The sequence below is a fragment of the Platichthys flesus genome, chromosome 5 (genome assembly GCF_949316205.1).
Source record: "Platichthys flesus chromosome 5, fPlaFle2.1, whole genome shotgun sequence".
Lineage (NCBI taxonomy): Eukaryota > Metazoa > Chordata > Actinopteri > Pleuronectiformes > Pleuronectidae > Platichthys > Platichthys flesus.
This window is the reverse complement of record NC_084949.1, coordinates 26,880,733-26,951,038: the sequence shown is the minus strand read 5'-3', so window position 1 is coordinate 26,951,038 and position 70,306 is coordinate 26,880,733. Positions and strand designations below refer to the sequence as shown.

Here is a 70,306-nt window from a genome sequence, read left to right as displayed (position 1 = left end):
AGAGTATTTGAGTTTCCTGTCCTTGCTACAAATTAAGTAAATGCTTTTGTTTTGTTCAGAGAAAACAGAAACAAAGACGTTTATATAGGATCAACGCTGTGGTTAAGATAATCATTTAAAATATAGTCTATAACAGGTTTAATACATAAACTCTCTTCATGTTGGAGCAGAGGGACTCACGCACGTCACTGTGATAAATGTCTGGATTTCAATCTCCACATAGAACCAGTGTATGTAATGGTATTAATGTGAAAATGGAGAAAAAAAAAGATGGAAAAGATGGAAAAGATATTTGGAATAATTATTGAACATCTCAGAAAAACAGACGTTGACATTTAGTCTTAAATGAAAAGTTCTTAGCATCAGGTTTGCTTGGTGGCTTTATTGGTTCAATTCGCAAGGTGGTGAATGTGCAGCTCTGGCCTTTGGCCCCTCGGAGCCTCCGTCCACCTGCGCTGTGTCCGAGTAGGAAAAACCCGGAGGAGGAGAGGAGGGAGCGGGGGGACAGGGGCGAGGGGTCCCGCTGCAAAACGGAAAGCGGAGCTGATAGGAGCAGATTAGCTCGGGCTAAAAACGTCAGGCAGTTTTCCTGGAGGAATTTTAATTGCCCCGGGGGGCCCTGCTTATCTGCCCTGTGCGGTTATTAATACAACACCCGAGATAAAGAGGACACCGAGCCCAGCTGCTGCTGCTGCAGGGAAACTACTGCTTGGGGGGGGGGGGGGGGGGGGGGGGCAACATTCAACCTCTTCAAGCCGTTGATTCTCTGTCAAATCTCCCCGTAGAAGTAAAAGTTACGAATATGTGTTTTCATTTTAATTTCTAATTTGCAGATTTCCCAGACGGTTTTATCCAAATAACATGTGTTTGTATTAATGGTGGTGGAGTTTTCTGGAGGAGTGAAATCATAGAACTTTGGTATTTTAAAAGCTCCTCTGACCTAAAATGGGAAACTATGTATTTTATCCACTCGCCCTGTTGGACTGTCTGATAGATGTCCGCTCTGTGTGGAAACTCTGGCATCGCCTCTGAAATTTAGAGTAAACATGAAAGTTTCTAAAGTTCGAGAGTTTGAGAAAAGCCTCGTGAGACGTGTCCTTGTGAGGAGCCTCCGACCTCAGTGGGGATTCAGCACCGTGAAACAACAGGATCTTTAGAGGAAGAGTTTGGTTATCGAGAAGTTTTCAAGGTTCATGTTGTCATAGAACATAAATAAAAACTTAGCAAAGCCACAAATTGTTAATTAACCCTGTGGAAAAGAAGCCATTATCCTCGGACCTGACCGTTGACCTTGACGTGACGCCGCACGCGCACCGTCTCCAAAGAGGGCACAGATTTACGCACGAACACACACAAGCGGCCCAGGGTCCTGACCCGTGTGCGTCTCCATTAAAACCACAAACCTCACGTTTGAAAACGAACCTGACCAGTGAACGTGTGAGTGGATACTTTCAGTCACAGAGCTGAAGCCTGTTCCTCGTGATGCTGGTCACAATGTGTGTGCGTAAAAACGCTTCTGGAGCAGATTCTGTGAGGATGAACTCCCACTGGACAGTGGTTGAACCCGGTGTTTGCAGCCTATTCCCAAAGTCAAAATTAAAAACCAGTATGTGAACGCGGGATACGTCACGCACGCCCCTCCTACCCCCCTCTCTGACTCTCTCTCTCTCTCTCTTTTCTTTCAGCCCAAACGGACTTTCCATTTCATGCACACCCCTCCCCCTGACACAAGAGGAGGCACCGGCGCTCCTTCGCCCCGGTCCAAACTCCACTTACAAAGCCCGACATTGCATCTGTCAGAGAGGAGACCTGCGTGGACTAACCCAGGACTAATACCCATGTTTTCGTGCGATTTACGGCGATGAGGCATTCCAGAGGCTTACCGCACCTCCAATTACCAGCGCGGGGGCTATTACGCTCAATTATTTGTTAGGAAAAGAGCAGAGAAGGGGAAGGGGAGTGCATGTTACTCGGCGGGCTTCATTTCCTCCATGCTGCAGAGCAGGAGCTGGATGACATGATGCTGCAGAGCCCGCTCACCTCCACGCCGTTCTCTGTCAAGGATATCCTGAAGCTGGAGCAGCAGCAGCAGCAGACCGGCTCCCTGGAGCTCCAGCACCGGGCCCACACCCAGCAGCACTTGGCCGGGTCTCCACCCCAGCAGCAGCATTTCCACACCCCGCCGTCCTGCATGCTCGCTGGGACCCGGGACAGCCCTTCGTTCTCGGACGGGGAGGACAACCTGGCCTACCTCAGCGCGCTGGCGGTGCGAGAGGACCGGCTGTCCCCGGACATGTACGTCCATCCCGGGCTGCAGGGAGCCAAGCTGGAGGCCGCTGAGCTGGAGGAGCAGGAGAACAGTGAGTTGACGCACAAGCTGTTACTGTAAAGACAAAGGGTCACAGAGAACATGTGTAACCATGAAAACACGTCATTCTAAAGACACGGTTAAATGAGATAAAATACACACGCTGCACCACAACACGATTTGCATTCATAGCCACAAAAAGCACTTCACCTGTGACCTCAATCAAAACCGGCGGCTGTGAGGCGGTGCTGCCTCTTTCACGTAAAACATAAAGGCCTGTTGTATTTCTGGAAATTGAATTTTCTAAATCTGACCATTTGAAATGTGTCGGTTCCCATTTAACGGTTGATTCCAAAGCGTGTGAGAAAACTCACAAAAGTAAATATGTGTTCTGTGTCAGTCTAAATATTCCTGCAGCTCTTTTAAAGCTTATTAGTCCAACAATTTAAAACTATTTCATGCCTGAAGCGATTTTAAAGATAAACTGCAACCTGGCTCAAAGTTTAGCTTGTGCAAATATAATATGAATTAAATATCTGGAGCAGGACAGTAAAGAATCGAGTCGGTTTATTGGATCTTTTCATTCCGCGGCTCTCCCACCGCCATCATCCCAATAAAGAGGTTGATCAAGCGGCGGGAGTCTGCGTCAGGGGCCGGAGACGGATCCAGTAAAGTCTGGAGATGTCAAACACTTGATCTAAGGGATCCGCGGACTCGTGTTATGATGTGTGGACCATAAACCGACAATTAGTTTAAAGAGGCTTGTAAAAGAAGTGAAGTAGCGCTAATAAACACCGCGGCCTGGCAGAGGCACACAATTAGTCATTATCTCTAATATTTGCCCCAAACTATAACTGGTAAATGCAAAATATATGTTAGTATAATTTAATTTTATATTAAATTATGGACCAGCCTCCTCCGGTGTTTTATATTTTACCGTCACAATAATTCATATTTCTTTCTGCGGTTTTTGTTTGTGCACGAGGTTAAAAGGTCAGATTGGATCTGAACCATCTCAGGGGAATCTCCCATGTGACAGGTTTTTATTGAGTTGGCAGGAACTGAGTGAAGTTCATAACTGTGGCTCCTGTTCAGAACCTGAAGCGCTCTGGGTGTGGACTGGAGCAATTAGCATCCAATTCAGTTTTTTACGCATTGAGACAACATGGTTTAATATGTGATGTTCTAACCTAATGTGCCTCTCCCCACCTGACAGAGAGCTGCGGGCTGGTGTCCCGGGAGGAGGCAGCGGAGGGCGGGCAAGGCGACTCCGAGAGGCCGGTGCAGAAGCAGCGGAGCCGGCGGAGGCCCCGGGTGCTCTTCTCCCAGGCGCAGGTCTTCGAGCTGGAGCGGCGCTTCAAGCAGCAGCGCTACCTGTCCGCGCCGGAGCGGGAGCACCTGGCCTCCACCCTCAAGCTCACCTCGAACCAGGTGAAGATCTGGTTCCAGAACCGCCGCTACAAGTGCAAACGACAGCGGCAGGACAAGTCCCTGGAGGCGGCGGGGCAGCACCACCCTCCTCCGCCCCGGCGCGTCGCCGTGCCGGTGCTGGTCCGGGACGGGAAGCCGTGTCTGGGCGGCGCCCAGAGCTTCGGCACCGCGGCTCCGTACGGATCCAACCCGTACAGCTACAACGGATACCCGGCGTACACGTACAACAGCCCCGCGTATAACACCAACTACAGCTGCACGTACACGAGCATCCCCGCCCTCCCCCCGTCCGGCACCCCCAACGCCTTCATGAACATGAACTTGGGAAACGTGGGCGGCCTCGGCGGCTCCTCGCAGCCCCAGACACACCAAGGGACAGCGGTCACATCCTGCCAGGGCTCCCTGCAGGGGATCCGGGCCTGGTAGTCTCACAACAACAGAACTAGATCGTTCCTTTTTAAACCCACAACCTTTTAGAAGCGCGTGTTCACTCGGTCACTCCAGAAAACAGTGTTGCGTGTATGACGGATGTGTGTTTGGATCCTCCGGCTCCTCCAGGCGCGTGAGAGCCGAGGTGAGTGCGCGTGAGGACGGGACGTGGCACGGTGAAAGGCCTCATGTTGTGATGCAAGTAGGTTTGGCACTGAACACACTGACTCACGACACGGTGGCGCACTTCTCCTCCAGAAACAGAGGATTCGTTTTATAATAATGTTTTTATTTCAATGTGCTTTATTCTTAGGCTTTGAATTGAAGTGCTTTGAATTGTGTTTGTTCAACAGAGAATTGTTTTAGTCTATTTCACATCTATTCAAATAAATCCAAGAAACGAGACCCGGTGCGTTTTGATTCTGTGCAGAACAAAAAAGAGACCTAGCTGTCAGAGGAGTGATCTATATATATTATGAAAGTAAATATATATATATATATATAAATGTCTCCATTTGGATACACGGTGGCAATCTTCACGTGAACATATTAAGAGGGGAGCTGCTGCTGGAGGAGGCCAGGCCCCAGGAACTCTTTGTCCCGGTGCCAGGCGACGTGAAAGGAGGAAGTAATTATCCTTCTGAGGTCCTTTTAAGGACGCGATTAAGCATCTAAAATACCCCCGAAGAGCGAGCTGCTGCCGGGTCTGGGCAGCGGGAATAATGGCTCTTATTGGATTGTCGGACAAAAGGTGTGTGGTAGGCAGAGCCGGGCACTCAGCAAAGACAAAGGCGCACAGGGACCATGAGATTGACGTCCTAATATTCCCATTTTAAGGGGCAGGCAGCGGGTTACTGTGCGCGGAGAAGCGGGACACGGAGGAGGAGAAAACCTGCTCACTTTTGTTCCCCTTCAGGAGGTTTTTTTTGTCTCGCGGAGAAAGGCTCTCCGAGATCCCCAGCCGAGAGGCTTCAGGGGCAGCCGGGCTGGATGTGATGGCAGCGGGGAGGCGTCTGTGTGAAAGAAGGGGGTATTATTGCTACAAGTTTCACCATTTATCCCAACGAGGGAAATGGACGGGAGGACTGTGAGGGGAGGGGGGGAGCGAGGTGCGCGTCCTGTGGCCTATTATTTCAGGGTTAGGGTGTTGTTTCAGCCCCGGAGACCAGTTATTCTCACAGGTACCAGTCTAATCCCGGACAGGAAAACCACTGCGTGTAGTCCAGTAATTATTTAGGAGGTAATTTAAAAACGTAACAGAAAGGAATTCTCATCCTTCACAGGTTCTGAGCTTCTTCTGACACCTTCTTGTTTTCATGATGCAAAACCAAAGGGAAGGTAGTTTGGTCAAAGTTTACAGAATTATAAAAAAATACACAACTTGCAATCTCTCAAAAAATGTGGCGAGCTTTTATTTTATTTTATATTATTACAATGCCTGTCTCTCCCCTTCTTTTTGACACTTCAGACTAATCATTCATTTTTTGAGATCCAGATCCACGAGCTGCTGTTATTCTCTGTTTTCTGACATTTGAATGATTAATTAGAAAAGAATAATTGACCTATATTTTGTTAATAGAGTAACTGCGGGAGATTGTTAGGAGAAGAAATCCTCTTGATTTAAGGTCGCGCAGCCTAATTGGCGCAGCTAATGAGCCATTACGCACAAACGAGGGCTCAGAAACGACATTCAGGGGCCAAATCCGAGCCGTTGTACAGGCTCGATACCTGTCAAATCAACCCATTTGTCGGAGTAATTCCCAAGAACATAAATGATTGAGGACGTTGTCTGAAAATGAGGGGGGGGGGGGGGGGGCTGCATCAATTGCTGTTTTTCTCTGCGCCTTAATTGTTCCTGGGGCCTGAGAACAGTTGTTTCCCCTCCCGAAGCCATTCTTGTGTAATTACACCCACACACACTCGTTTCTAAGACCGAGAGCAAACAGCAGGAGCTGCGTTCACCAGCAGAACTTCTCCCAGCGGCTCCACGCGCACGGCCGGTCCGTGCGTAAACCTGCAGCAGCCGATGAGTGACGGGAGCTCAGCTGCTCCTCCACGTGATAAATGATCGTGTTGGCGAGAAACCTCTTCTCAGAAATGTGTTGCAACATTTTAAAAATATGCCCTCGAAATAAATCACCTGTTGCTAAAGTTCAGGAATAATCCACCCGCCACTTTCTGCTCCTCTCGATTCCACTGAGCTGCTGAGGAGCTGCTGGGAACCAGCGGCCGAACCACTGAGATCCCATCAGAGCTAATACCCGTAAATACAGCCCTGTTATCGGCAGGGATCGGTGCGGCTCCGCGGCTCCTCGCGGTGTCAGACAGTCTGTCACTCGGAGCTGATGGCACAGAGGAGCAGGAGGGTCCGGGTCCATCAGCGAGGGCCCGACTCTGCTAATGGGGATTAATTGAGAGGTAAACAGGCCGAGCTGATAAGCTGCTGCTCCGCCGCAGGACAAACACTGATGGAGGCAAATAAAGACGAGACACTGAGGCGTCAGGCTGGAGAACACCGCTGCCTGCGAGAGATACAAGAACAATACTGATGCTACCAATAATAGTGATAGTATAAATGTATAAATGTGCTTTTATAAATCCATTTACGTAATTTACGCTTTATTTAGCTGTATAATGATGAGATTGGAAGACTCGTATTTTGAGATTTGACTTTACAAACAGCCTAAATAATGTTGCTGGAATATCTAAGTTGTTGTAATTAGTAAAATAACTAAACAAAAAAATACTTTAATATAAAGAACAAGCTTCTGTTTCAAACTAAGGCAAAACTTTTTCAAACTAAATGTTTCAAACGTTACACTCAGAAAAGTTTTAAAGCACAATTTTATCTTCTGACGTCTTCAGCAGTTCAAGTGTGTCCGTTTGAAAATCATGCTTCATCAGAAACATTTTATTTTATTGTTTTAAAACTTAAAACTGTTAATCTAACAATTTATCTACAGCATTAATAATAAATATGTTTTACAAATAATTTGCGTTGGAGGAATTATTCAAATTTTTTACACTTGTAAAGTATAAAAATACTACATTCAAATGACCAGTTAAGTAATTATTAAGAATTATTATTATTACTATTATTAATTATACTCTTGGATTTGTATTATTGCTGTAGTGTAGTATTTTATGTTGTCGCTGGCTGGAGTCCTGTTGAATTATAAACCCATTACACAAGCTTCCCTTTTTAAATCTTAATATAATAAAAGTGATGCAATATTTCCCTGTAAAATGCAGTAAATTAGTTATATAAGGTAAAAAAAAGCAGAAAAGAGAAAAACCAAAGAAAAGAATATGTCCCTCAGAATATAGTATAGGAGCACAGATCTTAAAAATATTGAATGTTTCAAATAAAGTCAGATTGTGGTTGGAGTGAATTGCAAAGAATTATATATATTATAATATATAATATTTAGAACGTAAAACTAAGAAGTTTTTCTAATGTTGAAAGATAAATTTTCTGAACAAAAGAAAATTAGTTGGTTCAACTTTTGTTAAAAACTTTAGGAGTTGGAAGCTGAAGATTAAAACATATACTGCAATGAGTTTCATGGCTGGAACAGGTGATTAATAATTATCACAACAGAAATGTAATGATTACCAGTATAAAAAAGTACAACATATACTGTAACCAGTACTTTTGATTATACACACTGAGGAGAAGAAGTCGTTTAAAACCAAAACCTTCACCTGGTCTTCAAACTTCACCTGAAATATGATAATGTGACATTTATCAGGATGATTATCAACATAGAGAATCTGTTATTAAATCTTTGGAATTTTAATGTTTGATCGTTTCGACTGCCCTCCGGAGTTTTTCAGTTCCTTATTTGTTTACTGACTGATCTGCTCCGTCAGCAGCAGCTTCAACCACTGTGTGTGTCTCTGTGTGTGTGTGTGTGTGTTTGTGTGTATGTGTGTACATAATGAGTGATACTCTAGTGTCCCTATAATCTAAATAATTAGAAAACGTCTGTTCCCTCTCGGACGACGTTTCCTCTTCATTTCATTTTTTCCTGTTTCAACAACATAAACATCTTCTCACCTTGAATCTTCACTGATGAGCGGCTGATGAACGTTTATCTGTGAAAATACATGTGAGAGACACTGAGAGGAATCATTATGAAATATTATATTATTATTATTATGACTCGTCTGAATCCAAATCCTGAAAACTTCACCCACAATATGAAACACGTGATGGAAAATTATTCCAATTTACCTGTGAGGTGAGAATGAATCACAATTTCTAAATTTAAATTGAACATGTTTTTTAATAATGTTTCTCACATCCTCCGTCTCACGTATCCTCTATCTACTCAAAGCGACTCATTCTACATCTTGTGTTAAATTAATGTGGATAAACTATTGATAATTAAAGAAATGCAGGAAACACATCACACAGTCCAAGAGCTAGATGAACAGAGGCTGTCAGATCACTATGTGGATGTTTGGATTGAGACTTTTAGAACGATGCTGTTCTCTCGTGTGTTTGAGGTCAACATGTTGACAGAACAACAAACCTGTCAACAAGCAGACAACAAGGTAACTTAAACCTCTCGGTGCTAAAACAGCTAATTCATCCTCAGAGTTCAGGTCCAAAGCCCGAAAGCTGCTTCAGACCTGACCTTCATACGTTTCCCTCAAATGTTCCGGAGGTTCCGATCAAAAATGTCAGAGTCAGTTGCTCCGGACATTATCCGGAATTTAGAGGTCATGTCCCGCCTCCTGCTGCTCTACAGGCTCCGCCCCTCGCCTGAATGGTCCCCACATGCTGAGTCTGACCCGACAACCTGCTGCTGCTTCACGGGACAAAGAGGAACTCCGGAAAATCTCCAGACCCAATTCCACGGAGGTTCTATAAAGTATGAGCGAATGGACAGAAAAACGTTTGTGGAACTTGATGAATGAAGTTTAAATTACTCCCAGGAATCATTAGCGTGCTGTCGTGACTCTAATAAAACCCGATCTTGTCTTAATGTTTGTGGTCTGGTCTCATGAGTGATTCTTGGCTCGCTCTCAGCTTCTGTCTTAACGCCCACATGCTGTTGCACAAACTGTTCCTCCTCTCACAGGCCTCATGTGATTGGTCATCAGAGGAACCGAACTCCGCCTCCGCCCATCGGTGGACACTCATCAAGCCGCCGCCGCCGCTCCGGCTGCAGCGCCGAGCAGCGACAGGCCCGGGCAGGCTGCAGCACACATACACTTCTCCTTATAGCAAAGAGATCTGAACCTACAGCAGAGGCCTGAACACAGGAGCAGTACTACTACAGTACTACTGCAGTAATACTACAGAAACCTGTTCATCCTGCTATCAGGATTTCTGCAGCCTCTATAACTCAAACAGGAGTTGTAGGTTAAGTATCTCAGACGCTCTATAGAACCGAGGGGAACTCAGGATGGATTCTTTTGTTGGTAGGTTTGTCACTGCAGCCGTTTTCTGACAAGAACTCCAGAAAATTAGGTCTGGAGATTTTCTAGAGTTCCTCTTTCGCCTGTGAAGCAGCAGCAGGTTGTTGGTTCCCACTCGTTCACACCAACAGGAACATTTGGGGAACATCCAGGCGAGGGGCAGAGCCTCTAGAGCAGCAGGAGGCGGAGCCTGTAGAGCAGCAGGAGGCGGGACATGACGTATGAACTCTGCTGTGGAGGGATCAGTGTTGTTGTTTACAGCTCGTCCACACCGGCCTCGGCCCTCATCACCAGAAGATCTGGAATCTCCTCGTCTCTCCAAGTTGACCTCTTCGTCTTCTGCGTGTACAGCTCCTCTTCTTCATCTTCATGAGATGTTAGTGTTCTTCCAGTTTCACGTCAGTCACGTGTTAGAAACCTCATCAACACTTCCACTCGCTCACTGGGAAGCTTCCACACATTGTCCTGCTGGTTTCTCACATGGACTCACACTGACATTTCACTGGGGGGGGGGAGTTCCCCTCATATGTGCAGAGCAACTGACTCACATATTTGCATTTCCACAAAGAGCCCCTCTAGAAAATGTCAGAATGATGTCGGGACAGGTCTGACAACAATGGGTAACCTTCAATAAGGAAAAGGATGGAGCATTTAATTGGAGGGTTTATGGGTCAACAAGAAATGTATTTAAAATATTCTTTAAATTTAGGGGGCGGGGGGGGGGGGTTATAGACTGATATATTCTTCTTTCTTAAAAATACATATTCTTTTTTTAAATCAGACATATTTAGAGAACTGATATCTGTGAGATTGTGCAGCTTGATATGATTTGAGGGACAGGTGAAGGAGGTGAGATCTCCGCTGAGTGAATCCAAAATGGCCTCGATCCAGAGAATCAACTGGATGAGTATTGTTTCCTGGTGTGTGGTCCGACCCGGACGATTCTCACTGTCTTCTCCACCTCGGCACAAACTAACAAAGTTCTATTCGAAGCTATTGACTCAAAATGTCCTCATACATCAGCTGTGAGTGTGAAAGCTCTCAGGTGGAGCTCTGCTGAGCGTCTCAGGAACCTCCTGTGTGCTGACGGCTGCTCCTCTCGGCCTGTGGGAAGTTAAATGAGATATCCACCAATTGAGAATGTGACACCTACGAGCTTTAGTGTAAAGTGCTGTTTGGAGGCTGCACAGTGTCTCCCCCCCCCCCCCCCACCCACCCCCCCGGCAGCTCACGTGGAAAGATGGCCGACGTCAGGGCAGAGGCTTTCACAACGAGCACGGCTGTTTGGAAACGTCTCTTCTCCCTGGTCTCCCGTGTCCCGGGGCGGGGGGGCGGGAGGGAGAGCGGCCAAGGGAAGAGCCGGGGCTCGTCCATCAGACGCAGATATCTAAATATTTACGCTGCGATCCACATTTATCCGCTCACTGCTGCAGCTTTCTGGGTCAAAAACATTATGTTTCTGGGAAGATACACCGGCGCTCGGTGTTTACCCAGCGCTGCCCACGGAGATTTATCCCAAACTGTCACGTTTACAATAACACACATAAATTGCAGTGCGTGTGTCTCACTGAAAATCATTAGACTCATTAATTTTGTGTGTTCTGCACCGGCTGGGAAAAGCCGGGCTGACGAAACGGATGAGTAACGCTCTCTCGTCCATCTGCGGCTGATATCCAGGTGCTCTTGAGCAAGGCACTTAGGTCAGAGCTGATGCAACTGAAAATATTCCAGAAATGTACAGTCGGGAGCAGACACTGTTTCTAAAGATGGGCGATGTGACAGCTCTTCAAAAGTGAGGCCAAAATACAGTTATCGCCCCCTGGTGGATGGCTGAAGTACAGGTCTTAAAGCAGACCTCCTCCATGTTAGCAGATGGGATTTGACCTAAACAAGAAAGTTGAAAAAACATATTCAATAATGTTTTCTCAAAAGTGGATTCTGTTTTTTGAGGTCGTTCTTTTCACAATGATGTGTTCAAGCTCCTGATAAGTTTAGTTTCATCTATTTTCAATATAATATGCACATTATAATCACCCCTGTGGTTAAGTATTAGTTTCTAATTACATTTTGTATTCCATTACAATACACCTTTAGTTTTACTGTATTTTAATCTTCACCTGTATTTAAGACCAAATACTTTGTGTTTTACTAAGTTTTATTCTACTATATATTGTTCTGTGCTGTAATATCCGATGAAGCTGGCAGAGGAATTTTCTTCAGGATTAATAAAGTCTTATCTTATCTTTAATTAGTTAATTAGTCATTTATCTTTATTTACAGTGGAAGGTCTGGAGGCTTAAGTGATTGTAAACAAACATCAGCTGATACATACTGCACATGAATCACTTAAAGCAACACACAGGCTGATTTGTGTTTTAGTTTGGTGGTATTTATCTCAAATTGGCTCGTGGCTTGGTATTTATTCATGTTAGATATTACATATATATAAATATACCTTTGTTTGAGTCTCTAGAAGCTGGACTTTAGCCGTGAGATGCATCTTCCTGATTCCACTGATCCGTTTCCCTTCAGTCTGGGTTGTGCTTCCATGTTGTAAGTGAACCTGATGTGTGTTTTTTATCACCACAAAGAAACACACTCATCCCCCTGGGTGTTCTCCTCTGTCGTGGCCCCACCGCTCTGCAGCAGGCGGCACGTGGTGAACCGCTGCCAGCTGGGATTATGATTAATGAGGATTCTGATGCGGTTTTTACATTTATATGAAGTGTTCTGTGTATTTGTGTGATTTACAGGCCGAGCGTCACCGATGGAGAGATTAGACACTCGTCCTCCATTTACACACCAGGCCTCCTCAAGTGAGAGGACGACAGGGGGGGGGGGGGGGGGGGTGTGTTGGTTCAAATCTCTTTTTTCCAGCTAAAAGCACACACACATTTAGATATGTGTAAATCTATCAATGCAGACCTTTACCTGTATGCTTCTTTTGAGAATTTAAGTTGGGTGTGTGTCACCTCATTTGTCTTTGCCTTTCACACACACACACACACACACACACACATAAACACACACTCTCACACACACGTCTGATGTTGACCCTGGCTCTGAGCGGACCTGTTGCCATGCGCCCTCCAGACGGCGGCCTGACCTCACGTGCAGAGACCTTCCTGTCCGACTGGAGGGATCGACTTACGGTTCAGAGGCCCGGCGCTGAAAGAGATCAACGGGGGGGGGGGGGGGGGGGGGGCTGGGGGGGGGGGGGCTGGGGGGGGGGGGGGGGGGGGGGGACAGAGGGGACGGCAAAGTGAGACAGGAGACGTGAAAGACAACATTTTAGCTTGTAGGCCGCAGGGAACGACAACAAACATGGGGCCTGGAGTGAAACAGGATCCTCTGCTGAGGGGGGGGCTCTGTCAGTCGGGCCTGTCAGCTTCAACCAGGCAGCACGGAGGACAGATGGAGAGAGAGACATCCTCAGTTTGTCTTATAGAGGGACAGAGACAGTTTCAGCTCCTCTGCTTCCATTAGATATCACATCCGTCCCTTTCTACTGACTTCAGAAAAGAATGTCTCCTACGATGATCTCATGAAGAGAGTTTAGATTCCATTTGTTTTTTTCAAGCTAAATATTACATTAACCAGCTTTAGGCACAAAATGTATTTTTTAAATAATAGATGAATAGAGTAAACGCTTTGATCCATCAATTTAAAAAAAGCTACAATTGTTTTTATTTCTAAATTCATCACAATAACAGACAAGCTGATTACTCAACGTTTTAAGTGGTAGAACATTTAAAACTCTCACTTACCATCTTATCCCTGGGATTTTCCAATCTGCCGAACTTCCTGTACAACCATCACTGAGTCACTTTTGTTCATGACGTCATCTATCGTCTCTTAAGTCTTTGCCTTCGTGTTGTCATTTCTATTTGTCATCACAGAATTTACAACTGTGTGTATCTGGGGGCCATTGTCATTGTGTGTGCACCCCCTGCTGGTTGGTCGAGACACTTCACAAGTTGCAGACTCACTTTTTCACTGAGTTGTATTTAATCAACTTTAGTTAACTGGTTCTGAAGCTGGACTGGATCCTAATAAATCAAACTAAATCTAAACTGGAGCCAACGTTCATCCATCGGCCGCACAATTCAATGAACTCCTGATAAATGGATCATTACACCTTCATGAATCTTGACTGTTGTGATGGAGTGCATTGGTTCCAGCTCAGTGTTCCTAATAAACTGGCTGCTGGGTGCATCCCAGTCACCTCTCGTTCTTTGGTGAGAATGTTCAAGCGGCTGCAGATGTGAGATGTTGCTGAAAGACACGAGGAGAGAAAAGAAGGACAGGCAGACAGATTGAAATCCTCTCAGCGCTTGGAGAGCCAGCACCAAGAGAAGACCCTGCTTCTGCGAGGAGCTGCCTTAGCGAGTTTATTTACAATTCACAAAATACAGGTGTCGCTTTCACACAGTGTTCAAGCTTTTCACATTAGCGTTGACGTCCGACAAACCCCCGGTTCCTCTCCTCCCTCTCCCTCAGTCTTTGGTTTCCTGATGTTGAATCCTGGCTTCACACGAGGAACTCTCTCCCCACAATCACTTTAAAATACTCTATCACTTTATCTTTTAAACCCCTCCCCCTCTAGTATTCTTGAAAAAACTTGTAGCTTCATATTTGAATATTTTACACAAGTTAAATCTGACACTTAGCTGGTTAGAGTTTTTGGGTTCATCACTATTCACCCATATTTATACTTTTATATATATATTAGGTACATTTCATTCATATTTATGGCTTCAAAAACACATTATTTCTATATGAGGATTTTCTTGAAGCAGTTGTGCGCTGGATGTACGGCGGCTGAAAGAAGGCGTGTGTAGAAGTGGATTATTTATTCTCCATACTGGTGTTAGTGGTTTTCTTGTTCTCACAATGACGACGTTAAGTGCTTAGATGCTGTGCAATGAAAATGACAATTTAAAAATCTACATGTGCGAATGAAATGATCTTTAGGTCGTCACACTATTTACCAGTTCTGCATTTATATACTAACACTCCCAGTTTGTTGACATGTTGTTTACCGAGGACTTATTTCTAACGATATTGCATAATTCTGCTGCACTGAATATGTGACACGGTCTGAATAAAGAAATCAAATCTCTACTGTAATGTAAACGTGACCTTCACGACGAGTCACCGTGCAGATGTGCGTGAATTCCAAAGCACTTGTGTAGCATCGGGTTTCATTTGTTGCGTTTGACTTAGAATGTTTCCTTCTGCATGAGAAGGTGCATGATAAATAAAGATATTGAATCCAGCTCAGGTCGGACGAGACCTGAGGAAAAGATAGATTATTATGAGTTACCTTTTAATGTTGGTTAAACTAATCGTCTTAAACGTTTTTTAAGATTTTCCATCATGGTTGAGCTGTGCCCCCCCCCCCCCCCCCCCCCCCCCCCCGGGCAGGTCACATGGTTTGAATACCTACTGGTAACCCTCTTTACAGTGCAGTTCTGAAATATTAGGACAGGGACACATTTTTGTTCTGTCCTCAAAACACGAGGTAAAGTGCCGAGGCTGCAATTTTAGCCGTGTTCATCTGAAGTGAACATAAACAGCATCAAATTAAACATTAAAGCTGAATCTGAACTTTTACCTCCAGATATTTTAAATCTGCTTCAGAACAGGATCCAAACACAAATCCCAATATAACACAAAACTGCATTGTAGGTGGTCAACAGAAAGTAAGGAGTAAATATCTCTTTGTTCAAAGGGACAAGTTGAACTTTACTTTGATGGTTACCCTTCATGAGTTCTTTGCTTTGTGAAAGCACATGAATGTGATGTTAAGGGGGGGGGGGGGAATTCACGGAACCACTTCCTGTCTGCTGTTCCAAAGGCTTCTTCTTGTGGATGGTTATCAACGGACATCTTGTTAAACCCCCACATTGACCCTCTGACCTCAGCTGCTGGAACGAGACAGGACTGCACTCAACTGATCTCAGTAAACAATTCAAAAGTTGAAGATTTTCTCAAATAATCTCAAATTCATGTTTGTTTCCTCAGGACTCGGTGGATGAGACGTCTTTATTTGTCTCCGTCCCGGTCTCCACGCAGCCGCCTCTCGTGCTGCCGCTTGGTGATGATGTATTTGAAGAACTCGTACACTGACCAGCTGATGGCCGTGGAGGGCATCTGGTAGATGATCCGGGCCTGGACGCCCTTGAAGAACGCCGGCACGCCTCCCATCCTGTACACTGTCCGAAAGGCCTCGCCCAGACCAGAGATGTGCCGGCTGACCGGGGCGGTGGCGGCGGCAGCTCCGACCGCTCCGGCTGCCGTGGCTGCCTCGGCCCGGATCACGTGGATGGCCTGCGCCTCCTGTGTGTTGAGGAGGGTCTTGCACACGTCCAGGGGAGTAGTGACGGCGGCAGCCAGAGCTCCGGCCAGCGCGCCAGACACCACGTGGGAGGAGGGGTTGTATTGTCTGTGGGGGTTGAGCAGCTCCTGGAGGTATTCGTAGGTCATGAAGTGGAGCGCCTGGAAGGGCACGTTCATGGTCAGCTGGGTGGTGTAGCTGCGGTAGAAGGCGGCCGGGCCCTCGCGCCGCAGCAACGAGCCCATGCAGTCCAACACACTGCGGTAAGGAGAGTTGAACATCTGCATTCGCTGTTTCACAACTGGAAAGAACAAACAGAGCGGAGAGAGAGAGAGGACGTTAGGAAGGAGGGAGACGTTTTACAGGATTCTACAACTTAGAGAAGGAACTGGAAGAACTGTGAGGACGGAAGGAAAACTAGAAAGGATCGATGTGAGTCAGAGTCATTAAATCCAAACTGGGTCTCAAACAGACAGTATCTCAATATGAGACTGACAATGGCTGGAATACGTAAAACAAGAAGTTCTTATTCAAAACATAACCTCCCTGATGGAGGGATCACATCTGATAACATCTATTCACACATCTGAATCCGATCTCCAAGCTCAGAAGAGTCAGGTCTGGTCTTATAAGCTTTGAAATATGGTAGATTCACATCAATCATAACTGAAATACACGTTCACAATAAATATGTTCTGTGTAGATAATGCTGGTTTTCCTGTTCTTGTGTCTGTGGCGCCCCCAAGTGTCCTGACGCGGACCTGCACCCTCTAATGGATTTTCTACAAAGGCCTCAGAAGCAGGTTGAGGACTTGCCCTGTACAAACCTATGGTTCAGTTTCACTGTGCAGCTGAATTAACGAGTCAGGAAGAGGGTTTACCTTCAGCCGGGTTCATCAGGGCGTCGTGCAGCACCGTGGCCATGCAGCCGGCAACTCCTGCAGAACAGAGACACACCACGAGGTTAAAGCCTCGGCCATCAGGTTTCCTCTCTTCTCCATTTGAGCATCACGGACGAGGCTTCTTACCGTTAGCAAAGTGGCTGTTAGCTCCGGGGTGGATCGCGCCACTGAGTGAAAACTTGATCTTCTCATAGCAGGCGAAGTAGAGAGCGTGGGCGGGGCCTGCGCCGACCGCCAGCACGTTCACGCCTCTGATTGGCCGCCACACGCCCTCAGTCCTGACGATCTGCCGCAGGGCGTCCATCACGTTCCTGTAGCGCGCCCCGGGCTCCGGGTGCAGGCTCTGCATACGAGTCTGAGGTGAGAGGAACAACAGGGACATGTAAATATGTATTTCACACATGAAGAAGGCAGCAGGAGACACTCTCACAGCTCGGTGTTTGTTAAGCTACTCACTCTGACCACCTGTCAGACTAGAAATCACAACGCTTTAAACCCAGTGCTCATTCAAAGTGTTTAGGAATGTGTCTGAACTTCACACTTAAAGATGGAAACAACTACATTGACCATCCAAGCACGAAGGAGGAGGAGTGCTCATCCACACACTGAGACTGTAGAGGAGCAGTGAAGTTAAAGTGGGCCAATCACCAGTCTGTAGGAATGAAGCAACAGAGCAATGAAGACACTTGAAAAGCTCCAGTTTGTGAAATCCTTGAACTTTCCGGATTGTGCAAGAAGTGAACTTCCCCGGCTTCCCCCCAGGGGGCAACAGAGCACCGGGGATATTCCAGTTTCTGGGAAACAATAAATCAAATGGAATGTTTTCCTCATGAATCAACTTCCTGAATACCTGAAGCCACCAGACCAGTTCATTTCAATCAGGGCTTAATTTGAACAAAACCATTGTTGCAGCAGTTTACAAATAAATCTCTGGGTTTCATTCAACTTTCTCTTCTCTTGTTCTGCTTTAGTTTAGTTGCATACAGGTGAGATAGTGTGTTGTAAAGTTTAAGTAATAATATGATGTGTATATATTCTATTTTTATTTCCTGTGTTTTCATTTATTCTTTGTTTTTTTCATGATTGTTGTGACTTTAGAGTTTGATAATAAATCATTTTATATTTCTGTCATTGTTCATAATTTCTTAATGAAAATGAGAGTATTTTCTGAATGGTGTTTTACATCATCTTTATATATTTATTAATAATTAAATAAATATCAGAAAAAACTTAAAGAGTTTTGATCTTGATAAAAACCTGATGAATTCATAATCATGGAGAAATCGTGGAGTAACAGGACTGGACGTCATTATCTGAAGAGCTTCTCTCCTGTCTGCAGGAGTGTGTGTGTCTGTGTCTGTGTGTGTGTGTGTGTGTGTGTGTGTGTGTGTGTGTGTGTGTGTGGGGGGGGGGGGGTTGGGGGAGCGTCTTGTAACTGTAGCACAAATCATTACGAGTTGCCTGATGCTATTTTAAAAGCTGCATTTGTCGGGGAAGCAAAAATGACGATGAGCCTGGACCTCCGTCATTCAACCAACAGCTAATAAGCACCCATGTGACATGTGGTGTCAAGTAGAGCTAAGTACTGAGCAGGAGCAGAAGTAAACATCTGAACAGAATGAGACAAACACACATTTGTTTGAGGCCAAAGGACGACACACACTAACATCTCGTTAAACAAAGATATTTAAAACCTGGCTTGGACCTGGCTTACCTAAAAGTGATGTTTGATTGGTTTGGAGGAGAAGGAAGAAATACTATTAACATCTATCATCCCCACAGCCTGAAGAACCAGGAGTCTACCGTTAGGTTGTTATGCAGTGAATCAAGTGACTGGAATATCAGGTGTCATTACTGGGATGACTGGCTTATATAAATAAGCTCACTAGTCACAGAGCTTGTTTCCTTTCCATCTAAAGCAGAATCTTATTTTCTGGACTTTCACATAGAGAGATAACATTAGTCTCAGTGATTTGGTTTCTGAAGATAGACACAAAATCTAATGTTGGTGACGTATCACACAAAGTTGTACTGAATACCGACCCAACCACAAGAGGGAAGAGACAAAACTCATCTGTGAGGAAGTAAATCTAAATCCAGGAACCACATCCACTGACGTCAGTGTCACATCGAGTTCCTTGAATTTACTAGGTAGCGTAGACACACGCTTTTAATTTGAAATTCAAACATCCATTCAAATTTGGAGGTTAAAGATGTTGTTTGCACTGTAATGACCTATTTCCCGATGTCACAGATATTCAAAACTAATCACACAAGAAAAACTTCACACTTGAGAAGCTGAAAACTTTCCTTCTCACAATTCCTCATGAAGCTTAACGGCACAAAACAAACTATCAGGTAGAACTCTTTTTAAATCTGACACACGGCCCCCTTTAAAGATGTATATGATGCATTTCAGAGTGAACATCTAAAAGACCGATGACAATAATCCAATCTGTATGTATAATGTTTCTCCACAACCTGCTGCCAGTTACAACACAGTGACAAATCAGAAATAAAAAAACTTCTAATCTAGTAAATCTCAGTCATGTCTTTAATCTGCTGCTCAGTGTGACTGAATCTCTGCAGTGGAAACTTTCCTCGTAAACAAGGTTTGCGGATGTTTTGCCCAAAAAATGCAATGAACTGGAAAATAACTAATCATCATAGAGTTGTAGTGAATAACAGCTTTGTTGGATTGAATGTAGAATGTGTGACTACTACGCAACAAGTACAGTTGTGCTTATCTTCATGATGTTCTCACGATAAGCGCACTGGATGTTCTTTTCCATCTAGTCCAACAGGAAATAAACACAAATCATTACCCAGAGATCTTTCCCTTTCCCATCATAACCAATGTCTTGGAGGAAGCTACTGGATCGTTCCTGGAAACAAAGCACTCCCAGTAAAGTGAAATATTCACGACACCTCCTTTGAAATGTGCTTCATTTTGTCTCTTTTACAGAACAAACAGGACACATCGAGCTGGAGCATTTAATTGTGTAACTAACAGGTTGAAAGTCATGAGCACGGGGAGTATAAGGTCAAATGGACCCCACTGACACAGCTGACATGTTGGATAACAACTCCTATTAGTAAAAAAAAAACAAGGCTGTGTGTGTAGAAGAACAGCTAGAGGTTAAAAAACAGGGAGCATGAGTTCGGTTTAAGTAAAAACTAAGTTAATATTCACCTATTATTTATTGGTTGAGGTGGCTGAGAAGCTTAGAAAGTACCAGTTATGTCGTGTACACTGGTTTACAGAACATCCATGAAGGAGAGGACAACTGTGCAGACTACAAACCTCCTTATATCACGTCTGGTTGTTCATCCTCTAAAATCAATGTGTCCGACTGTCGCCCTATCAGAGTTAATCATCCACTCTCTTATCTCCTCACGTTGAACTTAGCACATGGATCTTCTCTGGAGGTTTACATCTTCAGTTATGTGCCTGCAATCAAAAAGACTCTGAAACTATCAATGAAAATCCGGTTATAACCCAGTTCAAGTTCAATGTCTTTATAATTTTAGTTTGGTGAATTATTGGAGACAACAGACGATGCTCTGTGTGGATGTTGGGACACGGAGATGACGCAACATCCTTGTTCTTTCCAACTTTGCACCGACTTCCTTAAATATTTTTTAACTTCAATATTCCCTTGACCACAAATGTCATTTTTCCTTCTTGAGGGAACTGAAACTGTTGAACATCTCTTCTATTTATATCCAGTCACAGAAGGAATTTAAGAAAACTCCTGTGTGGTTTTTTCCAGTAACATAGTCACACCTTTGAACACATATCAGATTCTGATTTATAAATATCTCTGCCCGGAAGTTTCCCGGTATGATACATATAGTAATTATAGGTAAATATCAAATTCATTAATGTAGATTTTTAAAAAGAAAGTGAAACACTGCTTGGTTATTTACAATCAAGAACAATGTTTACTATTTGCTACTGAAATGAAAAAGACTTAGTTTGTTTAAGACTGTCCTTTGGTTTATATTTGTAAATCTATTTCCAGTAAATTATTTGACTTCTCGATCTTCTGTTGACCAAAGTACCAGAAGTAGTAAGTGTGTTACTCTGGAACAACAACAACAACAACAACAACCATGTCAAAGTGAAGTGATATGTGGCTGAATAGAACCGAAGCAGAGGTAACATCGTGTCGAGGAGCCGGATCAGTCGCTTCCCCTCAGGGCGACAACTGCAACACAACTCAGCCAGGGATGTGTCCGATAATGGATGCACGGTCGCCAATGAGTGCGGCTGCAGCCCGAGCGTTTAAGCTAACGTGTGTAGCATGCTAGCTCAATGTGGGCAGACGCAGATATCACACCGTACAGTTTGTTATGATTATATTATGACGCAGCAACTTGGACGTGAAAGTGAAGGACACGTACAACACGGGGATTATTCACGTTTCACCGTGAACACTTAGTTTCTCGCTCTTTCGTGTCAGCGTTAGTTAGCTGGCTGGCTGACCTCTGCTAGCAAGGTTGCCCCTGTTAGCTTGTGGCTAACCGGACTCGGGCCTCTACGTTTGCACCGGGGCTGTGGAAGCGACCCATACCGGGCCTAGCATGTGGTGAAAGACGCGGTGTGGTGCGAGCCCTGGTGGCGGTACCTTGACACAGTCGATGGGGTACATGAGGCAGTGCTCCATGATCCCAGCCACGGCTCCTGCCAGCATGTGAGTGCTGGTGGCTTCCCCCGGAGGAAGCCCTTCATAGTCCATGTCCGGCTCCGCAGAGGTCGGGCTGTCCGCCGGCGGGGCTCGATGCAACACGGGGGCAAAGTCCTGTTCCCCGGGCATCCTTGGTGAAAGAGAGCCGACAAACCCCCCGGTGGCGTCCCGGAGCCGGCCGCCCAGCCATCGGATCTCTGCCCCGGCTGCGGCGCCCGCGACGCGGCTGTCGACGCCCGGTGATTCCACGGACGTCCGGGACACGAAGCCGTCCGCTTCCATTCAAGCGTCCAAGAGTGTACGTCCGTGAAGCGGGTTCGATTCCCGGACCCGAGCGACCCGCCTGTAGCTGGTGTGTTCCCGGCGGATCCGTCTGACTCGCAGCCTCCCGCGGAGCGTGTTGGCGCGTCGCTGCTCCTGAGCGGAACCCGGGAAACATCCGGGGGTGCGTCACTGAGTCAGGAGGGGAACAGGCGCTGATTGGATAAAACACACGTCAATCACCAAGGGCCTATTCGATTGGTCAGTTGGTTCTAAAATTGAGGCGGGTAATTAAGGAGGGCAGGGATTCTGATTCGCTGGGCGTTGCTGTTTTGTAACAGTGGGAGGTCACATGTCCGGGAAGAGCTTGGGTCAGCAGTTCCACTAACATATCTTGTAAATATATAAATGTATATATAAACTTGAGAATTTTAACTGAGATTTATAAACAAATAATAATACTATAAGTCACTTCATACAAACAATATTAAAGAGATGCATCACGTAAATCATCAAAATGACAGAACCTCAGATTGTGTTTCTTTCATTTCGAGCAGGTTTGACTCAGAACTCTGCAGCCTTTTGAAATTGAAAGGATTATTCTGAGCATTTTTCAACGTGCTCAAAAAGTTCTACAGCTCTGAGATAAATTAGAAAGTGGTGAAAATTCACTTATTCTGGCTTGCGCAGGCCTGAGATTGCCTGTGCTCGGGCCCGTTAGTGCTACAGCGTAGCCCTAGTTTTTGTAGGTGGCAAAAACTGCGATAAATGGTGTTCGATCGGCCACGCATTCACACTCTGCGTGTCAATATATTTGGCCAATCAGAAGAAGCCCTGCCACTTTAGATGATAAATTATAGAAATTCATATCATTGATGGTTTTTGCTGTCAATGAATTATTGTCAAAAGAATTGAAGAAACAGATTATTTGAAAAACAGAGATATGACTGAGCCTCAAATCTCGCTCTGCCTTCCCACTGTGGAAATATCAAGGGATCTCGTTTGTCCCGGGTCAGATTCATCATTATGATAAACATGTGCATGTCTATCTATAGTTTTGAGGCCACACTTTTGTCCAATAGCATAATTATGAGGACATTTATAATGTCCTCATAATTACATTATAAATGTAATTATAATGTAATTATAATTACATTATAATTACATCACAAACTCAAAGGACTGTTTGAATGTGGTTAGGGTTAGGTTTAGGTTTAGGTTGAGACCCGAAAAGACTAAGGTACCTGCTCTGTCCTGTCCGCAAAAACTAAAGCCTGAGAGCCCGTCAGGGACTTGTGATGCAGATGCCAATGTTGATAGTTGGGAGTAAAAAATCCAATATACCCATATATTTGCAGATATATATATATGAACATTAAAATAATTCAGACATAGGTCAACATAATTAAGACTTTGTAGGTAATATTTTTGCATATTTAAGACTTTTCCAACCAGCAGTAATTGTGGATTCACAGTTTTATTTCATTGTCTTAAACAATGTGAGTCAAAAGATTAATTTACATTTTCACTGATTTCACAGAGAGTAATTCATGGATCTTGATGAGAATAATAATTCATTTCGGGGAGTGCTGAAATCCACGATTATTAATCTAGATTTTTGCATTTTGTGATGAAATATGACTATTGAAAGGAAACATGTAAAAATAAAGAAATCAAGGAATAAATGGAATGTTCCGGAAGAAGAGAATTGGCGGCCATTTATGCATGTGGTCCCCCACTCTCTCTGTTTCCCTTTCACAATAAAGCCTATGTCCTATAAATAAAAACAACATAAAGGTTATAACGACCCAAAAATACATGCAAAGGAAAAGGACTCATTAAGATCACAGACATGTTTAATGTAAAAGATTACAGACACGTTCAATGTTCTATATATCGAAGGCTCATGCTCCTTTATCTTAAAGGTTCCATTGATAGGTCCTTTATAGCAAAATAAGATGAAGGGAATAAACTTTAACTTAATCAGAAATCTCTCCATAATATTTCTAACTTTCTATTTACAACTAATAGAATAAACTAGTGATGGAAGGTTTTTTTCAACAAAACGTGGGGACTATTCAAGGCCCAGCTACGATTCTGCAAAACTCTATTTGTATGTCCCAACAAATAAGGGACCTTATAGACATGCTGGCCAAGAAGAACACAGAGTTCCAGGAGGAAAAGACTAAAAAGAACGTTCTCCAAGAAGAGCTGGAGAAACTCAAAGCTTCTTTTGACGAGGTCTGCCAAAGTCATGCAGCCAATCAGGAGAAGTTCGACATCGAGGTCCAGGAGGAGAAGAGGATGAAGAAGGATCTCGAAGATGAGGTGGAAAAGCTCAAAGCGTCTCATCGCAAGGTCTGCCAAAGTCATACCCAGGAGAAGTTAGACACCGAGCTCCAGGACGAGAAGAAGAAGAAGAACAATATCCAAGAAGAGCTGGAGAAGCTCAAAGCATCTTATCACAAGGTCTGGCAAAGTTATGCAACCAACCAGGAGAAGTTGAAAACCGAGCTCCAGGAGGAGAAGAAGAAGAAGAGCGATCTCGAAGAAGAGCTGGAAAAGCTCAAAGCTTCTTATCACGAGGTCTGCCAAAGTCATGCAACCAATCAGGAGAAGTTCAACCCCGAGCTCCAGGAGGAGAAGAGGATGAAGAACTCTCTCCAAGAAGAGCTGGAGAATCTCAAAACTTCTCACCACGAGGTCTGGCAAAGTGTTGCAAACAACCAGGAGAAGTTAGAAACCGAGCTCCAGGACGAGAAGATGAAGAAGAGCGATCTCCAAGAAGAGCTGGAGAAGCTCCAAGCTTTACATCACGAGGTCTGCCAAAGTCATGCAACCAATCAGGAGAAGTTGAAAACCGAGCTCCAGGAGGAGAAGAGGATGAAGAACTCTCTCCAAGAAGAGCTGGAGAATCTCAAAACTTCTCACCACGAGGTCTGGCAAAGTGTTGCAAACAACCAGGAGAAGTTAGAAACCGAGCTCCAGGACGAGAAAATGAAGAAGAACGATCTCCAAGAAGAGCTGGAGAAGCTCCAAGCTTCTCATCACGAGGTCTGCCAAAGTCATGAAACCAATCAGGAGACGTTGAAAACCGAGCTCCAGGAGGAGAAGATGAAGAAGAGCGATCTCCAAGAAGAGCTGGAGAAGCTCCAAGCTTTACATCAAGAGGTCTGCCAAAGTCATGCAACCAATCAGGAGAAGTTGAAAACCGAGCTCCAGGAGAAGAAGAGGATGAAGAACTCTCTCCAAAAAGAGCTGGAGAATCTCAAAACTTCTCACCACGAGGTCTGGCAAAGTGTTGCAAACAACCAGGAGAAGTTAGAAACCGAGCTCCAGGACGAGAAAAAGAAGAAGAACGATCTTCAAGAAGAGCTGGAGAAGCTCCAAGCTTCTCATCACGAGGTCTGCCAAAGTCATGAAACCAATCAGGAGACGTTGAAAACCGAGCTCCAGGAGGCGAAGATGAAGAAGAGCGATCTCCAAGAAGAGCTGGAGAAGCTCCAAGCTTTACATCACGAGGTCTGCCAAAGTCATGCAACCAATCAGGAGAAGTTGAAAACCGAGCTCCAGGAGGAGAAGAGGATGAAGAACTCTCTCCAAGAAGAGCTGGAGAATCTCAAAACTTCTCACCACGAGGTCTGGCAAAGTGTTGCAAACAACCAGGAGAAGTTAGAAACCGAGCTCCAGGACGAGAAAAAGAAGAAGAACGATCTCCAAGAAGAGCTGGAGAAGCTCCAAGCTTCTCATCACGAGGTCTGCCAAAGTCATGAAACCAATCAGGAGACGTTCAACACCGAGCTCCAGGAGGAGAAGAGGATGAAGAACTCTCTCCAAGAAGAGATGGAGAAGCTCAAAACTTCTCAACAAGAGGTCTTCCAAAGTCATGCAATCCACCAGGAGAAGTTGAAAACCGAGCTCCAGGACGAGAAGAACAAGAAGAATGTTCTCCTAAAAAATCTGGAGAAGTTCAGGGTTACTTCTGATGAGGTCTTCCAAAGGTATAAACCTTATGCTTCGACAACTGAGCTCACTGAGGAAGAGGTTCTCTCCAATGTTCTCCCTGATCCCAAACCCAAGGAGACAGGGCTGCCTGAGAAGACAGAGAAACCTAAGAAGACTTCATTGTGTAAGAGAGTCCGCCACCTTCTGGGGTTGTGCAGGAAGCAGAAGAGGTCAGCGGCGCCAACATCCCCCAGCAGCTGAGCTGACCTTCTTCACCTGCTGTGAGGACTGTCAAGGTTAATGGAGGGATTTACAATTTCATTTCAAAACATCCTAAAAAAAATAATGTCCTCACAATGAAAGTATTTCACCAAATAAACGATAAAAAACAAAATGTCTTGCACATGTTGATGTTCTTAAGATAAGGTAAGATAAGATGTACCTTCATTTATCCTCCATGGAGGAAATTCACAAATGACACAGCAGCACAAGAAAGTGTATCAGATACTGTTCACATGCAAGAGTCATGGAACCACAGTGTAGGCCTGTGCATGCACCACCAGTTTGGTTCTCGTGGTTTTCCAGGTATGCATCTGTCAGACTCTATATATATCACATTTTATTCTCTTCTATAAAATGTTTGTGGATACAGATTCTAAGTGTACACAGCCATATCCCTACATAAAATACATTAATCAGCTGTATGCCTGCACACATGCAAATACAAATATACACACACTGGTATCGATAGCGTTTTTTTAAATTCATACAGATTTGGGTTTTTTCAAGGAAACATAAACTTGAAGAGTTTTTGTTGACCTTTGTTTGGGCACAGCCATGGAATCTGAGTGGAGATATAGAGTGCTCCTTAAAGCTGCTCACTATGCCACCAGTATATTTGTTTGTCTGTTGTATAGTGCTGGAATTAATATTCTGCCTCTGATGATGTTAGAATTAATACTCGATGTTCAGTTTACTTCTGTTAGTGGGTTTGAAACTCGTGCATGCTTAGGTCTTAAATGGTGGAGAACAGGGGCTCTCCATCCCTGCAGGTCGATGTTAATAAAGAAAGTAGCAGCTCAAGTGAAAAATATAGTATGACAAAAAATATGTGTAAATAAAGAAATATATTCAAAGTAGGGATAATTACATATATACACAAGGCTATTTAAAAAAAATAAAATAAATAGAGATGGGATCAGAGTTTTTCCACTCTATGGGCCCGAGGTGCGGTGGGACGATCCTCTTAAAGGTGACATTAAGGACACCGGTCCGAAGTCGTGTGCAGCACTGGGACGCTCCGTCTTGGGCACAGGGACGATGCAGGATGTCTTCCAGATCTCAGGCAGTCTCAGCGAGAGGTTGTATAGATGTATAAACACACCTGACCGCCGCTCCACACACACCTTGAAGACCTTGGGGTCCATGTTGTCCGGACCTCCAGTCTTATTCATCCTGGTTTTGGTGAGCTGTCATCTCACCTGGCTGGTCTTGAGGTTTTGGGGTTAGTTTGGGGCGTGGTGGGGGACAGACTGGGGGAGGTGACAGTAACTACAATGGCGGCTGAAAACTACAGATATTGTTTGTCCATCTTGTTGTTGAGTCATACCCCATGACGACTAAAGGGAGACAGGACTTGTATCTCCATCTTATCTCCATCCTCATATGTTCTCTCCATCCTTGCTGCTTTTGATCCTTGTCTCCTAACTTCCCCGATAGCAGATTCGACGCAAAAAGGGCCGGCACGGAAATCAAGACGAGCACTTTCTACACCAATTCTCACCGAGATAAGAGATAAAGATCCTTTGTCGTCACTCCGTGGCGTGGTGTCAAAGTTTGATTAAACGCCGAAAACGCGAGGTTCTGTGTCTTGGACCTAGATGGTCCGATCAAGTCCAAACTAGATATGTAAGACAAGAGTCCCGGCTTGATGACATTTACACAGAAATTATGACTTGAAAACACAGCGCTCCCTGGTGGCTACAGGAAGGCACATGTTTTATACTTTGATGAACTGCTCCTGGCTGCTTTACAATATGCAGCTCAAAAGAGCTCAGGCAAATCATTGGTTGATGGTCATAATTGTGACATTTCCTCAAACCATGTAAACATTGATGTGCAGCGAAGGGTAGTCCTTTGCCAAAGGACAAGATGTTTTCATTACTTCACTCTGCATTGTCCTTTCACTACCAAACTCTGTCTCTTGATTAGAGTCCAAGCCTGAACAGCTCTATGTGTCAATATTCCCTCATTAGTCATAGCGCCACCTACTGATGGAACACTCTGCCTGAGGACCTGCGAGCTGCTGGAGGTGTGGAAATCATACATATGAGTTTAAAACTCTTTAAACTTGCTTTTGATAATAGACTTTATTTTATTGCATCCCAGTTGTACATTTGACTCGACGAAGCCCTAGTTTATCATATAGCTGCAGAATTGCTTGAAATATTTAATATAAAAATATACATTGAAACATCTTCTAACTTTCAAGGTTATGACATATGGGAAACGGAAACAAATCTACATATATGAATGTAAAATTAATAAAGATTTAATAAATCTTTTCTCAAAAACATCATAACATTTTAGGAAGATAGATGGATAGATAGATACTGATAGAATATATAAATAATGGTAATTATGGTTATAATAATAATCATAATCATCATAATCATCGTAATAATAATATTCTGGTCAGATCACAACATTAGCTCAAGCTGAGCATTACAATATTGCCACCTTGTGGACAAAAGTGGGAACTGAATCAGCATCAATCTCCATGAATTATCAATTACTATAATTGTGTATTATATATAGTATATATATTTTTTTCTAGGAAAAGTAGAACAACAGTTCAATTTTTTGTGGAACAGTTCCACAAAATACGTTATGGTGGAAAGTTATGGATAACCCGACAGGAAGTCGCCAAACTTTGACGTTACACGTTCGATTATATCAACTTTAAATGACGTCATTTCAACAACTTGGAGATTCGAACTAGGTGGCGTTTGATTACACGCCATCAAAACACGAGGTTGTCACATCTGTATGATGTCACAGTATGTGTGTGTGTGTGTGTGTGGGGGGGGGGGGGGTCATAGAATACTCTGATGTCTTCGATGTTGCAAAGAAGAGAGTTACTTCAATAAAAATTCTGACCATTTTCGTGCGATCCTTATACACTGTGTATATATATTTATATATTCTCTTTACATTGTTATTTATTATACTTTTGTTTATTTATGTGCATGCACGGATATGAATATACATTTTTATGAGTTGCAGCATATACATTTATATGTAGTCTATATATATATATATATACTGTATGTTTATATTTTATCTTGTGTATTTATTACTTTTAGTGAATGTCTTTACTATCTTTTTTATGCTGTAAAATTAATGGGGTGGTAGTTGGGACTAATAATATAATATAATATAATAAAGCATAATAAACTATAATATAGTATAGAATAGTCTACTTTGTAAGGTAGTTCCCATGAGGTCTAATTTTTCCTATAGTCGTGAATGCAGCATGCCAGCTGATAGACGTGTTCACGGGTCGACCGGAAGTCTGGAGGCTTTAGTTTCCCGTCATGTCTTCTTCTTCCTCCTCTTCCTCCTCCTCCTCCTCCGCTACTTCTTCTTCTCGTCGTCTGTGAACATCTTCCTGGTGAATGTCAGTTTTCATGGTTTCAGAAAACCCGTCGTCGTGTTGACGGTCGAAGGAGCAGCAGGTCCCCGCGGAGGGAGTGTAACTGTCGCGGGGCTGGAGTCGCTTCTGCCGGGGAGGTAACGTCTGAGAGGGGTTAGCATCTGGAGCTAGCCGGCACATTAGCTGCCTGTGTTGCTTATATAAGATCTACATTGTGTGTGTGGGTGTTAGCATCGCGTTCTCCTGCTGCTGTGGTTCTATAACAGCTACATCTCATATAAGGAATACCCCAGCCCGTTAGCTTCTCTATTAGAGTGTGTGGAACATGTGATGCTAACAGATGCAGCTTCTCACACACTATCACAAGGTAAATACCGTGTGTATTGTGTAGAAGGTACATGTGCAGTGTGTGTGTTTTTAAAGACTGGGCGATGTGTATTTAAACACAAACGTGTATTCATGGTCTAAGGACAGTGAGGAGCTGTCACTCTTATTTGATCCACCTCAGATCTGTCAATCATTAGAGCAAACAGGAGACTTTAATCGTGATAATAATCTTTTCTGATCTATTATAGACTTTAACTCTGGATTAACGCTCCTAACTGTGAAATATCAATTCTGTGCAACATACTGATTCATTGCAATCCACTCTATGTCCATAGTGCTGCTGTGATCCTGTGCATTCCCCCATCGTGGGACAGAAATGATTATTTTATCTTATCTCATCATTCGGGGCCACAGGTGTTCTGTAGGGTACCAAAGGTTATTTATTGAAGCCACACGGCTCAACACAGCAAAGCCACATGAATCCAAAAAGCATCTGGTGAATTAAAACAAAAGAAGTTTACTCAAGCTGTCAAACCACAGAAAAGACCATCAACAAGCAACGAGGCAGTGCCACTGAGCTCCAGGGACATGCAGCTCATGTGTAGCCTGTTTTAAAATGATGTGAAGTATGTTTGTGTTAGAATGTCCCGTTTACAACCTTTTAGTTTTTTAATTATTATTCATGTAGGACTGGCTGCCTTCTTTGTTTTGTTTCCTTGTGTTTTTTATTGATAACTTGGGAAAAAGAAAAATACAACAAAAGAAAAAGATGATGTAACTAATGAGCTTGTTTTTTAACATTTCAAAAACTACTGATCAGATAGATTGCATGTTGTGGAGTGGATCCGGATAAATGGGTGGATCCATCCCTTTCCTTATGCCGAGGCCGAGCGTTGGGAGGCGTGCCCTCTCTGATCACCAGATTCCGATGTTACTTCACTGTTCTGTTGTGTTGACACGTTTCTCCCCCTTCCTCCTCACAGACAGACGACACGTCTCAGGAAGGATCCTGACCCGACTGCAGACACCATGAGGTGACGACTGCAGCTCCTTGTGTTTCTGCCAACGTGGACTTATGGCAAGGTAAAGACAAAGAGCCTGTGATGTTTGTCTGTCTTAACTTTGTGTGTTGTAACTTGTGTGTTTAAGCTTTGTTGTTGTTGTCTTGCGGCACAGGATCACTCTGTCCTGCCTGCCGGCCTCCTGGTACTGCAGCGTGTCCCTGCTGTCCCTGGGCTGCGCTCCCAGACAGAGGCTGCTGCTGCTGCTGCTCCTCTTCATCATCTCCACGCTCCTCATCTTCGGGACCAACCAGAGGCTGCTATGGGGCCCCCAGCGACAGCCTGGGGCCCATTACAACAAGTGAGTCTTCAATATTTTACATTTGCATCATGCATAGCGTTGAATATTGTGTGTGAATTAAACCTGAACCAGTGTCTGCTCATGATCAAACTGGTTTTTCAGGAGTTGTGTTGATGTAACAGCTTCAAAATGTTGGTTCTCTTCCAGGTACCTCTCTATAGCAGAGGCAATGGAGGCCACTGACACTCTCAACCCCTCTCTGAACTATGGGATTGTGGTGGACTGTGGCAGCAGCGGCTCTCGGGTGTTTGTGTACTACTGGCGCCCGCACAACGGGAACCCCCACACCCTGCTGGACATCCGGCAGATGAAGGACCACGAACACAAACCTGTGGTGAAGAAGATCAAACCTGGTGAGGAGGCGGAGCCGAGTTTATCACACTGTTAAAACGTTTTACTGTAAAATGCATAGACCGTTATAAAAGTGGACGCTGACTTCCACGTGAAAACACCAAACTCAAGGCTTCGAAATAGCAGCTGACAAACCAGTGGGTGACATTAAGAGGTGGCGACACTGGGATGCAGGTCTCCATTCCGTTCATCGGTCATTGTGTGTGTTCGATGTTTAAGGGTTGGAAGTCAAACGCACACAAACAAACCAGACAAAGCTCGGCCCTTGGTTTGCTGAGGATTTCATGTTTCCACCACTCTATATATTTACTACTATTAAGATTGATTAAAACTTCTACCACAATTATCCGATCAGTGCAACTGCTGTGAGGAAGGAAAAGAGTAAAGTTCTACAAAGGTTTGTTCAAATGTTGTGTCTTAAACTGTTCCTGTTGTGTCATTGTGTTACAACGTTGTCATGCAGAGTAACTCAGAACACAGTGGTGCCTTCACGAGGATCATAGCTTATCAGTTTCTGTCCCTTTGACTCGCAGCCAGGAGGTGAAGACAGAGCGTGAGAAAGAGATAAACCAGAACATTCCTGGAAAACACAAAGTGGAGATAAAGAAAAGAAGATCATAGATTGTTTATTTTACAAATACTTCTGTCTCTTTTTCCCTTTGTGCTCATTTCATCTTGAGATTATGAATAGTTGTGGAGATTGGCTTCATTCATTTGTCGTAGTGGTGGTGAGAACTGTTCAGTCCATGTGACTCGGTGTTATCTGGGTCACAGCAGACTGATTCGATTCCCTGAGTTTGTTCCAGGAACTGACTTTAAGGCTTACGTGGCATTTTGAGCTGTGGGACGTCCCCTGTGCTGTAACAGAGTTTATAGAAGAACCTGATCTGCTGTTTTCATCAAAGCTGAGGAATGAGATTTAATTATGATGATCACTATGAGCCTGTTTGGATCGGTCTGTCTGAATCTGTGAAAGTGACAAAGAGCTGCTGCTGCACAAAGATCCGTTCACCGGTTTATTCAACTGGAGAAACTGTTGTTAAACTCGATGTGGCGACAACACAACAGATGTGAAACAAGTTGTGTTTGTCGTTTGCGTTGAAACACAAACGTGCTCGTGGTCTTCACAGGCATCTCCACTCTGGCCAAGTCCCCGACGCAGGCCAGTAACTACCTGCAGCCGCTGCTCAGCTTCGCCGCCGCTCACGTCCCGAGGATCAAACACAAGGAGACGCCGCTCTACATCCTGTGCACCGCCGGCATGAGGCTGCTGCCAGAGAGGTAAGGCCCCCCCCCCGCTCCGAGAGAAACTCTGTGGTGTCGGGGGTTTCTTCATCGGACTCTTCAGCTGCTGGTGCCTTAATGCTTCTGGTGTGTCCACGCAGCCAACAGGCAGCGATCCTGGAGGACCTGGTCAGTGACGTCCCTCTGGAGTTTGACTTCCTGTTCTCCAGCTCGCATGCTGAGGTCATCTCTGGGAAACAGGAGGGTGAGAGGACGCTCTTATCGCACTGATTTCACTTTGTTGTTGTTATTGTTGGATGATGCTGGTTTTAGTTGTGGATTGATTATTACCTGTGATAACGTGTTCTTGTTGTTGCCCCCCCCCCCCGAAGGCGTGTATGCATGGATCGGCATTAACTTTGTGTTGGGCCGCTTTGATCACGCTGACGATGGTGAGTGAGGAGAAGTAAACAAGTCGTTCTTCAGACTTTAAACAATTAGATAATAATGTGATTAAATTGTTCTTTCTTCTCAGAGGACGCCACAGTCGAGGTGACGACCGGGTCTCAGAACCAGCAGCCAATCAGCAGGCGGCGTACAGTGGGAATCATGGATATGGGAGGAGCTTCTCTGCAGATTGCCTATGAGGTTCCCAGTGCCATCACCTTCAACTCACCACAAGAGGTAAAGAGCTGCAGTCACACCAAGCTGCCGGTCATTTTAATGATTTGATCATTTTGTCTATGAAACACTTTTAAATATTTAGAGATCACATAACTCAGAACCCACAGTGATATCATCAGATGTTATTGATGAGACGATCGAGACCCAGACTTTGCAGAAATCACTCATGTTTCCTTACACACATAGAGGGGACAACTTAACACCAGGTCCTGTGTGTGTGTTGTTTGTGTGTGTGTTGTGTGTTGTGTGTTGTGTGTTTTCCAGGAGGAGGCAGGGAAGAGTGTCCTGGCAGAGTTCAATCTGGGCTGTGACGTGGACCACACACAACACGTGTACCGAGTCTACGTCACCACGTTCCTCGGCTTCGGAGGGAACATGGCCCGGCAGCGATACGAGGACCAGCTGCTGAACAAGACATTCGCCAAGAACAGGTTCACACTCACACACATTGGTCCTCAGCTTATCTCTTATCATACTGTAGTTATTATTAGACTAGTTATAAATGACTACATCCCCCCCTCCTCAGTATTTACTTTGTGAGCCGGGTGGAACATGATGTAAAATAGTGTTTTCAGGCCTGTCTTGTTAATCTGTTGTTTCTGTTAATCACACTAATGTCTCCTCATGAATATGAACTGTAACTTCAGGTTCATTTCACCACCTGACACCTGAACAATGTTCCTCATGTTCCTGTTGTCCAGGTTCCTCACCACGCAGACGGGCCTGACCGAGGACAAACCCTACCTGGACCCGTGTCTGCCGGCCGGGCTGTCGGACACGGTGGTCAGGGAGAACCGCACCTTGTACCTGAGGGGTCAGGGAACCTGGGCTGAGTGTCAGCGTTCTGTCCTGCCCTTCCTGGGCCTCCACAACGGCACCATGTCCCCGGGGGGCGTATATCAGGTACAACTCACTGACAGCTATGAGCTCTACAACAGTTTAGAGCAACACTATGCAACTTCTTTTTTACCTTAAACCTGCAGCTCCATTTAAAAGAGTTTGACGGTTGAGTGAGTGTGAACAAGGAGAGTTTCCTCCTTCTCTCCCTGGTGAGTGGGTTCCATCTCCTCTGAGAAGAACTGACTGAGAGTCACAACCAGCTGCAGTTGAAGAGGGAAGCTGAACTGAGATCAGTTAAAAAGACTCTGAAGATTTTAACAACCAGAGTTTATCTCCATCATTCAGCAGGAAACTGTTAAACATGAAGAATTCTGAGTTTGGTGGATTTATTACAGCTGCAGCTCTTCAGGTTCAGGAAGCAGAGGATCATGGGTAATATCCAGCGTTCAGTTGTGTTTCAGCTCAACACATTGAAAGACTACACATGAAAACCATGTATTAGCTCGATCCTGTGTGTGGCTGCAGGGGGCGCTGTTGCTCAGTGGATGTTGCATAATGTTGTTTTAACTTCTGGGGTAAATATGAACACGTCTCAGATGTTCTATCTCAGATTGAACATATTAAACAAAACGCACTCCTTTTGAAATAAGTGTGTAATGATCAGTAGTAATTATTAAAGCATTAAAAACAAGTTTTAGACTCAAGATGATATATTCACATTATTAACGTCACTGTATTATTTCATTTTCTTCAGGCTCCGATCAACTTCAGCAACAGCGAGTTCTACGGCTTCTCCGAGTTCTACTACTGCATGGAGGACGTGCTGAGGATCGGAGGACAGTACGACAGTGAGAAATACTCCCGAGCTGCTACGGTAACACAAACACATCACTGCTACACAACACAGGTACAGAGAAGCAACTGGAGATGTGACTCTGATCTGTGTTTGCTGTGCCCTGCAGGACTACTGCGCCACCCAGTGGTCGACCCTGAAGCAGCGTCTGGACAACCAGCTCTTCGCTCAGCAGGCCGACATCAGCCGACTCAAGTAGGTTCATCTGTTCGTCCGAGTCACATCGTGATGACACACAACCCACTCTGTGTCGTGTCTCTCTGCAGCCACACTGTGGGCATCAGTGTCTGAGAACTGATCTGAGAACAGATCACTTCTGTTTGGAACAGCTAACGTCTGTTCGGTGATAGATGCACAGAAAACAGATCTGATACAGACAGTTGTGTAGATCCTTACTCAGAACTGGTTCTTTATGTAAAAGGCTTCATGTAATAGACACAATGGGAAGTGTGTTACAGCAAGCTGCAGATTGTCCACACGGGGGCGCTGTTCTGCCTTGAGGTGGTGAAATCATCTGTTTCCAGCTCAAACATGATCCTTTCGTCAATGAAGTCAAACTAGTTCAGTCCCAGAATCAACCAAACTGATCTTCAGAGGATTAACTTTATAGAATCCAAAACCAAAGCCTGGACTTAACTGAACCACATCGTTACTCTGGGAATATGCTTCAGCTTTAAAATATCAAAAACACAATATCTTCAAACTGTAATGTTGTTTCCTGCAGGTGAAGAATGAAAACCACAGAAGTTATGATTTATTATGTTTCTTGTTAACTGCACATCTGAGTCTCAGGCTGCTGTTGAACACTTCTGCTTCTGGCCTGTAGGTGGCGCAGGTCAGACCAGTCAGAACCAGTCCTCTCTTTGCTCTTTAACCCATCCCTCTGTTCTCTCTCACTCAGGCATCAGTGCTTCAAGTCGGCCTGGATGTACGAGGTGCTGCACTCTGGGTTCCGGTTCCCCCCCGACTACCCCAGTCTGAAAACGGCTCAGCTGGTTTACGACAAGGAGGTCCAGTGGACGCTGGGAGCCATCCTGTATAAGACCCGCTTCCTGCCTCTCAGGTAACTCCTGGTTCTCATCATGTGTTCATAGCTAAGTGTCTGATTGGTCACTGTGACAGAGTGTAGAGGGCTCTGCAGCTCAGGAGGCTCACGGTGGGATGGTGCTGGTGGAGCGAGGCCTCTGTGGATCACACGAGTCTGTAGTTGAAGTTTGGACTCAGTTTGGTTGAACGTGTGTTCTGTTGCGACCTCGCTGCCGCTGCTCCCCCCCCCCCTATGCACAGACACAAAATGACGTCATCAGCCCAAGATGGCAGCGTTTGTGTCGGGGGTGTTCCAGCTTCCTCTCTGGATGGTGGGAGGAGGAGGAGACGTGGCGTCCATCTTTCACAGTCTCATTTCTTCCTGCAGTCTCGGCTGAATGAACCACGCAGCCTCGCCCTCGGGGGGGAAAGACAGATTAGATGAGATTTATCACTTTGTTCAAGGTCGACTGCTCCCGTGTGAAAGAGGATGTGGCCTTTCTCACAGGACTTGTGTCCCTTCATATCAGATGTTTTTATGTTGGATGACTCATGTCCTCCGCTCTTATCACTGTTTTGTTCCACACTGAAGATTAGAAGTTGGTTTTACGAGCCTTGCACCTCCTTGTCTCTCCTCCAGGGACCTGCAGCAGGAGACGCTGCGACAGAACCACCCCAGCTGGCTGCGCTCCTCCTTCCTCTACAACCACCACCTGTTCTCGCTCTGCATCCTGGTGGTGGTGCTCGCCATCCTGCTCTACATCCTGCGCCTGCGGAGGATCCACCAGCGGGAGAGTCGGCAGGCCGAGGCCCTGAGCCTGCTCTGGGTGGAGGAGGGAGACGCCCTCCTCCCCTGAGGAACATGCAACACGAGGTTCCACGTGGATGAGCAGCGTAATTTACTGTAACCTCAAATCCAACACTAAAGACTGTGAGGATAATCAGGATCCTGGTGATTCCTGAGCAGCCAGAGGCGCACGTGAAGAGGCGGGGCTTCACTTCACTGGGAAACAACACGAGCAGCTTTAATGAGCCTGGACATCAAACTCCTCTTTGACCGTCAGCTCGGAGCAGAGAGGAAAGATGTTCTCTCTTCTCCTCAAGACAGTTTCAGATGAAAAGAATCACCTTCGCATTCCAGGATCAAACGCTAACCATTCCCTCTCTGATCCAGGTTCTGGTTTCCTGCTGGTCCGACACTGAACCTGGATCAGCACAGATGCTCAATGGAAGAGATTGGGTTTAAGAATGAGGGATTCTTGATCGTCCAACATGACTCATGAGAAGATATTTGATCTAAAACGACATCTTACGAAGTCACATGACCAGATGAGATTGTTTCCTTCCCTTTTTTTAAATCCTTCCTCTCCTGAAAAACAAAGGAAGCAAAGACGGCGCAGCCGTGACTCAGTGAAGAACAGTTTATTTTCCCTCGTGGTGAAACAGCAGAGACAAATATTCCATCCACCATCGAGCAGCTGAAGCATCTGATCCTGATCTTCAGCGAGCTGGTGTCAGGGCGAGCGTCTCGTTCATCTTCATCCCGTCCCCCCCCCCCCCCCCCCCCGATGGAGCGACTCCCTCGACCGGGCATCGATGACGTCGGCCTCAGATTGTGCTTTGAGACTTGAAGGCTACTGCTGTCCCCCCCCCCCGGAGGCCGGATTCCAGAATCCAACGATTCCACCAAAGGGAAAAATCTGCTCTCGTCCAATCGGTGCTTTTTAAATTTAAAACCACTTTTGAGGGGAAATATCTTATTGTGAAAATAAGGGTCTATTTTACTCATTTACATTTTTTTACTGTATTTCGTGGCTGTGACTTGTTCAGCGGAGCGACAAACGATGACGATGCAAATGTGTGTCTGATTATTAACTGTTGAAACTTCCCCAGAAGTTAAATTACGTGTTGATCCCACAGTGGGAGATGTTTTTTTATTTTAATGTCAGAAAGACGATGTTAATTCTTCTGGATTTCATTCCGAGGTGTGTTGACGGTTAAGAAGCTGATTCCTTTGTTAGAGAATGAGACGTGTTGTGAAGGTTTGATCGTTAAAGGAGACGTCCGATGGTTTTATTCAGAGTTTCTTTCCTCTTGTGTTTTAAAGTTTCTCTTTTACGGACATGAACTGTAATTACAGGTGGTCGACGTGTCCCCACTTCCTCCCACTTTCCAGATATGATGCTAAAAACACATTAACTGACAAAAACAATCTTTGAATGAAAAAGTATTCAATGTAAATTTCAACTTGGATGACCTGTACTGCAGCCAGCCACCGGGGGGCGATCAAGAACCTTTAGCTTCACTTTTGGGTCATGTCGTCCGTCTTTATTCAGTCTGAGGAATAAATATAAGTATGTTTGAGGGTAGGGATGTTTTCTGGGAGTGTAAACTTTAGTTACACTTATTAAAACCTGAATATGAACAGTACAACAGTATACAACTTTTTAACTGAGAAGCTTCACAAACAACAGCTTTGTAAAGAGAATCGTGATTCCACTTGTTTTGTTTCTTCTCGTTCTGACGTGATGTCGTCGTCCCTCGATCACAAACCTCACTCCTCTTCCTGGTTCTGTCCCGAGGTGCATTGTGGGATTTCTGCTGCTTCACGAAGTCGTCGAGTGTTTTTTTTCCGGAGCTGGGCGTCGTGCAATGTCGAACTGATTCACCGAAGGGAACCCTTGACTCTCGTGTTTTAATCCAGGTACCTTGAACATCAATGTGAAGAGAATCGATTCCATTCCAATAAAGAAAAATCCTTTCTTTGTAATAAAAGTGGACTCTTTAGTTTTGTGTTGTGTGAGATGTCCTGAACTTTGACCTTAACGTCCACTCGGCTGCTTCCCACAGGTCAGGTGGATCAGAAACTAATGTGAGTATTCAGATCGTGTACATTTACTCTGTTACTGTACTTCAGTACATTTTTAATGTGATTGCACTTAAGATTTATCTTTAGGGACTTTTCACCTTTACTGCTCCACACATTAGCAAATATCTGCTGTAAACTGGTCCAATCAGCGGGCAGCTAACATTAGACCCCACCTCCTGCCGCCACAATGATGAAGTGTCATTGGGACTTTTATCAAACTGTGAATTGTATTGTTCCTCCTTCGCTGAACCGGATCAGACAGAAGCTAAATGTTTACACATAAACCTGCCGACATTTCCCAAGAGAAATCATTCATACTAACAAAATGTAAATCATAATTTAAAACAAAAGTTGACCACCTACAAAACACCTCAGATCAGATTTACTCTTGTTTTGGAAAAATGAAAATTTAATTTGAACCTTCGAGCTGAAAAGCTAAATGTTCTCATCTGACCTTTAAAGGCATCTAGTGACTGAGTGGAGCTTCTAGCTTTGGTTTGATTCAAGCAGGTTTTGAGGGAACTGCCTCTGAGGGTTCAGACTGGGAATCATCCAGAGCAACAGGGACACGAGTTCAGGAAGGACGAGCTGCAAGGAAGCAACTGGAACTCAGACGTTAATGTCCCTGAGCTCCTCCAGTGAGGCGGCTTTAAAGTGTGAGATCTGACAGATGCACCTGAACCAGGTCTGATCTGGATCCTTCACATGAAACCATCAGAACAAAGAGCCGCCGTCTCCTTTGTTCCTTCACCATCAAGTTATGTAAAATCCACTTTCATCTTAACGGATGCAGTGACGCTCTGTGACCTGGTGGTGGTGCTGTGCAGCGTGTGGGACCTGCACCTCCAGGCTGCTGCAGGATGAAGTGGAGACAAAACACAAAAACACCAAAACACCTTAAATTGAAGTGAGTGCAGTTTCACTTCACACAGACACACACCTGCTGTTTTCTGGAGAATTGTGTTAACGAGCAATTATCAGCTTCGACTTCAGAGGAATCGAGGCTGAACAGAAACACAGCACCGCTTTCTTATCTTAAAAATATACTTTAATACAACAGCTGCATATAAATATTAAAATATACATTATACAGGTGTACAGTACACTCACACAAAACCAAAACAAAAAATATTAGGCTTCTATTTGTACGGCACTTCTTGTATTTTTTTTTTTTCTTTGACTATTTTCTTGTAGGTTACTTACTGATGAAGGAGTTGTACATAAAGATGTGTTAATGTGTTAACAGGTCCAAAGTATTTACTGTAGTACTGTGATACTGACGGAGGGAGGACAGAAGTAAAGGTTGCTGTACAGTATGTGACATGAAGTCGTGGAATGTTTGCTCGTCTCTTGGTTTTTCTTGGCCTCTTGTCGTTCAGCAGGTTTTTCTCAACGCGTTAAAGAACCAGCAGGGACGTGAGTTTATGTGTTTGTTGATTTGTAAGTTTTATTTCCTTCCTTCCCTTAAATTTCATCCTTTCCTGCTCAACTTCCACGATGGGACCTTCGACTCATCGAGCTCGACCGAAACGACACGAGAGCCCAACGTCTGATCTCTGGTGATGTTTCAAAACACAACGTGAGAAACGACCCCTCGCACAAATCTTCATTCATAATATATTTGCGATGACGAAAGAGACGTAAAAAAAATCTGTGCACCGAGTGAAGAAAGTTGAACTTCCAATAAAAGGCAGATTTCATTTTAACACTTTGTTTTACCTCCAGGGTTAAACTCACAACATCTCTTGTGTTAATTGCTGTGTTATAACATGTGTGAAAGTCGGTAGTGCAACACTCCGGATCACAACACACATTGTGTGGTGTGAAGTGCAGCGATCCCACAACCTGTGAAAAGAGAGATAATAACTGTGTTTCCCCAAACGTTGAACTATTCTTTTAAACCTTTAAAGTTTTCATCCCAAATCTTCATGAGTTGTTGAAAGTGATCAGAGTTTATCTCTCTTTTGTTTATAATTTCTTTTATAAAAACACATTTTTTAGATGTGTCATTTCCTGCCAACATCTATTTTTGGAAACAAACAGACTCACAACTTTGGAAAAATGTGAAAATTTGTTCCGAAAATCTGATAAAATAAAATTTATGAAAAAAATAAGCTAAAGCTAAAGTTAGAAAATAAAGTCTACGTTAATCGTCTCTTTCAAGGCGTTGAGGTTTGTTAGAATTGAAATAAAATCCTGATTGGTGCACAGAAATTCATCGTTTTACCCCGGAGCCCCGCCCACTTTAAACCAGGTCAATCACTTCCGGGTTTTGAAAGATCGTCAGAGATTTCTGAAAAACAGACACTGAGCACAGGGAATCGAACGCGATGATAAGACACCTGAGGCAGGAGCTGGAGCATCGGCTTCACTAACAAGAAAGGTGGAGTTCAACCCCCCCCCCCACAACAGCAGCTGGAGACCGGGGCCTCAGGACGAGGTGGGCTCAGCTGAAGTCGTCCCCGGCAGCTGTCAGGAGCTGGACAGGCGGCGGAGGACGAGTTGCTGGACGGGATTCAAAGGTTTCGGGTAAACTCCTGCGAGGCCCCCGGCTAAGTGCCACTTCCCCCCCGGCCTCCTCGGCCCCGGAGACCCGGCGCCTTTGACACCGGAGGAGCCTGAGTGTCTCCGACAATGCGAGCGCTGGAGCAGAGTGGGGACGGGCGCCCGGAGGGCAGCAGCCTCCCACCGGTGTTGGTTTACTGATGGGTCCATTCAAACCCGCCAGGTCCCACAAAGCCTCAGCGCCGCGTCCAGGAAGCTGCTGCGTCTCACGGAGACGGAGACAGAGTGTCCATCCGTCTGACACCACGCCCACAAGCCTCCAGATCACTGAGCTTTGAGCTGGTTCGCAGAAGGAAGACGCTTCATCAGGGACAGCAAATAATCATCACTCTAACAATGTGTTCCTTAAAAAGTTGGAGGTTTCAAATTAGCATGACTGTGGAAAACGTGGAGATTTTCCACCGACGGTCACTTGTAGTGGTTCAAATATCCACTGGAGGCACTAGAGTCACATTTCTACAATAAATTTAATCGTTTTTTACGTTTGTTTGCAGCTAATTTAACGCAGAACATCATAATTTCATTGTAAAGGTTGCACGCTCCGACTGCTGCGATGACCCAAAGAAGTATTTTCCCTTTTCTTCCAAACAAATCTCAACCTTGAAGCTAAACGTCCTCGTAACTCACAGTAGTTAGCAACATGTACGATTCAGCCTCTTGGAGTCATCGTCAAAACCCAACCGGAGATTTTTGGAGATTTTAAAACAAACTCCACCTTCAAAAAGAAGTTACTAGAACAAATTTGTTAACGTAGAAGAGAGCTACATGACAATATTCAGTCATAGTCACAGCGCCACCTACTGGACAGTTTCTTATTGTGATTGTCAGTCACTCACAGGGGGTCAATCGTCGTGGCTTACAGCTTTAATTTGGATCTGGATGTCCTGAAGTGCGTCTGGTGGCAGAAGATCAAACCTTCATGAAGACGCCTGACGAGACGTTTCATCTGCGTTTGTTTGTATTTTATCAAAAACCACTTGTTCCATTTCCGTTGGGTTTTGTGGGAGGAGCCTGTCCCACGAGAGAACCCATTACATTACGGTGCGGATCCAGGACTTAATCTCTTAAACATTGTGAGAAGTTGTTTGACATGTTTATAGATTTCTCTGGGAACCACTTGTGGATCTTGATGAAATGCACATTCAAGGGAACTAATATTTATGAGAGTGTGAAACTTGTTGCAGCTGGATTTAATCTGAGGAGCTGTTGGACCTTGGCTCGGTGACATATCTCCTTAAATACTAAATTAACATTGAGAGATGAACTTAATGGTTAAAGGGAGAGAGAGTGTCCAGAGGATATCTGCACATCGATCTCAGTCGATGTTTATCTGCAGCTTCACTTTCACCCTGGATCCTCCTCCAGCAGCTGAGGGGAATCGAACCTTCTCCCTCTCAGAGAAAAAGGAGGAGTTTTCAGATTGTTTGCTTCTCCCTGTCTCCGCCGGACGGCGACACCCACGAGGAAGTGACTCGCACAAAGATCGTCTTTGTGTTTTTTTGCAGAGTCATTGTCCAAATTATGTCACTGTTGGCTGAGTGAGGCGGGAGCATCACTCCTGTGTCTCTCAGCTGGTCCTGGGTCCACGCGGCTGAAGCTCAGCCTGCTGGGAAACCAGGCCGAGCCGCAGACGTCCATCTTTGGGTCGCTTCAGTTTCCTCCCCTCAGAATATCTGCCTCCTGCTTCCAGGTATCCATAAACATGAGCTTTCTGGGAAACGGAGTCAGGAATGTGAGCGGAGACAAGTGGCCTCGCCAAACGCCGGCCCCTCCCCGGCACAGCTTCACAGTTAAAGGGACATCGCTCCAGATACAAAGAGAACCAGGGCAAAGCGCCGCGGCATCACTTAGAGCCTCGGGAGCATCTCAGTGGTTGTTGTTGGGATCTGTGGGAGGACTGGGTTCCAACAGTTTGCTCTCCAGTTCAGTTTTTGGCATTTCGTTCGATGTACACAGCAGATGGTGCTTCGCCTTACGTAACTCCACAGGAAGGGAAACATCAGGACACACTTAAGCTTTCAAAGAGGAATCTCTGGTGAACCCAGAGACCTCCACCTCCCACGACGCTGACACCCGCTCGCACAACATGTTAAACTCCAGCGATGTGAACAATTGTCTTTGCTGGTTTGCCGCATGTGAGGGCGGCAGCTGCCAGCAGGAGATCCTGTGACTCCGCTGGCAGCGCCGGCAGCTTCCCAAGCCTTGAAAGAGAAGAAGGCGGGGGGGAGGAATGCACGTCTCAGCAGCGGGAAGAGCAGAGAGACTTTCCTTCTGCCGCCCTCAGTGCTGGACTCGTCCCACATCTCGGCCGTCAAATAGAAACCAAAGCAGGTTTTCACCGGTGGCGTTCAGAGCCTCAGTGACATCACAGCTCTGTGCACCAGCAGCAGGAGCTTTCCAGCCTCCACAACACCAAGCCAACACAACAGCTCTGATTTCACACATGTCCCAGAACGTCAAAAAGGAAACTAAAACTAAAACAGGGACTGAACTGCCCTGAACCTTCGTAGAGCGAGGCCTCAGGGAGGTGGAGAGCTTCAGGGTCTGAGCTGCTCCTCCCCAGGAAGTGGAGTTTCCATAGGAGGCGAGCAGCCATGCAGAGCAGCAGCTTTGGAACGAAACCAAGTCGGGAGCTTGTCAAGGTTGAAAAACAAATCACTTATATTTCCCAGAGAGGATGTTCACAGGAACCGGTTCCAGTTACTGTTTTCCACGTTTACTGGGAAAGGAGACGATTTTGGTTGAATTTTTTTGGCTGAGAAGTTGAAACGATTCCACAGAAGCCTGTAGTTTAGTTTTTCTCTCAGGAAAGTCAAGCGAGGCCGAGCTCGGAGCAGTAGTCAGGGGTCAGGTTCCTAATAGGGAGTAGGATCAGGCTAATGACACAGGTCCCTGTGGCTTCACGCTCCAGGCACTTCAGAAAGGCGTCATTATGCAAAACTGCCTATTACAACAATATGTGCCCACAGGTCAGACCCAGTCAGCAGGTACTGCCTCATGCCTCAGGTTTGCATTGCTTTGTGTTTTCGTCAGTAGCACCAATCTGAAACAAACCCGGAGCACGACGTCTCAATCAACATCTGTCTTTAGAAAAAGGAGCCAAGAGTCTTTCTTTCTCTTTCGGAGGATCTCTTCAAAAGGTGCTTAGTCGCTCTTACCACAGTGCAATTCATAGGGTCCTTGACATTTGATGTCCGACAACATTTAGAGACCTTGTACATGTCGGTCTACAGCTTCAGCAGAGACCACAGAAGAAAGGCAGATTTCATCTCAAGACTGACGCCCACTTTGTGGGCGGCGGCTTTGCCAAATAACAACAAAATCATATTCAGAATATTAAAAAACAAACAAATTGAACTTATTTGCTTCTACAAGTTCTACAAGTGTCTTTTTTTCCTCTATTTGTCTTTGCAGTTCAGGAAGGTGCGCTACATATTCAGGTCAGGGGTTGAGGCGAGGGCGGGGGGGCACTGAGGACACTTCCCTTTGTGGGTCAATGAAGCGGCTGAGGGATCTGACACCATCTGGCTCGTGGTGGTAGTGCATTTAGGTGGGGGGGGGGGGGGGGGCAGTGACGTCATCCTTTGAGGACGCACGTCAGTAAACATGGCAGCAGTCAAAGTGCTTCAGTGGGCGTGTCCATCACTCTGCTCTCTTCTTGAATATGAGGACGTGGTTATGGTTGGCAGCTTCTGAGGCTCAGCAGACTCAGTTCTCTTTGGTCAGTTTGAATTAAGGTGCAGTTTCTCTTTCGTTTTGAACTCTGCTTCAAAGTGATGGGGTGTTAAAGAGTGAGGGGGGGGGGGGGGGTAATTAAAGCTCCGAGGACAAACACTCGGTTGGTTCCATTAACAGCTGATCTGGCATCAGGGCCACGGCGCTTGTTGCATATCACAACACTCGCTGACATTTTAGATGCCGATGCAATCTGAATGGAATGCAGTGTTTCTATAGGGAGCCCAGTCAAATGAAAATACACACACAGACACACACACACAGACACACACACACAGACACACACACGCCTCTTTGTTTTCCAGGCCTGGGCTCCTCCCACTTCCTTATTTTAGCACTTCCTCTGTCCTCAGATGCCCCCTCGCCCCCGGCTCACTACCGGGCCCCTGCCGACTACAACCATCTACAAAACAGTGCAATGTCTATTCAGAGGCACAATGGGGTTCAAATACACACACAGAGGGAGAGAGGAACACTGTACACGCTCATACAGTATGTTACATGTCACACACACACACACACACACACACACACACACACACTCACAGACAGAACACAGGATCCGGGACGTCAGCAGCAGCTCTGGTCTGGTGGTGGTGGTGGTGCAGCCGGCAGAGACCGAGCGGTGAAGGCGGCTGCTGATTGGAGGGCCAACAGGGCGGGGCTGAGAGCAGGGCGGCAATTTACTCCCATTTTGTTTACGCTACTCCCCCCCCCCCCCCCCCAGCCTCTCCACCTCTGCTTCACCTCTTCCTTTTACACAGTGAGAGAGTGGAGGTGGTGACGAGTAGCTCGCCCGGGTGTGGAGTAAGGAGATGGAGAGGAGAGGGGGGCACTGGGGGGGGGTTACCCAGCTGCCTCGTCTCCGGCCCCCAGCGGCTCCTTGCCCTGGTTCTGACTGGCTCCCAGAATCCTCTGCACAAAGTCTTTGGTCCGCCCGGCGACTAGAGGCCCTGCGGTGTGAAGGAGAGAGAGAGGGAGGAAACAAACCACACGACAATAAGCTTCAGATCCAGATCCAGATATGATACAAGACACTGTTCCCATCACTGTGATGCTGGTTGTGTTGGTTCCGTCTCACCGCTGGACTCTCGGAGGATGTCCTCCAGGCGCTGCGTCATCCCCCGCTCGTCCGGGTCCTCCTCCTCGCTGCTCTCCACTCGTCTCCTGATCACCTCCTTGATCCGCAGCAGAGCTCCGAGCAGGTTCTCTGTGGGGGGAACCAGAGAAAGACCATTATCCTCTCAAAACACTAACTGAATTCCACCGGGGAGAAGACGCACGGTGCAGAATCACTCAAATGAGTTTGATGATTAAGATCTTCTCATCAGTCCAGCTGCAGACACCAGCTGCCCGACGGCTCAGGTTCCTACTCTAACACGCCTCCTGGTTCTTCGGCTCTGAGCGCTGCCAGGAGAACATGTTGCCTTCACTGGCTCCTGAGCCTGAACGCATCCTGTGTGGACACAGATGGATCCGTTAAGCTCGGCTCACGTGTCTGACAAAGCTCCCAGCGCCGGCTCTGGGTATCTGACTGTTTTCACTACCTTCATCGAGGGACACAGTTTGTTTAGTTGCGTAAATAAATAGATAAAAGTGAGATTCTGGTCCAAATGACACATCACGATTCATTTCTCAAAAATTAAAACCACGTTTCCCCAAAACCCTGATGCCTCATGGGACGAGGGCGTTTGTTTTAACCATCGGGAGTCAGAGATTACGCCAAGAAAGAACTGAGATACAATCATTTAGGAATAAAACTGATGATGGAACTGATTCTGCTCCAACAAGCTGAACGAGGGGGGGGGGGGGGGGGGGGGACTGAGCAGAGCTGGATGAGAGAAGAGGAGCCAACACCATGAAAACACAAAGCAACTCATATTGTTTGACCTTTAAACTTAATATTTCCATTAATTTGAAGAGTTGCACAACTATAAAGAAGTTAATGTCAGTGACCACAGCTGTTTATTTAGAGTTGGTGTTTAGTGGCTGATATTATATGATTATATAATTATGTTTTCACCCTTAAAACCTATATTCACATATTCAACTAAGAAAATGCTTAGTTGGGGATGTTTATCGTTCTATAGTAAATAAACATTTCCGCAGCTCCACCCTCCTCTTCCTCCTCTTCCTCCTCAGTCCTGGCTGAATTAGGAGCCAACGAAGAACTCTTCAAGTGTTTTCAGTGGATTCGAGCTAAACACACTATTAAGAGATTCTTTTGACATTTTCAACCATTTCCAAGGGGAGAATTATTGAATCTTGATAAATGATGATCTGATAGTCACTATGAATGCTTCTACATCTTAATTCTCTAATAAAGTCGCTCTCCTTCCGTCTGTCTGGAGAACAGGATTAATCTGAGCTGCTGATGGTGTGAATCATCAGCGCCCTCTGTGCTGCTGGCTCCTCCCCCTGTGGGGCCATGTGACCCGATGGCGCCATGACACCCCTGATGTCAGCGTGCTCTACTCTCTCGTTTTGTCAAGCGCTCGTCTCAGCAGGGAGTGCGTGGGTGGTCAAAGGGCTATCTTCAACACACACACACACACACAGACACACACACACACACACACACACACACACACACACACACACACACACACACACACACAGACACACAGAGACACACACACACACACACACACTTCATGATGTCAAGAGGCTTCCCTGCACTGGCACTGACTTGTTGTACAGCGCTAAGTGAGTTGTATAGAAGCCAAATTACACTGACAGAGAGAGAGAGAGAGAGAGAGAGAGGGAGAGAGAGAGAGGGAGAGAGAGAGAGAGAGAGAGAAAGTGAGAGTTAAAAAAAAGGAGAGGAAGAATAAAGAGGATCATAGGAGGGAAAACGGAAAAGAAAGGCTGTGTGAGGTTAAGCATGCATGCGTGTGTGTGTGTGTGTGTGTGTGTGTGTGTATTGGTGTGTGTGTGTGTGTGTTGGATTCCTGCCAGGATTTCGCGGGAGCCACAAGTAAAGTAATGAAATGAAACGCCGGGATCAGGAATGACTGGAATGTTAAAAAAAAAAAAGAAAGGAAAAGAGGACAAAAGGACGCCGGCTGGTGATTGGTCCGGCTTGAATCGAGGGACGAGGGGGCGGGGCCAGGAGGGACTGGTCGGTTATCAGAAAACAAGGTGAAGTCATCCAGCTCAGGTTTTACCCTCATCAGGGTGTTTACATGGTTCTGCAGCGAGCCGGGGACTATCGGCTTCTCACTGGAACAGGTGACAAGAGGGTTTCTCCACCGTGTCAATCAGATGGAGACTGGAACATGCATCAGCCCCCCCCCCCCTCACAGTCACCAATAGAGCTGCAGACCTGGAACTATCACAGATGTGCAGCAGAGGATCCACAGTTTATAAGCAGCCTCAATCGTGGTACAACTATGTCCACGTGAACATGATGGATTGGGTGCAGATCCAGAACTGTCGGGCTGTCGGTGGAGGAATGGAGTCCGTGTGACGTCAGACCTGAAGCTGCAGTCAGTCAATCAAATGTCCTGTCAGTCACTGGAAGCTACACAGCCATTAACACGGCAAGGTTTCAGCAGAACAAGTCAAAATCTGTCAGTTTCCACAGCTGGAGACTTTTTCTCTAAATGAACACGGTTCTCTCTCTCTCTCTCTCTCTCTCCTCTCTCTCTCTCTCTCTCTCTCTCTCTCTCTCTCTCTCTCTCTCTCTCTCTGTCTCTCTCTCTCTCTCTCTCTCTCTGTCTCTCTCTCTCTCTCTCTCTCTTCCAGTGGTTTGTTAAATTGGAGCCGAGACTGAAAGAAAGACTTTCTTCTCGTGTCAGAGGGAATTTAAATATATTTATCAAACATGTTAACCTCCAGAGAAGGAGAGTGAAAGTGTAGCGTCATTCAGCAAAGGCCACATATTTCATACAATCAGAGGGAAGTATTAAATTACTGAACACATGTTTCACACACTCCCTGATTTGATGCGTCTGATGTCAGATGGTATTGACGGTGAAAATGCTAATCGGAGCTGGTTTTCCAGGTCTGGGTCAGTTTATAGAGATCGAGCAGAGGGAGGATGTTTCACCTACTTGATGAGTTTGTGTTATCAGTTGTTAGGAACGCTCGTTTTCCTGAATTACAGACGTGTACAGTTGAATCCGTCATTACTACATTTGGGTTTTCTTCTGTTTTACACGTGTAACTTCAGTGATTGATGAAACGTGGATGACCGACACTCTGTGCTCTCCCTGTTCAGATGGAGGACTGGTTGTTGCTGGTCTGTTAATGCTCTGGACTCCCAGTGAAGTGGGTCACCGGAGGGGAGCAGCTCTCGGGTTGGCTGCTCCTGTAATGCGGCCTAGTTTCCTTCGATGAGTAAACAACACTTCAGATTTTTCTCCATTGACTGAGGAGGACATGGAGTTTCCTCTGAGCAGTAAACAGGAGAACGCTGCAGGACTGGATGACCTGAATCGTGTCCCAGTTATCAGACACAGATCTTCAGACACCACAGCTCCGCGTAATAAACCAGTTTATATAATACTCCATTCATGTGTGAGTGTGTGGGGGGGGGGGGGGGGGGGCACGGTTAATGTAGGAAACTGCAGGAACATCGATCGATAAGGAAACCTGAAGCATACTGAACACGTTGAGGGGAATGTTCAATAACAGGCTCCGTCATGCAGATCTTATTTTCATATTTCATAAATACAACCTGACACTTCTGAGTTATTTAAATGAAGCTTGGTTAACCCCACAGGAGTTTTTATGATTTCCTCGATCCATAAACACAATCCTTCAGCGTGTAAATCATCTGAGGTACTCACCATACTCCTGGTTGAGGCCCCACAGCTTGATCTTGTTGGCTTCGTGCTGGGCCTTCTTCTTCAGCCGGCAGGCCCTGGAAACAGGAGGGAAAGAAACCGCCGTCATTTCTCTGGAACAGGAAATTCTGCTCTCGTATTCCCGTTCTCCACATGAGGCCCTGACTGCGCCTGCTGGCTCACACCGCGAGCAGCTGAGGAGAGGATGCATTTCCAAACCGTGAGGCTGAAACCTCCGGGAAGCGTTTAGCTCCGCGACCCTGAAGGGACACGGCTGCTTCGGATTCACAACATTTGGGGGTTAAATAAAAAAAAACGCGGCAGCGAATGAATCAATCATTGCACGTTAAATATTAATGCATCTCATGGGGACTATTCTCTACACACACATTTCCTGCAGCTGTGAGTCAGCTAAATGAAACTTAAGGAAGCAAAGTACTCACAGGCCAGTAATGTTGGACGGATTTCCCCCCCCCTGTGTTCTTCTGCTGGTTGAAATGTTAAATTATGCCTCAGCCAGGTTTTTCTATTTGCACCACACTGCCGGCTGCTCCGGGGCGGACGACCACTGAACAATGAGCTGTTCCTTATCACCGCAGGGACGGAGTCCACAAAGCACAAAGGATCTTCCAACATGTAACCAGAGGTTTTTAAATTGGTAACAGCGTTTCCCTACCTACCCACTGGCCCCTGGATCCAACAGCCCTTCCTGTTTTGACCAAAAATAAACCCCAAAGAAGACTTTCGCTGTGATGGACTGCCCACATCTGCAAATTGATTTAATTGGTGCACGGAATGAGATGAAACCAGTGGTGGCCTGAAGGTAGGAAAACACACTCACCCAATTGGAATCCTCTGGTACTTGCATGAGCTCGGCAAATGGCCACAGTGGTTTTTCTGCAGAATGCTTTGAGGTGCATCCAAAATATGAGAATTCTTAGAATCGCTGAATAACAACATGCTAATAATTGGTTCTGCACGCGTTAGCCTAGCTTAGAATGCACCTCGTTGAAAATGTGCAGGGGGCGCTATCAAAGAAGGGCTAGCTGTAGCGGTCGGGCTAACTGCTCAGTTGGCTTTTTGCTTTATATTTATTTGTGTTATGATTAACTTCGCGAGACTAAGAAGGTATTTAAAGGTTGTTTAAAAGATGCTAACATCGATGGAGCTCGGCTCACATTTCCCTTCTGCTAGCATTTTAGCTACGCTCGGTTAAATGAAATGAGAGAATTCACCGAAAGTGGTTTCCAATGTCTTGACTTCATTTTAACTCTTTTAAGTTTTCGTCCTTGAGGCACGGAGACGAAACCGATTCTAAAATGATATTTCCCAAAACAACTGATCACATCGTCAGTGACCAGGACGTGATCTCTTCACCGTGTGTCCCCCCCCCCACGCCGCGGCCTGGTTGTTTTCGACAGGAAGGTCCGGAGGCGCTCAGGAGAATCCCAGCGCTAACTCTGACCGGCTCTCGTTCAGCCACAAGTCCAACGGTATGAGGAGAAGAGAATACACACAAAAGAAATTCCTGCATATTAGATTGAAACGTGAACTCAGGACCAACGATAAACATCCTCCTCCTCCTCCTCCTCCTCCTCCTCCTCGCTTCACGGCTTCAGTCTTTTCCTTTCAGTTTTCATCCTGAATTTTCTTTATCTCCGCGCCAACTTTTTATCCGATTGTGTGTTTGTGCCGTGTTTAATATACGTTTGGAATAATAGGATATTCCCAGAGTCCCCCTCCTATTTAAACTGCCTCCTTCCCTCTGTGTTCTCCACCTCCCCCGACAGATGAACTTCATATAACCCCTCTCTCCCTCCTCATCTAATTCCTTGTCTACCTCCTCAGCCCTGCCCTGATTTCCTTCTATTCATCCGGCCTTCCTCATCTCATCTCCTCCGCTTCCCTCCATCCTTCCTTAATTTACTCCACCATGATAATGTCCTATTCAAATTTTCAAATCATTTATATCGTAAATCTTTTAAATGTCCCTAACTGCAAAAGGACAACGTGTCCTCGGATGGTTGGTGTCCGGTGAGGTTCACCGTGTTTCTCCCTCGGAGGGAGTTGAAATCAAAATGCTTCCCGACACGTCAAAGAACGGCACCGAGAATAAGATCCTTCGATTTCAGATTCGATAAATTCTTCCCTCTGTGCGTCCTCCAGAAACAGCACCAGAAGGTCGACCGGTTAAAAGCCCCACATGTTTGAAAACCGAGCTCGACGCGGCTGAAGACCAGACGGCAGATACCGAACCACAGAGTTCTCTTCTTCTTCCGTCTCTGCAGATCATTCTCAAACACTGAGAACTTCCCTCTGACGCCTGATAAATCCCCAGAGAGTCTCCGGGGGGCTCTGACTCTATCGGGGGGGGGGGCAGCGGGTGGAGTCTAATACCTGGAGGCCAGCTTGTTCTTCTCCTTGCGTGACCTGGCCCGGGCCATGGCAGGCAGGTCGTTGACCGGCCCCATGCCGTCGATGGCAGCGTTGAGCTTCTGCAGCTGCTCCCCGATGTTGTGCAGCTTCTGGGGGTTCGGCGTGAGGTCGCTGGCGTCCGTCTTGCGAGCTTTGCGGCGTCCTTTCTTACCTGGACGCAGGGACACAAGAAGGAGCTCACCATGTTGAACTCTCTTTCAACTCCCCCCATTACCCATAAACAAATGAGTTTATTGATAGTTATTAAAGGTGCATTTTTTTTGTTTATATTTAGCACAGAAATATTTTCTAAATTCAAGTTCTATATATTTTTGGTTATAATTGTGTTTTCATTTTATTCATGATAAACTTTAAATCTAAGAAGATCTTAGGAATAACTGGTAATTTTTTAAATAATTAATTCAACCTTTATTTTAAAATAAATTGAGGTAAAGACCTAATTTACAAAACAGCCGAGTAGAGAAATAAAACATTCCAGGACAACATAGCAAGAATGAGAATAAACACAGTACAAAAGTTTGAAAGTAAAAAGGATAAATATAACGAAACATCCACACTGGCCTGGTCCAAATTGATGCCGTGCAACCAAACGTTGGTATTAAAACTCACTTAATCTCAAGATGTTGTCCAGATTCCAGATGCTACTCTCACTGCTCTGTCACGGAGAAATGTGTTTAAATGGAAACGAAGCCTCGATGTGGTTTCATGAAATCGCTCAGCTACTAAATCAAAGTCCTTCGAGGCCTGAACCTCTGAGACGAGGCGGCTGCAGGAGATAAACCTGAGCTGGGTGTTGTTCAACGTTCATTTTGAAGAAGAGCAGCAGTTTGATTTGATTGCATCGAGTCCCATGAATGAACTGACTCACACAGGACACTGGTGCTGGCAAACTGCTGCAGACACACTTGTTAGGTTCTTATCAGAGAGACACTGAAAACTTGATGTAGAAGTTGAATGTAGGCCACGCGCCCGAGGGTCCGGATCCGATTTGTGTCACAGAAGACGGGAAGAGAACCAGGACGATTTGCAGCTGCAGTGTGGAAAACAACTTCTGCTGCCAACGAGTCCCTGGATCAGTTCTAACTTCACTTCTCTGTGTTCTCAGCTGAATTCACTGATTCAGGAACGATCAGGAAGTAAATCTGCTTCGTTTGTTTCACTCAAAATGTTAAATACGAAGATTTCTGTGGTTTTTTTCAAGGATTTTATCTGATGCAACTTTCAGAACTCCCATGATTTGATGATCTTGTTCCACTGTTGATCTCTGGGTGTGTGTATCCTCACCTTCTCTGCGGTACAGCGTGCTGGGTAAAGTGCTGGAGCTCCAGGACAGGGACCAGTGGACGTCCCCGCCCAGCTTCTTCTTTGAGGCCGACTCTCGGGCTCGTCGGTACTCCCAGAAACACCGACGCTTGGCCGGCCGCTCGCCGGGCTGCCTTGCCGGCTCCGCCTCCGCCTCTAGAGGAACAGACACACAACGCTCTGAGGTTTGTGCTCCGATGCAAACGCAGCTGACTACTTTACAACTGGGGCACAGAACTCTTGGGAATTTCTTCTGGAGTTTCAGTGGATTTTTTGAGGGGAAATCTGCATCAAAAACTTTTAAAGTGATTTATAAAACAAAAACAAAGAACAGAACTGTATGAAGAATCGGAGCAAAGCATAACTTTTCTTATTTTAACTATTTTTCTGGTTGGACCAATAATAAGTTTAGTTTGAGATAAAATCATCGAGATTTATCCTTTGAGAAATCTTATTAACAGCTAAAATCATATATTTATACTCAACATTTAATTCCTTATACTCAGTTTTGTTTTTCACCTACTTTCTCTTTTTGATTTTGCAATTTTTGTTTATTTTTTCTCATTTTATTCATAGTTTTATTCTCAAAAACCATTCCAGCCGTTACAGAGTTTACAAACAGAGGAAGTCAAGTCCAGTTCCCAGTTCCTGGTGACTCATGAAACCCAAAGTGTTTCCAAAACATAGACTTGAAAAGTTAAGGAGCATTTTCTTCATTCTTTCCTCGGTTTCGTTTCTCATGAAACTTGAAAACACAAAATGTCTCATTCCGTCCAAACAGCAAACAGTGCATCAGCTGCTGATCAAAGCTGAGACCTCATTCTGTCTGAGTGATAGGAAGTAAATCAAGTAACTCGTTTTCACTAAATCATTTGATTATAAAAGAAAAACAATTTAAGAATTGTAAAAATCATCACATCACAAAACGTTTCTGTTATTCTTGACTCTGTCTCTTTTCCTCCTTCTATTTTGTCTCTTTTTATCCATGTGCAGAGCTTTGTGTCTCTCCTTAAAAATATATATATAAATAAAAGTTATTAACATTATTGTTATTATAACCAGAGTAATTCATCAACCAGAGTCGGAGTCAAGGTTTTTTCGGATTAGAAAAGCTGTGATTTGTAGATAATTCAGTTTGTTGTGTTTTAATGAATACACACTGAAGTCACTGTAATAGATTGTTGAGTAAAAAACTATTACTGCGATAATTGTTGTGATGGCTCAGTTCCACCCCCGCCTGATTTTCAAACAAGGAAAAACCCTGAGAGTATAAAAAACAATCCTCTGACCTGGATCCCTGAACCACAGTCAACGACCGTCCAGTAAAACCATTAAGATTCAACTCTGACCCGAAGGCCGACCAACGAGCCGCAGACGTCACCGAGAGGAAAACAAAACCCCGAGTCTGCAGCTCAACTCGGTTACTTCAATGTTTCTCTAATGTTTCTCTCCGGCTCCGTCGCTCTGATCTCCTCTGATCTTATCTGGTGTTTGTATTTCAGCTGAGAGCCACACAGCTGAAATACACACACTGTACAAACACTGTCCACTGCCTGAACTGCTGACCCACTAAAAGGTTTGTGATTATACATTTTTGTTTAACGCTTTGCAGAGTTGAATGCATTGTGGGTAAAACGGCCATATCCATCACAGCAGAAAAAAACAGGTTTTAAACATCGGCTGCATTTGTTTTGTCTCTCGATGGAAAAATTGTTTTCAAATATTTAAATCAAGCTCCGTGTTTACGATCCGGACAAATGTTCAACGTCTCCCGGTTCAGAACCACGTGAGATTCTGAACCAGCCATAAACCATCTCCCTCCAGTTCACCATTATATCGTGAAGAAAACAGAGTGTGATCCATCAGCGGGGGGGGGGGGGGTGACAGCCGTGTGTAAGACGTTAAATTGTGAAATATTCGACAGATGAGGCGTGATCATGAGTGACAGGTATTACTGTTGGCGTTTGCCTGGTATGGAATCAGGCTGTGATCCCTAATCCACAAACACACGCTGCACGTCCCGACGACAAAGCCACCACCAGCTCCAGAGACACACACCTACACAACCGCACACACGTCACACAAGATTAGCCTCAGCCGCACACAGCCACCAATAATGTCATCATAAATAACACAACATGCAAAGCTCCAGCAGCAGGAGGAGGAGGATGTCGACTCTCCACATCCAGAGAAGTTTAAACAAGAAAGAAATTATAAAAGTAAAACCACACCGACAGTTAATAACCATGGAGGCCGATCGTCGCCATTAGACGCACAAACACACACACAGACACACACACAAACACACACAGACACACACACAAACACACACAGACACAGACGCACACACAGGTTTATGTAACATCATGTCATCTGGTCCAGTTTGCAGTGTGCGTCATTGTCTGTACTCGCCTCAACTCAATCTATTGATACATATACAAACACACAGACACACACATTATATATATGTATATATAAAGTATATACATATATTCACATTAAATATATGGATATATATACTATACACATACCATGTTTATAAAACAGTAAGAAAAAGACATCATGGAAGTGAGTTGTGTTATTTAGATATATATATATATATATATACACAGTACACACACACACACACACACACATTTTGCACACAATGGTTTATCAATCTTGTTTCAACCTCTCCACAAACACACACACACACACACACACACACACACACACACACAAACACACACACACACACAAACACACACACACACACACACACACACACACACAAGAATCAGTGACCCAGCCCTTTGCTGCTGGTAAGTACAACTTGACCGCGCACACAACAACACACCACAACAACACCAGAGAGCGACAGTGGAAATCTGACTCCGACGGGGGTTTGAGATTTGTCTGACCAGCCTGAGGACGATCCGACCCAGAGAGAAGATGCTAATCCCACATCTCATGTATTTATATATATATATATATTTGTGTGTGTGTGTGTGTGTGTGGGCGTGTGTGTGTATCTAAAGTGCATGTTTACAGTTCATGTCCTTTCGTCTGGACGTGAATTCCCCTCCTACATCCAAAGCGTTTCTCTGTTTCTCTGAGCTCATCATCATTTGGTCTTTCAGGTAGTTTCCTCACTTTAAGAAACTTTGGCCTCGAAGTCTCACATCCTGAGTTTGTTCCTGTTTATCAACGAGCAGGTTATTTAAAGTAAAACATGTGTACTCTAGTGATTTACTTTTAAACTTCCATGAAGTCAAATTAAAGCTGTAGAGGCTGAGATCTCTCGACCTTGAGTCTCTAGGATTGGTCCAGCTCCACAAACACTGCAGCCCAAACTTCCCACAATGCAACTGGATACGCGTTTTCCATTAGAGCCGCCTCGTCTGTTAATTTCCATAACTTTGCATTTTTAACTACTCGGTTTTCAAAGCAGTTTTTCAGACGTTATACAAAGTTCATCTTCTCTCTACAGGCTGTTGATGCAGTTTCTGCTTCTGACGAAATTCACCACGTTAAAACGATCAGGTATCAATCCCCTAATTGTCATGACTTTATATCACATGTTTATTTTTACACAGATCTGCTTTCCCTCAGCAGATTCCTCGAGGAAGATTCTTATTCCAAGGCTTCGGTTTTATAAATATTCAGATCATGATTTTCCTTTTCCATATTCGTACATAAAAGACCCGTCATCCATCTTTACCGTCTCAAATCACTTCATCACATTATTTTAACACTCAAGTCAGAGTGTGTCGCCGCCATCTTCAAGTTTTCACTTTAAAAAATGTGAGTGACATGCTTCTGATTATTAGCAGCGTGTGAATGCAAAGTAAGAAAGAAAGGAGGTCAAAGGTCAAAGCTTCAGCACCAGGACCAACAATGTTTCTGACTGATTCATCTGTCAATCATATCACAGTTCACAGAGACGACGTCACTCAACCGTCAGATCAATATCACATCAAACATCCTCGAAGCAAATGTTTCTCTTTGATAAATAAACTCACGATGTTTCATCAATAATCTAAATCATCTCAGATTCAACCGACTGATTTTCTGTGTGAGGTTTGCAGCACGTGTTTTAAATACAAAGACTTAATGAGGCGTGACGAAGCTGAATGTGTGAAAACCAGCTGGACAGTAACGTCTGTTTAACAATCTGCAGCAACTCTCACACCCTGTTAAAGACACAACCCCCCCCCCCCCCCCCCCAACACAGAGAGGAGCAGTGCTGCAGCCACAGATGGTTTTTAAATACATGAAGAGGCTCCAGCCCTCAAAGCCGTTTCATAACTGTAAAACTAGCCACCGCGGCGGAATGCTCTCCGGGAATTACACCCGCAACTCTGCTCTTTAATGTGCCTGGGCTCAGCCAAGCCCGTCAGAGGAGGCGGGCTGAGGTCTCGCTCCTGGACCCGGGACCGAGGAGGCGGTCTGAGGTCTCGCTCCTGGACCCGGGACCGAGGAGGCGGTCTGAGGTCTCGTCTGGACCCGGGACCGAGGAGGCGGTCTGAGGTCTCGTCTGGACCCGGGACAGACTCAGAGATGTCCTCCCCACTCACACACAGACACACTGGAAAGCACAACTCACCACATTCAGTTTCTGAGGAGCTGGAGAGTTCAGCTTCCACTGCCGTCTCCTCCTCTCCCTCCTCCTCCTCCTCCTCCTCCTCTTCGTCGTCATCCTCCTCATCCTCTTCCTCATCCCCCTCCTCTTCCTCCTGCTCGTCGTCCTCAGTTTTAGCCTGGCTCTCCTCCATGCCCCGCACCTCCTGCTGCGTCTCCCCGGCTTGCACCTCCTCTGTTTGACAGTTGTGACCGGGGGCTGTTGCCGGCCCCCCCCCCTGGCTGAGGGAGTAGTTGTGCTCCTCGCTGCAGTGCTCCAGGGCCAAACCTGCCGCTGCCACAGCAACCGCCTCCTCCTCCTCCTGCGCCACCTGATACACCTCCACCGTGCGCTCCCTCGACCCCCCCCCATCCTGACCTCCTCCGGATGCTCTTCCTGTGACACACAGCTCCCTCCCTGTGTCCGAGGCAGCAGATAGGCGCCCCTCCTCCCTCCCGGCGGCGGTGGCCTGGACTTCCTGGTTGACGGGAGGCGCCGCGTGTCTGCAGCTCCTCCTCCTCCGCTCCTCTTCCTCCTCTTCCTCCTCCCGGCTCCTCCCCCAGCGGCCCATCAGCACGGCCTCCTCGGAGCAGGCTAGCAGCTCCCCCCCCACGCCGAGGCCCAGCTTGGTGTAGCGAGCCATCTCGTCCAGCGAGGACACGTCCCAGCGCTCGGGGGGGAGGTCCTCCCCGCAGCCCCCGTCGTCCACCAGGTCGCTTAGCAACTCAAAGGGCCGTTTCCGTGGCGATGCCGGGGAGCCGAGCATGAGGAGGACGCTCTGCGGAGGACAGAGGGACCGCGTATTAAATATGAATCATAAACACATCCCAGAGGAAAGAGCGTCTCCGCCTGGCGTCCTCTCACCTGGTCGTACTCGGTCCTGCCCCCTTGTGGCGACATGGCCAGGGGGTAAGGGCTCAGCAGGCCCCTGTGGCCCCCGTAGGCCTCGCCAAACACAGGCTCCATCCCATTCATACCCGGCTGAGAGGGAGGAAACACACACACACACACACACACACAGACACACACAACCGTGAGAACAAGGAATCAGAGGCGATGGGCGAGAACAGCTGCAGCTTCACTCCTGGTTTACCTGAGGCATGCCCGAGGCAGGAGGGCGTCAGGTCGCGGTCACAACGTCACTTCAAGAGGGTTCTGCTGAAAAGAACAAGATCAGGCTCAGATCTGAACATGGAGATGAAAACGAGGAGGAGACGGGAGAGGAGGAGAGGGGTCGCGACAAAAAGACAGCAGAGAATTGAAAGTGGACAGGAGGAGGAAGAGGAGGAGGAGGAGGAGGAGGAGGAGACGGGAGAGGAGAAGAGGGTTCGCGACAAAGAGACAGCAGAGAATAGAAAGTGGACAGGAGGAGGAAGAGGAGGAGGAGGAAGAGGAGGAGGAGGAGGAGGAAGAGGAGGAGGAGACGGGAGAGGAGAAGAGGGGTCGCGACAAAGAGACAGCAGAGAATAGAAAGTGGACAGGAGGAGGAAGAGGAGGAGGTAGAGGAGGAGGAGGAGACGGGAGAGGAGACGGGGGAGGAGAAGAGGGTTCACAACAAAAAGACAGAAGAGAATAGAAAGTGGACAGGAGGAGGAAGAGGAGGAGGAGGAGGAGGAGGAGGCGGGAGAGGAGAAGAGGGCTCGCGACAAAAAGACAGCAGAGAATAGAAAGTGGACAGGAGGAGAAAGAGGAGGAGGAGGTAGAGGAGGAGGAGGAGGAGGAGGAGGAGGAGGAGGAGGAGACGGGAGAGGAGAAGAGGGTTCACGACAAAAAGACAGAAGAGAATAGAAAGTGGACAGGAGGAGGAGGAAGAGGAGGAGGAGGAAGAGGAGGAGGAGGAGGAGGAGGAGGAAGAGGAGGAGGACGAGGAGGAGGAGGAGGAAGAGGAGGAGGAGGTGTCTTACCGATGGTAGAGAGCTGTGAGGGTCAAGGGGTCAAGCTCCTCTCACATGTCGCGGCCCGGCAGCTCTCGGCCTCCCAGCCTGGAGGGGGGGGCAGCACAGGAGGAAGTGAGACACATGTTCAACAGAGGCCACACGCTAAAATCATACATTAATCAAACCCACGAGTTATTAATAGAAACATTTCACAGGAGTAATTAAAGAGTTCTGTTCCGTTGACTTGTTCCCACATGTCGTGTTAGTGAAGTGGAACATTCAGAAGGCCGCCGCTCTTTTCTGTTTGTTCAGCTTATTGTTGATTACATTAGCCGGCCAGCGCTTCTATTAATACATCCATTTATCTGACATGAAACAACATGCAGAGGCAGAAATGTGGGACATATCACTTCCTGAGAAAAAAACCTGCCAACCAGCATTTCGCTGTGTGGAGCCGCGTTCAGGCTTTTGTGCGTTCACAACGTGGCTAATTGGCGTCTCGCGCTTGTGTGTACGTGTTGTTACGATCACAGGCTTCATCAGAAGAACACGCTGGTGTTTGATTTGTTGGAAAACGGCTCGAGAAGCGCCGGAGGATCGAGTCTGGAAAGATGAGCACGAGGTTGAAAATCGGATCGGAGCTTCAGTAAAAGATCCTCAGAGGGAATCAGCAGCAAAGTTAAAACTCAGAAGCTTTTCTCATGAACTGCAGAGTCCTGAGAAAAGAGTGGAAAGGGCAGAAGAGGAGGAAGCTGAAATTCTGAGTAAATGTGCAGATTCAAACTATAACGTCTCTCAGTAGAAACTGAGGTCCCCGAGATAAGAGAGACACAAGCAGACAGAGATTTCTGGCATTAGTAGATATAAGATTCAACCCAACGCCCCTCAGTACTTGACTTTGAACTATAGAACACGTTATGTTTAAAAACAGACTGGTTGATGTTCCAGTGCCTGGTTTCCTATCCTCTTGAGCCCCGGACTCCAGATTAGACACCGTCAGAGACTTGAGACCCAAGGAATGCAGCAGCAGGAAAAGTGTCTGAGTCCAAAGCAGTTTTCAGACATTAACAATATTCTCCGGAGTCTTGGACATCTGAAGAAGCAGCTGGAACATGTGGGAACGTCCAGGCGAGGGGGCGGAGCCTGTAGAGCAGCAGGAGGCCGGACTTGAGTGTTGTTGTTTACAGCTCCTCCACACCGACGTCGGGCATCATCACCAAAAGCTCTGGAATCTCCTCGTCTCTCCAAGTGGACATCTTCGTCTTCAACGTGTACGGCTCCTCTTCTTCATCCCGTTTCATTCCCATTCCAAAGAAGTAGGACATTATCCAGAGGGGTCACATGCAGCCGCTCTGGATAATTTCAGGAGAAACTCCAGAGTGAGGTGAATGTCTGAAAGCAGCAGTAATAAACCAGCAGTGTGTGTGATGATGGTGATGAAGGAGCACAACACACAGTGACTCACTGACTGGTTTCTAATGGTTTCTGAACAGAGCAGCTCTCTGGCAGAACAATGAGCTGTATCAGGTTGTGGATGAACTGGTGAGAGGGAATCAGTTCATCATGGTTTTGATCTCAACGAGGAAAGAACCAAAACACAGCTTCATCCTTTAACCTCAGCAACATGTCCTCCGAAGAACCGCTCCTTCCACCCCGCCCAGTACGGTGAAACTCAACCAATCAGGTAACTCCTGCTCGGGGCGGAGCGCTGCGTCGGATAACGTTTGTGAACCCCCCCCCGCCGAAAAAAGAAAAATGAAATTCTGCCTCAGTGAGGAGGAGGAGGAGGAGGAGGAGGAGGAGGAGGAGGAGGAGGAGGAGGAGGAGGAGGAGGCCACAGAGCAAACTGCTGATCAGACCCGGCTCCTTTCAGACGGGGACATGATGAAACACAGAGCAACACACACACACACACACACACACACACACACACACACACACACACACACACACACACACACACACACACACACACACACACAGCAGAAACAATGCAGACTTGCTGCTCAGTACCTGTGGAAAGTAAAACCAGGGGAATCCAGTTCACGCTGGCCCGGGATCAGTGATTGGAGAACAATGTCCTAATGCGTTCTCTGTGGACTGACCTCAGGAACACAAGAATGAGGAAATGAGGACTCGCAGAGCCGATCTGACACTGCCTTGGCGTGCCACATGGAAAACTGGTATTTGGCACGGGGAGAGTGACAGCCAGCTTCCAACCTTCTGTGTATACAAACACTGATCTGACACGTACAGCGTTTTTCAACTCGATAGACGGCTGGAGCCCGAGCAGAGACGCCGGCGAGCTGAACAAACGCACAAAGGTTTCCGCTCTTTATCACGAAGCCACAGCCGCGGAGCCGGGGGTTTTCACAGAGGATGAGCCTGTGGACATTCTGTGTCGGTGCTTCGCTTGTACCAACTTGCTCTGGTGCCAGTTCAGGGTGTTTCTGCTCTTATGCCACAAAACAGTTCTGATGTTTACACGCAGGATAAACTCCGATCCACCTCCGGTTCTGTCGGTTTGGTTCAAACGTCTGGACAAAGTCACGTGTCTCAGTTTCCTCTCAGACTCTTTGTCCCGGCGCTGAGACGCGTCTCGTCTTTACGAGGGACATTTACTCAGTGAAACCGATGCAAACACATTCTTGTGTCTGTTTGCTCCCACTGCAGCTGATATAGGAGCCTGGCATGCCTTCCTGGAACAACAACCTTTGTGTTGGTTCAACATAAGGCTTGGCCTCGCTCACACACACACACACACACACACACACACACACACGCAAACACACACACAGACGGGGAGGACGGGTAGCAAAAGGAAATTGCTTCATCTCAAACCACCGTGGGTCAATAACCACCAATAACCATGAGCTTTACGTTCGCTCCTCTGTAAACAAGTCTCTTCAAAGCAAAGTGGCAACACAAACGCTTACACAACGTCACTGACAAAGCAAACACACATGCCAACATGCACGCTGCGCCCACAACGTTGTGGTGGAGAGAAGTTAGTGCAGGACACACGACACTCTTCAAGTCTTCAAGCTGTGTTTTCACCAAACAAACCCTGATATGAGTGAAGAAACGATTCACAGGATCCTGACGACTGTGAAGATCAAAGGCAAAAATAAAATCGACCTCTTCAACCCGGCAACAACCGGTTATGAAACAAAAGGTTGTTCAGACGAATTCAATTCATGCCACAACATATCCTCACTGGCTGCTTTGTGCCAGAGCCCCGGCTGGAGAGCGTTTCACCACAGACCTGATGTTTACCTTCTCCAGTTCAGATTGATGGGTTCATTGTTTGGTCCATGAAATTAAATTAAAGCTTTAAAAAGCTTGTTTAGTCCAATTCAAAGTCTCAAATCCTAATTTTACTCAATTAGGTAATTTTCCTCAGTTTTACTTCATAAAAAAATGACAAGAGATGCAGATTATTCTTCTCAGAAATAAAAATCTGCAAATCCACAAACCTTCTTACGTCTGACAAGTTTAAGATGTTATAAAAATACTGAGCTGGTTCTTTTTCTATAAACACTTTCTCATTATAAACTTAAAACTGCAAATAAAAGTGAGTAACTTTACTTTATCACAAGTATTGTAGTGTTTTTTTTTTTATGTATCTGTCAAATGCAGCATCACTACTTTCCCAGTGAACTGTAGTTTCTGTAAAGTAACTTTCAAAACAAAAGTAATAGAGTATGACTTGTAAAGATTCATCTCCTCCGGACCATGAGGCGGATTCAGCGGCTGGTGACCAGACAATGAACCTTCAGCAGCTGAAGGCCTCTTCAGAAAAGAAGAACTAAACCAACAACCTTTCGGTGTGGGAACAGGTCAGGGACAGAGAGTGAGACGGGGGGAGTAAAGAGCAGGAGTTTGAAATAAAGGCTGCGATGGAGGAGCGCGTGGCCGAGGCCAGCGAGGAGGAGACGGGCAGCTTGTGAGGAGACGATCTGGCCGCCGGTCTGTCTGAGAAGCCAATTTACCAAATTAAACCTCCACAAAGCTCCGTGTCGCCTGGCAGATCTCCCGTTCGCCTCCGGGGCAAAGAGAGAGGCCGGATCCGGGGGAAGAGGAGGATAAACCGGACCTCAGCGGCCGGGATGCGTCCCCTCCGCCCCGCTGCCTCTCTCCTCCCCGTGTCCTTGGAGCTCCGGAGCGATGGAGAGAGCCACAGTGGCCCCGTGTCCGCCGCCCCTCGGCTCGGCTTCCCTCGGCTTCCCTCGCTCCCTGCGCGGCCACAACAATATAAAGGAATAACACAAAACAACCCACGAGTGTAACACAACCATGAGGTGGTGTGTGTCCGCACAGCTTGACCCAGCAGCGGCCCCGAGAGCCGGAGCAGGGGAGGAGAAGGTGCCATGGTGGCAGCCAGTGTGTGAGCGTGTGTGTCCTGCATGGCACCGCGAGCACCGGAGCCGCACTCCCCGCATCCACAGCCTCGAACACACATCCACACCTCGTGCGTTCTCATCCCCAGAAAGAATCAAACAGACGTCCTTACCCGAACGCAGCGGCCACGCGTCGGGAGCCTCCGAGACAACAGGGATCCTTCCAGCGCACAGACAACAATAAAAAATGGGGCGCAGCTGGCACTGCCACCGGATGTCCAATATTAATTGTGAGCGCGGATTGGCGAGCGTGTGGATCAGGATCCGGCGTGAAGCCGCTGCAGGTGCCGATCGAGTCCCGCGTCTCCCGCAGCCGCCTCCGAGGACACTTCTGTCAAATAGTGAAGAAGTTGAGGCGAAGACGTGAAGCTGCGGACAAGTTCGGCCGCGGTCCGTCCACCTGCAGGTGCTGCTGGCGGCTGCTGGCGGTAGTGTCCCAGCTCCAGGTCAAACTGGGAACCAGCACGAAACGAAACATTCTACAGATAATAAGAGGAGCAACGCGCCTCTCACTGGGATGAACCGCGCGTAATTATGCGTACAAATATGGCACATGTGCGTAAAAATGGAATATAAGTGTCTGAGGTCGGGTTGTAGGAATATCAAGAAATATGAAAAACGTGATAATTACTGATCCCAGTTCCAAAGCGTGTTTTCATACTGGGACGCCTCTGACACCAGGAGCCGTGCGTGCAGCTGCGGGTAAATCCGTGTGAAAGTAGCCATTTTAATCACAGAACACGGAAAAAAGACTCCATATGGTTCTGCTGTGAATCTCCGTGGAGACCTCCGGAGTGAAACTTGACGCAAACGCGCGTTTCTCCGTCCGGCGGCGGAAGAAGAAGCAGCGGAGCGGCGGCGGCGGAGCGGCGGTTACCTTAGCGCGTGTCCTCGGATGTCCCCTCGGAGTTAAGGCTCCTCTGGACCGGGGGAAAATGTCGGCCTCGGCCTCTCCGGGTGATTTTTTTTTTTTTTTTATTGCTTTATCGCGCAGGGGAGGAAGAGGAGGAAGAGGAGCCCCCCCCACCCACACGGACACACACGGCCGCGGCTCCGCGCGTCAATCCCGGGTTCGACCCTGCGCGGCCACATGCAGGAAGTTGGGCCGGTACCGGGGCGGTGAGGCCTGTATGGCGGACACACGGGACACAGGAGACGGTTGAAGGGACCGCGGAGCAACCCCCCCCCCCTCCTCCCACTCTCCTCCACAATAAAAGCGGCCGTGTCTCCTGTGAATCTCATTTCTTTATTAATAAAGTTTAACGGTTTGTATCACCCCCCCCCCCCCCTCGTGTGACATGGTGTCGTCCGCTGGGTTTTTCAAAACAAGACACTTTAAAACCACTTTGTTATTGATGTAGAAGAAGAAACACATGTACACACACAGAGGGTGTGTTGCGGTGGAGGCCTAGTTCCGCTTTGTTGCTGTTGTTCTGTTGTTGTGTTGTGTTGTTGTAACTGTGTTGTGGAGACCTAGCTCACCTCAGTTGTTGTTGGGTTGTAGGGGAGGCCTAGCTCAGCTTTGTTGTTATTGTGTTGTTACTGTGTTGTTATGTTGTTGTGGAGGCCTAGCTCCACTTTGTTGTTGTTGTGTTGTTGTGAAGGCCTAGCTCCACTTTGTTGTTGTTGTGTTGTAGTGAAGGCCTAGCTCGGCTTAGTTGTGTGTGATGTTGTGTTGTTGTGAAGGCCTAGCTCTGCCTAGTTGTGTTGTTGTTTACCCAGTCAGTGGCGGTAGCTACGTGTTTAAAGATGGATGAAGCAGTAGTGACTGACCTGAACAAAGTGTGTCAGCTTTCGGTGGACCTGTGGGGGGTGATGAGGATAGTGTGTTTGTGTGTGAGTGTGTTTGTGTGTGTGTGAGTGAGTGTGAGTGAGTGTGAGTGAGTGTGTGTCAGTGAGTGTGTGCGTGTGTGGGTGTAGGGGGGATGGGGGGTGGAGCTCAGAGTAATCCTGTAGACCAGCTGTCAAAATAAGAGATGAGCGAGTCACGTTTCCGGCTGAGGGGGCTTCAAAATAAAAGTTAATATTAAGATTAGGTTTTTCTGTTAGATAAGAAAATACTTGAAGGCAGAATATTAATGCTCACTTTTCACTACAAAAATATTGTTTATGTAGACATTGTAGGTTGTATAGAAATATATTTATATATATATAACCTGAGAATGTAAAACTGTAGTTGTACAATGTGTGTGCAGGTTAGACTTTTTAAACGTATATAGACAGATATCGTATACTAAAAGAATACAGGTATAAAATGGTACTGTATTTCCGCTGCTCTGATGACACATTCATTGATCTGCAGAATATATGAGGTGCTCTATGTGCTAAATTATTTGAATGATCTGAATAAAGATTGAACTTTTGATTTTATGTTAAACTAACATTACACTAAAAAGCTTTGATTATACCATAACAAACGTGTAGTTGTGAAGTTTGTGAACCAAAAAGAAAGTGGCAGTACTACAGCAGCAAGAGTCAGAAATATGCCCCAGTGAGTAACAATAAGTAACATGCTTCAGTGTGAGAAAAATATGAATGTAATAAAAAATAATCTATACAGTGTAAGAACAAGTAGACGTATTAGAATAGGATGAGTATGTGAGTGTTTTACTTGTTGACTGTTTAGATTGTTATAGCTCCGCTAGACGGTTCCCTATTTTAATTTTGAAAAGCACAGCCTGTATTTCCGGTTGGGGGTGGTTCATTACGGGCAACTTGACCGTTGAGGGCGGAAGCGGATATTGTGGGTGTCGACACGCTGACGTCAGAGGGGCGGGGTCACACGACCCGGGTCTGAGGACACCGTGCGAAGTTAGGCGGTGAACCCGGTGACCCCTGGAGGCCCCGGGCCCGAGACACGGGGAGCGCAGCCGCGTCGGGAGGCCTCTCCAGCGGGAAGGACGCTCCTCTACAGCCGCTACACGAACACTCAGAGCTCCAGTTACAAGTAAGAGGAATAAAAATGATCCTGGTTCTTATAACTTCCTCAATAACTTCACTGCAGCTCCTGTGAGGAGGACTAGATGAGAGATAAGTAATAATAATATATGAATATGAGGTATATCTACAGGTAGGGAGGATATGTCGATCATTGTTTATAATCAAAGCAACAAAACTAATGGTAAATAATTAGAAATGATAAGAAAACACAAAAACAACCAAATATATGGACATTTAAATAATGAAATAGGATAAAAGTGCAAAGTTTTTCTGCGTCGTTATTTATATTCCGTAAATAAAATAAAGCTTTTCAATCAATATTAACATATCTGTGAAAGTCTAATCGAGTTAATGTTTATCGGCCAGTCAATAAATCAGTCGGTCTCTTGGTGAATATCACCTGAAAAAGATCTTGACCTTCAATCACCACAAAACCTGAACATTATAACTTCTGCTTGGTGAGGTGTACCTAATAAACTGGCTACTGACTTTATATAAGAATGAGAAATGCAGGATTTAAACATGTTTATCATAATAACGCATTCATTTTTATTAGAAAACACCTAATGAATCGTGTGCAACCAATAGCAGCTGACCTTAGTAAATTAATCAATTAATCAGCTGCAGCAAAAGTCGGTTGCTTGTAAAACCATAAATATATGAAATCTATGAAAACACAAACTACTCACCTACGAAGTTACATATTTATATATTTGATTTGCGATTTCCTCAAATATGTAAATTCCTGTGAAGACGACATCGTGTGTAGCTGTTTGTGTTAGAAACTGTAGAAATCAGTCAGAGAATGTGATACCCCCTTGACATTTGAAATATTTGCACAACTTTGATTTAAATATGATTAAGTATTTTTAAATATTCATGTATACTTTGATGTATAAACAAAAGTATCTTCCCTTTCTGGTTATATAATATAAAATAAATACATAATATTGCAATTTAAACAGAATACAATATAAACCAAGTGAGTGATTGAAAATACTATATTTTAATGTAAATTGTGTTGCTTGTATTAACAACTCAGGCTTCTCCACTTCTTCAATAACCAAACCTATGGATCGAGCTCCTACATTCTATTCTGAGCGATGAAATATCCTGGTTGAACAATAAACAGCCTCTGTGCAGATATTGAAACAGTCGATATGAAGACAGATCAAATGCATCAGCAGTGGTGCAGCTGCTCCCCTGTGAGGAGGAGACTGTGTTATTCAGACCGGCTCACACACCCTCTGCATTAAGACGGTTAAATCTCAATGTACTCTCAGAGGAAAGTAGGTTGTTATGGCGCATGAGCACATTAAGCCACATTTTATGAATATTACAGAGGATGAGCCGCGGGGGGGTTTGTGTGTATCTGTCAGTTACAGCCCATATGTCTAGGCCCGTGTGTGTGTGTGTGTCCCCAAATAGTGTGTATTAATTTGGCATTAAGAGGAATGTAGGCCGAGGTTTGAACACATCACACTTGCAGGACAGTAGCCGAGGTTCTGGCAGCGTGTCCTCCTCGTCCTCCTCCTCTCTGCGCTGTGACCAGAGGACAGAATTAATCACCGTTGTTCGATCCATCACCAGAACACTGCGGCTTTTTCCAAATGTCACACAGACTTAATGGGCTGTTTACTCATTAATCTGCATCCACAGGGAGACGGCTGAGCTGCAGCGCCGCTCATCTGTTTGCAGCTGTGAATTATAGATGAATGTTTGTCCTGTTAATGTGAGAGGACAGCGGAGCAGACGAATAACACTCGAATTATAGAAGCGTAATCATAACCCGGTGGAACGGTCTGTGCTGAGCTGACTGCTGCAGCACACGACTGGATTCTCTTTATCAACTCCAACAATGAGTGATCATCCGACATGTTGCTTCATTATTTAATAAATCACATTCTGAGCTTGATCAAACGTTACAGCTCCTGGAAACTGAAGCCAAATCCTCCTGATCTCCCCCTGGTGGCTGGCTGCAGTATCGATTATTAACACCACCTCCTCTATGTTAGTGGATGGGACCCTAGACTGTAAATAATGATGGATGACATGGCTGCTTCCAATTAGTGAAGCCACATCCCCCTGATCGCCCCCTGGTGGCAGGATGCAGTATGAGGAGTCGACCTGTTCATACATGAACACTTGATCACACATCAGGGCGATAAGAAACCATCTTTGAGATAACTGTATTTAAAGTTTGACTTTCTAGTTTGGTCCATGCCTCTGCTAACGAGGAGGCGGGGTTTATGAAATGTGCTGCAGCCAGCCACCAGGGGGAGATCTCAATATTTTTGGCTTCACTTTGCGCTGTCACGACGGCCATCTGTATTTACAGTCGATGGTCAGGAGGCTGTGTTTCTTATTTGTTCACCAGAGTCCATTCTGCTCAGCAAGAGTTAGCTCAGTGCTGCCACCAACGGCTGGGAGCTGTATTACATCAACATGGAATATTTGGCTATGAAAAACAAAACAGCAGCTTCAACAAAATAAAAACACAATCAATTATTAAAAGTGCCGCCTCGATTCTCTTTATGTTTTTCCAGGTGAACGACCTGTGTGATTTGTTCTTTAGCCTCGGCACCGACACCTGTTTTCTATGTCCTCAAAAACATCTGCTGGATAAACGTGATATTAAATATAAACTGCTCACAGCAGATATCATCCTCCAGTTTACACAACGCTCACACTCAGCAGGTCTGTATGAATGTGTAAAGTACAGATTGTCAAAAT

The 70,306-nt window shown here is 45.8% G+C and overlaps 4 protein-coding genes across 13 annotated transcripts; 2 read left to right on the top strand and 2 right to left on the bottom strand.

The window, feature by feature from the left end:
• Nucleotides 1-1,713: 1,713 nt before the first annotated feature.
• LOC133954089 (homeobox protein Nkx-2.3-like) lies at nucleotides 1,714-4,573 on the top strand. The gene is made up of 2 exons (XM_062388384.1): nucleotides 1,714-2,360; nucleotides 3,525-4,573. The coding sequence occupies exons 1-2, from the start codon at nucleotides 1,964-1,966 to the stop codon at nucleotides 4,163-4,165; spliced, it is 1,038 nt and encodes a 345-aa protein (XP_062244368.1). The 5' UTR covers nucleotides 1,714-1,963; the 3' UTR covers nucleotides 4,166-4,573.
• Nucleotides 4,574-15,004: 10,431 nt separating this feature from the next.
• Nucleotides 15,005-21,972, bottom strand: LOC133954074 (mitoferrin-2-like). The gene is made up of 4 exons (XM_062388360.1): nucleotides 21,472-21,972; nucleotides 16,967-17,195; nucleotides 16,820-16,876; nucleotides 15,005-16,239 (listed from the first exon to the last, which is right to left on the bottom strand). Exons 1-4 carry the CDS (start codon nucleotides 21,811-21,813, stop codon nucleotides 15,647-15,649), a joined length of 1,221 nt encoding a protein of 406 aa, XP_062244344.1. The 5' UTR covers nucleotides 21,814-21,972; the 3' UTR covers nucleotides 15,005-15,646.
• Nucleotides 21,973-29,329: 7,357 nt separating this feature from the next.
• On the top strand, nucleotides 29,330-37,617 carry LOC133954035 (ectonucleoside triphosphate diphosphohydrolase 7-like). 2 transcript variants are annotated; one of them, XM_062388292.1, is made up of 14 exons: nucleotides 29,330-29,529; nucleotides 30,703-30,802; nucleotides 30,896-31,081; nucleotides 31,229-31,434; nucleotides 32,563-32,713; nucleotides 32,818-32,921; nucleotides 33,049-33,108; nucleotides 33,192-33,340; nucleotides 33,605-33,771; nucleotides 34,042-34,243; nucleotides 34,935-35,054; nucleotides 35,143-35,228; nucleotides 35,935-36,096; nucleotides 36,700-37,617. In XM_062388292.1, exons 2-14 carry the CDS (start codon nucleotides 30,795-30,797, stop codon nucleotides 36,914-36,916), a joined length of 1,818 nt encoding a protein of 605 aa, XP_062244276.1. In that variant the 5' UTR covers nucleotides 29,330-29,529; nucleotides 30,703-30,794; the 3' UTR covers nucleotides 36,917-37,617. The 2 variants fall into 2 exon arrangements, with proteins under 2 accessions (XP_062244276.1, XP_062244277.1); XM_062388293.1 differs by lacking the exon at nucleotides 29,330-29,529 and having other exon boundaries at nucleotides 29,579-30,802.
• A 1,769-nt stretch (nucleotides 37,618-39,386) lies between these two features.
• LOC133954050 (CREB3 regulatory factor-like) lies at nucleotides 39,387-66,525 on the bottom strand. Of its 9 annotated transcripts, XR_009920740.1 has the most exons (11): nucleotides 65,511-65,808; nucleotides 60,261-60,338; nucleotides 59,450-59,511; nucleotides 59,221-59,337; nucleotides 58,342-59,134; nucleotides 53,739-53,912; nucleotides 52,416-52,605; nucleotides 50,022-50,095; nucleotides 46,310-46,438; nucleotides 45,775-46,181; nucleotides 39,387-39,781 (listed from the first exon to the last, which is right to left on the bottom strand). XR_009920740.1 is itself a non-coding variant. In XM_062388317.1 (10 exons), exons 3-10 carry the CDS (start codon nucleotides 59,456-59,458, stop codon nucleotides 46,075-46,077), a joined length of 1,593 nt encoding a protein of 530 aa, XP_062244301.1. In that variant the 5' UTR covers nucleotides 59,459-59,514; nucleotides 60,261-60,338; nucleotides 66,407-66,525; the 3' UTR covers nucleotides 39,955-46,074. The 9 variants fall into 9 exon arrangements, 8 of the variants coding, with proteins under 8 accessions (XP_062244301.1, XP_062244305.1, XP_062244306.1 ...); XM_062388317.1 differs by lacking the exons at nucleotides 39,387-39,781; nucleotides 65,511-65,808 and adding an exon at nucleotides 66,407-66,525 and having other exon boundaries at nucleotides 39,955-46,181; nucleotides 59,450-59,514; XM_062388321.1 differs by lacking the exons at nucleotides 39,387-39,781; nucleotides 65,511-65,808 and adding an exon at nucleotides 66,116-66,512 and having other exon boundaries at nucleotides 39,955-46,181; nucleotides 59,450-59,514.
• Between the last annotated feature and the right edge of the window lie 3,781 nt (nucleotides 66,526-70,306).

Coding starts and splice junctions, on each gene's coding strand:
- LOC133954050 (XM_062388317.1), bottom strand. Junction 53,913..58,341: donor CTCCTCAGAAACTGAATGTG/GTGAGTTGTGCT, acceptor CTGTTCCTCTAG/AGGCGGAGGCGGAGCCGGCA. Junction 46,182..46,309: donor CATCCTCCGAGAGTCCAGCG/GTGAGACGGAAC, acceptor TTCACACCGCAG/GGCCTCTAGTCGCCGGGCGG.
- LOC133954074 (XM_062388360.1), bottom strand. CDS start 21,813: ATGGAAGCGGACGGCTTCGTGTCCCGGACGTCCGTGGAATCACCGGGC. Junction 17,196..21,471: donor ACCCCATCGACTGTGTCAAG/GTACCGCCACCA, acceptor CTCTCACCTCAG/ACTCGTATGCAGAGCCTGCA. Junction 16,877..16,966: donor TAACAGCCACTTTGCTAACG/GTAAGAAGCCTC, acceptor TCTGTTCTGCAG/GAGTTGCCGGCTGCATGGCC.
- LOC133954035 (XM_062388292.1), top strand. Junction 31,435..32,562: donor GGTGAAGAAGATCAAACCTG/GTGAGGAGGCGG, acceptor TGGTCTTCACAG/GCATCTCCACTCTGGCCAAG. Junction 35,229..35,934: donor GCCGACATCAGCCGACTCAA/GTAGGTTCATCT, acceptor TCTCTCACTCAG/GCATCAGTGCTTCAAGTCGG.
- LOC133954089 (XM_062388384.1), top strand. CDS start 1,964: ATGTTACTCGGCGGGCTTCATTTCCTCCATGCTGCAGAGCAGGAGCTG. Junction 2,361..3,524: donor GCTGGAGGAGCAGGAGAACA/GTGAGTTGACGC, acceptor CCCACCTGACAG/AGAGCTGCGGGCTGGTGTCC.